General features: G+C 43.7%; 4 protein-coding genes and 1 long non-coding RNA gene across 5 annotated transcripts; all 5 read left to right on the forward strand.

Moving 5' to 3' along the window:
• The first annotated feature begins 12,192 nt into the window (after positions 1 to 12,192).
• On the forward strand, positions 12,193 to 16,619 carry LOC4329421 (uncharacterized). The gene is made up of 2 exons (XM_015771437.3): positions 12,193 to 12,489; positions 13,937 to 16,619. The coding sequence occupies exons 1-2, from the start codon at positions 12,474 to 12,476 to the stop codon at positions 16,042 to 16,044; spliced, it is 2,124 nt and encodes a 707-aa protein (XP_015626923.1). The 5' UTR covers positions 12,193 to 12,473; the 3' UTR covers positions 16,045 to 16,619.
• A 3,626-nt stretch (positions 16,620 to 20,245) lies between these two features.
• LOC136355031 (uncharacterized) lies at positions 20,246 to 21,174 on the forward strand. Its single transcript, XR_010739044.1, has 2 exons — positions 20,246 to 20,644; positions 20,736 to 21,174. It is a non-coding gene; the product is annotated as an uncharacterized lncRNA (long non-coding RNA).
• Positions 21,175 to 25,544: 4,370 nt separating this feature from the next.
• Positions 25,545 to 33,569, forward strand: LOC136355257 (uncharacterized). The gene is made up of 3 exons (XM_066307641.1): positions 25,545 to 25,562; positions 27,917 to 28,498; positions 33,240 to 33,569. Exons 1-3 carry the CDS (start codon positions 25,545 to 25,547, stop codon positions 33,300 to 33,302), a joined length of 663 nt encoding a protein of 220 aa, XP_066163738.1. The 3' UTR covers positions 33,303 to 33,569.
• Positions 33,570 to 36,573: 3,004 nt separating this feature from the next.
• On the forward strand, positions 36,574 to 40,129 carry LOC4329422 (trimethyltridecatetraene synthase). Its single transcript, XM_015767361.3, has 3 exons — positions 36,574 to 37,324; positions 37,536 to 37,821; positions 39,297 to 40,129. The coding sequence occupies exons 1-3, from the start codon at positions 36,663 to 36,665 to the stop codon at positions 39,960 to 39,962; spliced, it is 1,614 nt and encodes a 537-aa protein (XP_015622847.1). The 5' UTR covers positions 36,574 to 36,662; the 3' UTR covers positions 39,963 to 40,129.
• Positions 40,130 to 44,372: 4,243 nt separating this feature from the next.
• On the forward strand, positions 44,373 to 50,281 carry LOC9271966 (PLASMODESMATA CALLOSE-BINDING PROTEIN 3). The gene is made up of 3 exons (XM_015767362.3): positions 44,373 to 44,888; positions 46,598 to 46,631; positions 49,828 to 50,281. Exons 1-3 carry the CDS (start codon positions 44,552 to 44,554, stop codon positions 50,024 to 50,026), a joined length of 570 nt encoding a protein of 189 aa, XP_015622848.1. The 5' UTR covers positions 44,373 to 44,551; the 3' UTR covers positions 50,027 to 50,281.
• Positions 50,282 to 72,089: the final 21,808 nt, after the last annotated feature.

The following is a 72,089-nucleotide window of genomic DNA, read 5'->3' on the forward strand; positions in this document are numbered from 1 at the left end:
GAAAAAAAAATACAAAGGGTCCAACACCATATTCAAAAGTTAATAGCCATGTACTCTAGTTTATATTGGTTGAACTAAAGAGGCCCCACCGAAGTTATTTTCCAATACATGTAATACTAATGCAGAATTCATCACCATGGCACAACAGAATCTAAATGATCCGCGTGGTTAACTCATGACGATGCCATCGGTCTTATTTTTACGCTTATCTTATACTTATACTTATCAGCTAAAATTTAAGTTTTCAGCATTAAATTTGGAGTTGATTTTTGTTTTTTTTCATCGAAGTTTATTTATCAGCCTTTGTTTTTAGATCGCTAAGAACACATATATAAAAGTTTTATCACAAATTATTTTTCATTTGCAAATATGGGCCGCATTTTTACGAATTTTGGGTGTAAACCAAGGTTTGAAAGGCCTGTACTTATTTAGTTGACTGATTGACAAAACAACAAAAAAATATCTTAGGAAGAAGTCTATATTTGTTCTATCAACTCTGCAAGTTGTTTAATTTTTTGTCTCCAATTCCAGTAACGCACAGAATTCGTCCCTGAAGTATCAACACCATACAAAGGAAAAAGTACGAATTACCTCCGAACTATCCGCGGTCGTCTGAATTACCCCCCTAAACCACAAAACCGGATATTCTTCACCTCCAACTATGCAAACCGGACGAATTACCCCCCTCGACCTAATCCGCGGTGATTTTGGTCTACGTGGCGTACACGTTGCAGTCCAGTCAGCATTTTATTTTTTTAAATGGTGGGACCCACATATCATACCCCCTCTATCTCTCTTCCTCTATCTCTCTTCCTAATCTCTCTCAGTCTCTCTCGTGGCGGAGGATGCACGGCGGCGCGCGGCGTGAGACGAGGAGGGGGAATCGGACGGCGGCGTCCAGGACAGCCGGGGGAAGCGGCGGCGGCATCCAGGGCGGGCTGGGGCAGCGGCGGCGGCGGCGACGGTGGCGTCCAGGGCGGGCTGGGGAAGTGGCGGTGTCCAGGGCGGGCAGGGAAGCGGCAGCGATGACGGTGTCCTCCAGGTTGAACGGGGACAGCGGCACCCTCCAGGGCGGGTGGGGGAAGTGACGGCGGCGACGGCGCCCTCTAGGGCAGGCAGGGGAACCGACAGCGGCGGGAGCGGCGACGGGAGCGGCGGGCCTCGCCTTGCCTCGCCGCCCCCACCACTCGCCTCCTACGCCGCCTCGCCGCCGCCGCCTCGCCTCGCTCGAGCAGCGCGAGCCCTCGCCTCGCCTCTGTCGCCGCCGCCGCCTCATCCCCCGCTGCTCGCCTCCTCCGCCGCCACCGCCTCGCCTCGCCGCCGCTCGCCGCCCCCCCCGCTTGCCGTTGTGGGCGTGATTTGTGAGACAAAGTGAGAGAAGAGAGAGAGAGGAAGAGTGAGAGAAGAGAAGAGAGAGGAAAAGTGCAATAGGAGTACGACAGGTGGGGCCCACCTATTTTTTAATAAATAAATTGCTGACTGGACTGCCACGTGTACGCCACGTAGACCAAAACCACTATGGATTGGGTCGAGGGAGGTAATTCGTCCAGTTTGCATAGTTGGGGGTGAAGAATGTCCGGTTTTTTGGTTTAAGGGTATAATTCGGACGACCGCGATAGTTCGGGAGGGTAATTCGTACTTTTTCCCCATACAAATAATGTCCCTGGCTAAGTACGTACATCAAGGTTTTGTCCTGAATGGCATCCTATTGTGCTGAATACATAGGAAACAAGTTACAAAAATAAGAAAGTAATTGGACCTGTTAGATAACAGATTATCCATCTAGGTAAATTTATTATTTTTCATCCCCTTCCTCGCCATTCGTTTTGTATTAAAAAGAAAGAGGAAAAAAACTAATAGAAAATATTGCCATTTCTCTTAAGAAATGACTACGGAATGGGAATCCAAATATCCTTTGGTTTCTGTCCAAGCTTAGACAGAGGTCTATCAGACCACACACCATTGCTACTAGACACTGGATCAGCAGCTTTTTCGGGGAACCGTGCACAGTTCAAACTTGAACTTGGCTGGTTCCTTCGGGATGATTTTCGTGACCGTGTTGTGGAAATCTGAAATAAGCCAGTTAAGGGCCACAACCCTGTTCAAAGATGGAACAATAAGATGAGTGCTTTGAGAAGACATCTTCAAGGTTGGGCGGCTCACACCAGTGGTTCTTACAAACAAGAAAAAAATACCGTACAAAATATCATTGATGAGTTAGACATCACAGCCGAGGTACGGGAATTAACTGATAGTGAGAGAGAGCATCTTGCTTAATCTAGAGATCAGTTATCTAGACTTCTTCGAGAAAAAGAAATCAAATGGTACCAAAGGGCAAAAGTTACTGACCTCCTACGAGGGGACAACAACACCAAGTATTACCATATGGTTGCCAATGGTAAGAAAAGGAAAAAACGTATTTTTTGCCTCGATCAGGACGAAGGGAAATTAGAAGGTAATATAGCATTGAAGTCCTATATTACTAAATTCTATTAAAATCTTTTTGGGCCACCTGAGGATACTTCCATCACACTAGATGAATATAGAATTGAGGATATTCTGCAGGTAACGAATGAGGAAAATGAATTCCTAACGGCACCTTTCTCGGAGGATGAGATCCAGGGAGCTGTGTTTGAAATGGAACACAACAAAGCCCCTGGTCCAGATGGTTTCCCGGCGGAGTTCTACCAGAATTTTTGGGAGGCCATCAAAGATGATTTGATGAATCTATTTCGGGATTTCCATGTGGGTGATTTACCATTGTTTAGTCTCAATTTTGGGATAATTACACTTCTTCCAAAAGTTCATGAGGCAAACCGTATACAACAGTACAGGCCAATATGTCTTTTGAATGTCAGTTTCAAAATTTTCACCAAGGTCGCAACAAATAGAATTAATTCGTGGCAGACCATGTGGTGAGCTCTTCTCAAACAACCTTTACGAGAGGACGGAATATCCTAGAGGGAGTTGTCATCCTTCATGAAACTGTACACGAATTACATCGTAAAAAACTAAATGGGGAAATTTTTAAAGTAGATTTCGAAAAAGCCTATGATAAAGTCAAATGGCCTTTCCTCTTACAAACTCTACATATGAAAGGTTTCTCGCCTAAGTGGATCTCTTGGGTTGAGTCTTTCATTTCTGGATGAAGCATAGCGGTAAAGGTTAATGACGAAGTTGGATATTTTTTTCAGACAAAGAAGGGGGTACGTCAAGGTGATCCCTTATCACCTATATTATTTAATATTATAGCTGACATGTTGACTGTACGGATTAATAGAGCCAAAGAGGATGGTCAAATTGCAGGAGTAGTACCACATCTAATTAATGATGGTCTCTCTACCTTGCAATATGCCGATGATATGGTTCTCTTTATGGATCATGACCTAGAAAAAGCTCGTAACATGAAGTTGTTGCTTTTTGTCTTTGAGCAATTATCGGGTCTTAAGATAAATTTCCATAAAAGTGAATTATATTGCTTTGGTGAAGCGAAAGATTTTGAAAACGAATACATGGAACTCTTTGGTTGTTCCACTGGTCAATTTCCATTTCGGTATTTGGGTATCCCTATTCATTATAGGAGATTAAGAAATGCCGATTGGAAGGAGGTTGTAGAACGCTTTGAAAAGCATCTAAGCAGTTGGAAAGGAAAACTCCTATCTACTGGAGGACGGCTAACATTGATTAATTCGGTGCTAAGTAGCTTCCCGTTGTATATGATGTCCTTCTTTGCCATACCAAGAGGGATACTTACAAAGCTTGACTACTTTCGCTCCAGGTTTTACTGGCAAAGTGATGGTAAAAAAAAAAGTATTGTCTTGCTAAATGGAACATACTGTGCCGTCCCAAGGAACAAGGGGGATTAGGAATTCATGATTTGGAAATTAAGAATATGGCTCTACTTAGTAAGTGGTTATTCAAGTTGCTCTCCACGGAAGGGGTTTGGCAACAGTTGATGCGTAATAAGTATCTTGGTGATAAACCTCTTTCTCAAGCTCAATGGAAGGCAGGGGTCACACTTTTGGTCTAGCCTCATGAAGGTGAAACGGGACTTTCACCGTTTTGGATCCTTTATAATTAAAGATGGCTCCCAAATTAGGTTTTGGGAAGACAAATGGTTGGGCAATTCAACCTTGAAAGAACAGTATCCTTGCCTTTACAACATAGTTAGGCATAAGCACGCTACAGTTGCACAAGTCTTCGAAAACAATCCTCCATCTTTTTCATGGCGAAGAGACCTTATAGGATCAAAACTAGCGGCGTGGAATAATTTATTACCGTGCATCACTGGTTTTCATTTAACTCAGGAGCAAGATGAGTTTCATTGGAACTTAACCTCAAATGGGGAGTTCTCAGTGAAGTCTCATTATCTAGCTCTAATTCACAGCATTGTTCCCAACATTAATAACCATCTTTGGAAATTAAAGATACCCCTAAAAGTTAAGATTTTTCTTTGGTACTTGCACCGTGGAGTGGTGTTAACGAAGGACAATTTGATAAAAAGGAAATGGCAAGGCAATAAGAACTGTTGTTTTTGTTGCAATGACGAGAGAATTAGACATCTTTTCTTCGAATGCCGTTTTGCCCTTTCTGTTTGGTCCATCATCCAAGCAGCATCTGGACTTCCTCCACCACATTATGTAGCGCATATGTTTGGGAGCTGGCTTGATGGAATTCATAATAATTTGAAATCACATGTTCTGTTAGGAGCAACTGCTACTTGTTGGTCGCTTTGGCTATGCAGGAATAATGTGGTTTTTGATAAAAAAAAAGTCATATCTTCACCTTTGCAGGTTATATATTCTCTTATCCATTGGCTTCGTACATGGGCTATCCTACATAAGCCTGGTTCGCGGGATATGGTAGTTGCGGCATGTCAACATTTGGAGAAGATGGTTAAGGAGTTATTTACCCAGGGATATGGGTGGCGATCTAGTCTTAGAATTGGTGGTCCTTAAAACTCTGTGCTTTTGGAGGAGATGGCCAAGGAGTTGTTCATGAGTGGCAATTTAGTTGTTAGATTGATTGTACTTAATACTCCATGTCATTCTTTTTTCCTTTCGAGTGTGGTTTTGTTTGTTCAGCTGTGTGCATATTAGTTATGCAGAGGCCGAAAGTGTTCTCAGGATAATTGTATCACCTTGATGTAATTGACTGAGTTCAATAAAAGCTTCCATTATCTAAAAAGAAAATATTGCCATGTCTTTTACCACATCATGCATGCAAACCCACATATTAGTTTTTTTTAGACGTTTAGACGTTTTGATAGTTGACTAATGAGTTCTGGCAAATATTGGAGCTGAGGGACGAAAATTTAAACTATGAGGACTGGAGGGACCAAATATAGACATTTCAGATCTTACATGGTAGTCAGTCATTGAGATACTGTCATGACTTTGATCTAAATTTGCACTGATACTGGTGCAACGATAAGCAGCTACTTCTACAGAATACTTCCTCCATTCCTAATTGATCTTCCATTCCTAATTGATCTTCATATATGGTTTATGCATCAATACCAAGATAAACTTGCGGAGCACTTAATCAGCATCGGAAACATGCATTAGCGTTTCGTATCCATGAATGTAGCGCCATCAGTTTTGCATGCCGCATAACCTGACCAATCAGATGCATGCAGTGTTCAGTAGGAAGTATGATTAACGTCCTTCCCGGGATTTTCACCGCCTCCTCACCGTAATGCGACGATCAAAATGGAATTATCATTTTTTTTTTTTGCATACGACGATCAAAAGGTAACGGAGGTCTGCTTTAAGCGTTCACAAGTCTTCAGCAGTAAACTCTCGCATGCTGCACTTGAGAGATGAGAGCATATCATTGCCTTGCCCACTGCTTTTCACTGTCAACATAATAGACAGGGGTTAGCGACTGGATGACAAAAGAAATTAACTGAGAAACATAGTTAGCACTTAGCACATTCCAGTGCATATACCTGTGGTGGATGTTCTACTTGTGCAGTTGTTACTGCACCGGTCAAAGCAGCAGCCTGCTTTCTTCTTCATCATCCTGAAGCTCCTGCCCTATTCTTCATCATCCTGATCTGCGCCTCGATGTACCATTGTACCCTCTGCTCCTCCTACCCACACCACAAGTCACAGCTCCAACCAATTGGCAACAATAAAACATACTCGTAGAACACAACACTGAACGAAATCATGTCTTGCGGACACTCACAATCTGCTCATTTGCCCTTTTCCTCCTTCGTCTTGACACTGCGTAACTCGCCATTTTGCAGTAAGGGCACCTTACAAGTCAAGGAATAACCAAACAAGATCACACATAGTACATGGCACGCACGCAGGATTTCTAACATCAGCAATGAAGAATAGCTCTGAAGAAGAATATATAAGGTACACCCAAAAAAAAAATTATTCTATAAAAACTCGGCTAATGATACTGCGTCGGCCGGCACGAGCTCAGGCAACATTACCAACCCAATCCTCCGCAGCCGACGAAGAAGAAGCATGTGTAGTAAGTGATTAGTTATTTTTGTTTTTGACTTATCTAGAAGGCATTCTACTCCCGCCGTTTCTAAATATTTGATACCGTTAACTTTTTAGCACATGTTTGACTGTTCGTCTTATTCAAAAAAACTTCTGTGAAATATGTAAAACTAAGTATATTTAACAATGAATCAAATGATAGAAAAATAATTAATAATTATTTAAATTTTTTTGAATAAGATGAACGGTTAAACATATTTAAAAAAGTCAGCGTCAAATATTTAGAAACGGAGGGAGTACTATCTAAGAAGTATAACAGGCAAACATGTATAATCTGAAAGCTTATGGCCTCTGCAAAGTTCAGAACGTTAATTTGTTTGTAGGTGATTTTGATACTGAAATGAGTATTTGTTCTGAAAATTTCTTTTCCACAGTTTACATCTGTTCGATGATATTCTGCTATCCACTTCTTCTTCCTTAATTAATGTGTTCCTTTTCTTTCAAAAATCACATGCATGTAAATATTTTGTTTGTTGCTTTCTCCTTCTCTCTAATATAATGGCAGAAAAACCTACCTTTGGTTAAAAAAAGGAGTCCTCAATGAGGAAACAATTAATAGCCAGGGAATTGGATGAACTCAAAAGCAGACAAAACCTTTTTTTAATAAAGAAATTTATTTCGGCATTTTCTTTGAAGAAATTAACTATAGTCAACTATTACCATAACGAAGTTTGTAGTTCAAACTACTGCATATTAAAAAACGCAGTTTGATAGAAAACAAGACAACTATATAGAACACCTGCCTAAAAACAGATGTGTTAGTCTATTGTTAAAACTTCATTTGCAGTTAGCGAAAATCTACATAATCGACAAAGTCAAAACCAGTAGAGAGGATACATAGTCACCCATGTTCTGAATTCAAATTCAAAGTCACAAATAGACTCATCAAATTCCATGACCAATCATCCATCCGAATACATCTCGCTCACATCACAGCTGACGATTACAATCTAACCAAAGCGAAAGATAAGTTTAGAACCAAATGAACTACAATCAGAGCCTACGTTTTCATTAGGGATGGAGAACTGGACACTGTCGCCAACGGAGAAGAACAAAACCTTATAAGTAGAAGGAACAAATTCATTATCAACATTCTTTAGAAAACTTTTTAAATTATCTTTTCAACTTTCCAAATACTTAATTTATTTGTTCGTGCCTCCAAATAATTATCACAAACTTTAGTTTTATGAACCATCCATCATTCATTGATTGAACGCACCGGGACTTGAGATTAGGATTAAACTAGTCAAAAGCTCGCGCGTTGCAGTGAAAATTTATAAAAGTGAAGTTGTGATGAAATTTTAGGGGACGAAAAAATTGATAGAGTGGTATAACATATTTATAAGACATGTGTGTGAATTGAAGCAAAATTTGCAATAATGATGATCAACTATGAGAAAGTTGTTGAGGCATACTTAGTGAGATCAGCATTAGAAAGATAAAAATTGTCATCGATAGAGCTTACCTCAATCTCGAAAGTACTCTTAAATTATGCCTCAACAAATATCATTTTAAATATAAAAAACTTACCATGTGTCACTAATTATGTTTAAAGTACAGCCTGGTAGCAGGAGCCATGAAGGTAGATTTCGTGCTTAAATTGTTGAGATTATTGAAGAGAAAGAGCGAGTGATTACTTGACGGTTTATTTGAGCATTAAGATAAGTACCACTATTTAATCATGCAATGAGCAACAATCAACATCATGAATAGAGGAGGGATTCATTTGCAGTTAATGTGAGGAATGGAGCACATGTTATTAGCTTCTCTATTGTATCGGATGGTTAATATCTGAGATGCACAATATGATCTAACGGCTATAACATTCTTGATGATGTGGTTTTACGAATTCACAACTAATTGGAGTGGTTATATAGAAATAGTAGATAGTTGGGATGTACTCCCTTCGTCCCAAAAAAAAAAATCCACTCATAGCATGTCAAGGTGGAATTAGTGGAGATGAAGAGTGACTAAAATGCCCTTAATCATTTTAGGTAAAGAATAGTGAAGGGATAAAACTTCTCTTTTTACGTGCTGAGAGTAGATAGTATGGGATAAAACTTAAACTCTTAAAGTTGAATTTTTTTTTGATGGAGGCAGTACTGATTACGATGACTCCTTCCTAGTGAGTAGGGAACTATATTATATTTATATTTATAGGGTATACATAGTATGGGTTGCGCAAGCGTGTGCTCTAAGTTAAGTGAAGTGATCTTTATTAGGAGATCGAGGACCCATTCCCCTGCCACATTCTCCTCTTAATGACTTGCATACTCAATTAGTGGATTAGTCGTCGTACTACTACTAATTAATTTGGTTTGGCTGCTCACATGACCCAATATATATGCATATATATGCATCATGGTCCCATGTGGACAGAGAGTGCCATGCCACGCTACCTCACAACTACCCATCATCATCATCATCGATCATCGTCACCATCTCACCATTGCATCCATGCAAAGCATGGTCCCAAACCAACCAACGGTAGATAGATAGCGATGCTGCGCTGCTACTGTCCAATACTGTACAGCTACGCCTAGCTGTACTATATATGAATTTTCTCAGTGCTTTTTGCGAGTGAAAGAGAGAGAGAGAGAGATATGAGAAATTGAGAAGGAATTAGCATAAACTAGTACGTACTATAGGAGTATTATAGCATACATATACCAACTTCGGTACTTTTTGTACTTGATTTCTGATCAATGTAATTAGAAAGTCTTCGGTCATACTCTTTTGGGGGTTCGGCAATGGGCAAGCTCAATCCCTATGAAATGAAATGCAAATTCAATCTGCAGCTAATAGTGAATTATTTTTAGCCGTCATGCCCTTCCAGTGAGTATGCTTCGTTATTACATTTTTAACAATCAACTATGAAAACCATTTTTCGTGACGGCCATTATGGATTTTTGCTGGCGGAATTTACAGCCGCCACAAAGCAAAGGCCAGTGAAAATCAAGATCTTCGCTAGCGGTTATTGACCACCAGCAAAAATCCATTTTCGCTGGCGGTCGTCTTAAGCCAGCCGCCAGCAAAAATTCATTTTCGATGGCGGCTGTGTTATATCGGCCGCCAGCGAAAATCTATTTGGGGAACAAAAAAAACACGCATGCAACTGCCCAGCCGCCAGCGAAGATTTGGAGAAAAGACAATAGATTCATTTTCAAAATTCAAATCCAATTCATATACATATGGCTGCTCATTTCCAAATTCAAACACAATATAAAATCATCATTAGCACACATGTACACATATCAAACATCACAACATGCACAAAACATCTACATCATCAGGAAACATGCAAAAAAAAAAAAAAAAAATCGTGCCGCCGCCGGTCTCTTGTCGTCACCACCTCATCGCTGCCAGTGGGGAGGGAGGAGGCGCCGGATCTGCTCCCCGCCGCCCCCTCCCCCGCACTGCTGCCACCGCCACCCCCTCCCCCGCGCCGCTACCGCCGCCGGATCTAGCCTCCCCCGTCGTGGCAGCGGCGGATCCGGCCTCCCTCAGCTGCCGCTGCCGGGCCCCTTCGTCGTCGTCACCGGCCTCCCTCATCGTCGAGGAGGCGGATCCGGCCTCCCCCGTTGACACTGCAGCCGGATCCGGTCTCCCCCAGCCACCGCCGCCGGGCCCCTTCGTCGTCGTCGCCCGCCGGCCTTCCCTGTCGTCGAGGAGGCGGATCCGGCCTCCCCCGTCGTCGCGGTGGCCGGATCCGGCTTCCCCTAGCCGTTGCTGCGCCGCCCCTTCGTCGTTGTTGCCCGCCGGCCTCCCCCGTCATCGAGGAAGCAGATCCGGCCTCCCCCGTCGTCGCGACGGCCCGCGTCGGTGGATCAAGAGTTCGCGGATCGAGAGACGGAGAAGGGAGAGAGGCGGATCGAGAGCTCGCGGCGGCCTGCGGCGGAGAGGTAGAGGCTGCGCCTCGCCGCTGCTCCCGAGGCGGTGGAGCTGCGGCAACGGGAGCCGGCGGTGGTGGGGAGAGGGAGAAGGGGGAGGAGAAGGGAGAAGGGAGGGAGGAGAAGGTGGAGGAGAAGGATAAGGACGGAGAAGAATAAGGATAAGGGCGGGCGGTGGATTTATTGGCCTCAATTTTTTTCAGCGGTCTTCACTACCTGCCGCCAGCGAAAATCACGTTTTCACTGGCGGACAGCTAAGAGGCCCACCTCAAAAAATAGAGTTTTTTTTTATGGCGGATCTCTTAGCGTGGCCGCCAGCGAAAATCGGTTTTCGCTGGCGGTCCATGGCCCCCCACCCCTCGAAATATTTTTACTGGCGGTTTTCGCGTATGGCCAACGCCATGAAATATCGTTTTTCTAGTCGTGAATGTATTATAAAAATGATAAAAAAAAACTAACTATGGAGAAGTGTTTTTTAAAGATAAATTTACTTTAGTGATACTATTTGCACATATCAAATCTTGTTACTTTGATATTTATTGACGATTTAAGTTTTTAAGATTTGGCTACACTTATTGTACGACAATGTGATCTATTTGAAAACAGTTGGAGGGGATATCTTTGATTTGCCCTCTTCAGTTTCGTAGTTCTTGATATTTTGAACAACGACACAGTGTTCTAAACATATTTTGACTATATTTTTCTATTATAACATATAAAAATAAGTAAATATTTAATATTATCAAATTACTTTTAAGACTAGCGTTTTCAAACCAAATATTTTAAAATCTATATATAGTTAAAGTTCTAGTTATTTTATTTAATTTCAACCTTACCTAAAATATGAAGAATTATAGAACCAGATAAAGCAACAATATACATACTATATACATATAGTAATATGGTAAGGACACAAGAGCATATGCATATCAGCATATATACTTGTATACATGCACGCTTACTTTGAGATGATCACCACCTAGCCTAGCCCTTTTTTTTCCTTTTTTTTTTGTTGCAGTGAGCGAGCAAGCATGCAACAAAGTGTGCCTCTCTTTTGGCACATACCATTATTGTGTCTTGTTGGAACAGCTAGCAGCATGCCTGCCTGCCTGCCTTGACCACACACACACTGCCCGGCCAGCTCAAATGCTTCTGATGAACAGAGCGAGAGATCAGCTTTGCAATTCTTAATCGCCCATATGTAAGTACGAGCAAAAGCTCACCTGAAAGCACACCGGACACTAGCAAAAGGCTGGGATACGTTGCTTAGTTTTTGGTTTAAGATAATAATAATAACAACAACGTTAATAATACACAGTAGCCGATAGCGAAAGAGCGCAGCTTTCCGCTTGGCCATTTGTGACTACTCCCTCACTCCCAAAACAAGCGCAACCATGACTTTTCCTGTTCAACTTTAATCATTCATCTTATTTAATTTTTTATTACTATTAGATTATAAAATGTAATAATACTTTATACGTGACTTATTTTTTATTTTTTTAAAAAAAATTAAATAAAATAGACAATTAAAGTTGGATTAGTAAACTTATAGCTGCGCGTATTTTGGGACTGAGCTACTAAGTGATCGTGGTTTTTTTTTCACTCTAGCTCTTGTACTATGACAGTTTTACTGATGTACCCCGGGGGTATTTTACGCAGGAAACCCTAGAGGTTGGGGGGTCGCCGCCGCCGCTGGGCCCACGTGTCAGCCTCACTCCCCACTCCCCCCTACACGGTAGCCACACGGGCTATTTGCTCGCACGCCTCAGTCCACCTCCCCTGAGCTGTGCTGCTGCGCTGCGCTCTCGGACTCCTCCCAGATCCCCAATCCCCCCACGCTCTCCGGCCATCGCGGGTGGAGCAGGGCCGCCGCCGAGGGCTGGGGGGGAGCGCGAGTCCCGGGGATCCGAGCCATCTGCCGGTGGGCGGCGGCGGCGGCGGCGGAGTTGGGGTTCGTCGTCTTGGTCTTGGGTCTTCTTCGTCCCTCGCTGCGGGTGGGTAGCGCAGCGTCGGGGCAGATCCGGCTAGCCACTGCGACGCTGAATTCTGGAGATCCCCGCACATGGAGTCGCAGCGAGGTCCGCCGCCCTCCCTCCCTCTCTCTCTCTCTCTCTCCTTATTTAGTAGTAGTATGTATGCCTGTGCTGTGCTGCCTCGAGAACAAACGTTCACCGCGTCCCCGGCGGCGGCACTCAGCCGGAGCACGCGGCTGCGGTGTGGATCGCCCTGGCTTTCAGGGGTGAATAAGGGAACAATTTGTTGTGAAGACTAGTAGCTTATAGTCAATTTATTCAATTCCTTGGTCTATGTGTGTTGTTTATAATTCAACATAAGGAATGCTAGTTTTGTAAAGTAGGATTAATTCAGTGCTAGGGTTGCCACTCAATTGAACTTCAAGGCCAATAGGCACATTTTAGACGCTCAGAGCGCAAGAACTAAGATAATGATTTAGCTCAAGTTATTCTGTGGGAGACAAGGAAAACATCAGTTTGTACGATTAGTTTCAAAAATGGTGCCCCAGGAGACATCGTATAAGCTCTTTTGAGCCTAACAAGTGTTGTGCATTTCACATTACAAACAAGTTGGCCCCCTTTGATTTGTAGGAAAAACATAGGAAATTTGGAGGATTTCAATCCTATAGGAAAAATATCTATGAAGGTCTTTGAAACAAAGGATATCTTATCCTTCCCTTTGAAATTCCTATAGAGATTTTGAAGGAAAGTTAGCAAGAGCTCTAACCTCTTGGAAAATTTCCTTTGGAGTCTATCTCTCTCATCCGATTCCTGCGTTTTTCCTGCGCCCTAATAAATTGACCATTCTTGTATTTTTTTCCTGTGTTTTGCAATCATCTGTTCTGCACTTATATTCCTTTCAAAATCCTGTGTTTTTCCAAATCCTCCTTTTTTTCAATCCTGTGCTTCAAAGGAGCACTTTCTGTGTTACAATCACATAACAGCACAAACAAGACCTTGTTCTTTGTTATACTCAAGTGAAGATGCCATCTATAATTTCTATACACTACATCTTATTATCAGTATGCCAATTTTTGTGCACTTGTTGCCTCTGTTTGGTTAATAAATCATCTCAACAGTAGTTCTTGAATCTGTTGTTAATTTGATGAATATATATCAACTTGAGAAATCTATTTTGTAGATACGTTGAGCATGAGTGCTCTTACTTTGTCCATATACAAATTTCTATCTTCTCTATTATACATTTGCTTGTTGGTACTTTAAAGTAAAATACAAAAATTGATGTGCACAATGTGTTGTACATTTAACTTTCTGGCTCAACTGGGAAGCCGTGCCCTTTCTTTACCTGAAATTTATTTGTTTGATTGCTTCTCATTTGCATGATGTAGCACTAACCAATGGGACATCTAAACTTCAATGCTGAATTGCTGATCATATCATTTACTTTCTGTTACCTACTTACCTGTACTTAACTAAAAACCTAAAATTTCTTGAAGCCCTATTGTCCAACTGTAACATATTTTTTGACAATTTTTTTAATGACATTTGGCAGGGCAATCTCCTGATCGTGGATCAGACGCATCAGGACCAAAACAGTCTAGTGTTTCATCACATGGTAGACAAAGGAATTCATCATCTTCTATCTGTAAAGATTTTCTCCGGAAGTTTGTGGACAATGAACTATTGACATCAAGCCTAGAGGACTGGTTCTCTGGGCACAGTGAAGACTGTGGTTTCAAGAAGCCAGCATTTGATGTTCCTTTTGACCTAAGTGAACTACAAAATTTTGACTATGCTATAGAAGGTGTTACTTTCCAACAGCTAGTACGGATGCCAAATGCTCTTCATGCCTCAACATCAGATATTTTTGAAGCTACTGCACATCTTGCTTTGGAAGATTTTCTTCATGCAAGTATTAAGGGTTTGTGGGAAACTTTCTGGGGCCCTGATGAATCGATGCCTTTCTCTGTTGCCTGTATACACAGCACAAGCTCCAAATTTTATCCTGCTGAGAAGGCTATTAGCAGTGGGAGACTTGATGGCGTTTGTGCAACGGCTGTATTGCTGAAGAGTTTAAAGCATTCACAAGGAAGGTGGGATCATATTGTTGTACTGGCTTTGTTGAGACCTGATATTGGAATGTTTTCGGGGCAGAATGACCAACAGCCATCTCCGGCTGTTTTGGGGGAGGCACTATTCTTTGCCTTGCGTGTTCTACTTTCTCGAAGCCTTAGTAGGTCTTCCACAGTTCTTCAAAATTCAGATTGTGTTTACGTCCTTCTTGTTGATTCACAGTTTGGAGGAGTGGTAAATGTCCAAGGTGATCTGAACAAGCTTGATTTTGATTTGAACAATGTTTATGACTCTGCTGCAGAGTGGATAAAAAAGCATGCACAAATCACAGTTTCTTCCATAGACCGCGTATGGAACAAACTTGGCAATGCTAACTGGGGCGACATTGGGACTCTTCAAGTTCTCCTTGCAATTTTCCATTCAATGATCCAGTTCTGTGGTGCACCAAAGTATTCTCTTGATGAACTAGCTACAGAGCATAGTTCCCGATTACAGAGCCGAAGATCAGAAAGACATTTGGTTGGCAGGCAAGCTAATACAAATGGTTTGTTTCGATTCCAGCAGCAAAGTCATTCTCCTGAAATTGTTGAAGTACAAGAGGAGGGAGCTGTTAATGTAAAACCAAAGGAAATTTTGAAGCTTGAGGTAGGATCTGTTGTATTGATGGAGGATGCTGATTGGCAGAAGGGTTTTCAAATCAATGATATTCTTACAGACAGCGAACCTCCTATCTATAGTGCTACTCCTGTAGAAGAACCTACCAAAACCCATCTGTTGTATGTAGGCTCCAGCCCTTCTCATTTGGAGCCAGCATGGGAAGATATGAATTCTTGGTATCAAGTTCAAAGGCAGACCAAAGTACTTACTTTGATGAAGCAAAGAGGCATTTCAAGTAGATATGTCCCACAGATGGTTGCTTCTGGACGTGTCGTCCATCCAGGCCCTTGTAACAAGCCTAACTCTAGTGGGAGTTGTGGCCATCCATGGTGCAGTACTCCAATACTTGTCACCTCGCCAGTTGGTGAAACTATTTCAAATCTGATTCGTAATGGGCTGTTTGGTGTTGAGGACGCTCTGAGATGTTGTCATGACTGTTTGTCTGCGCTTGCTGCTGCATCATCTGCAGGAATCCGTCATGGTGATATCCGGCCAGAGAATGTGATCCGTGTGAGCAATGGTTCAAGGCATCCATATTTTGTACTTATTGGATGGGGCCATGCTATCTTAGAAGACAGGGATCGGCCTCTAATGAATTTATTCTTCTCATCTACATTTGCTCTACAGGAAGGCAAGTTATGTGCAGCATCTGATGCAGAAAGCTTAATTTATCTGTTATTCTTTTGTTGTGGTGGAGTTTGCCCAGAGCTTGACTCAGTTGAAGGTGCACTTCAATGGAGGGAGACATCCTGGTCAAGGAGAGTTATACAGCAGAAGTTGGGTGATGTCTCAGCAGTGCTGAAAGCTTTTGCAGACTATGTTGACAGCATTTGTGGAACCCCATATCCGATGGACTATGAGATATGGTTGAGAAGGTTACGAAGAACCATCAATGAAGATCATGGCAAGGAGATTGATACATCAAGTTAGTACTGCAGCTCATGTTAGTGCGGAAGTACGATATGGAAGATCAAGAATGGTCGTTCCATACCCTGTATTGTTGTTGTAGATAATTTATTCGCCTGTCTCGTAAAAGGTCCATAACTTAGTATCCCCCTCCATCTTGCTCCATTTCATCTAAAGGGTATTTCCATAGTCACAATCTGCTGCTGATATCCTCAACTTGGATTTCTGAAAATGGTGTCGCCTTTGCACAAGACTGCAGTAGAGATCTTCTGAGGATATCTGCAACATGATTTATTTTGGCGAGTGCTCCTCTTAAGTCTTTGCTTTTCTTCGGGTCTCGAGTGTGTGGTATAGTTGATCAATTTTTGGTCCTTTTGCTTTTTTGAAATTGTTCCAGAATGGATTTGTGATTAGAGGTGGTGTGGCAGAGTAGCATTTTGTTCTGACTAAATTATTTTGCGGGTGCTATGTTCCAAGTGCACCTAGTTCTTGTAAATGTTGTTCTTGTTCAGCTGTACAAACTTCAATCATGCTAGGCTGCAACTGCTGGGTGTTGATATGTTCGATGAAATGTCAAAAAAAAAAAGTTGTTCCCCTTATGTGCTATAAGGAGCAGGTTTTTTACCTGACGGGCATATATTGTTGTGAGAATTTCAGGCCATAGATAATCTGGATATGCAGACAAATTATTGTTTCTTTGGAGATTCAGTTAATGGCGTGACGAATAGAATTCAACTGTACGTGTATCCTACTCCCTTCATCTACTTTCGATAGTCATATTTCCAAATCTAAAAATTTTATTTTTTTCCAAATCTAAAAAATTTATTTTTGATAGGCATATTTCAATCCAACAACTTATCATCTCAATAACTTTCTCAAATTTAATGCATGATTCTTCATTGTTCCACACATGATTGGCTACATGAACATTGAGAAATGTAAATATTAATGAATCGCTTATTTACGAGGAATGACTAGTAGCATGTTTAAATGGATGATAAGTAGAATTACTTATCCTTGATCTATGTGTCAAGATGAAATATGACTATCAAAAGTAGATGGAGGGAGTATCTTATTTTTGGGGGCAATTTGGCTTGACTAGTTGGGTTTCATAATTATAGTTCTGGAAGTTTGCTAGCTCCCTCCACCTTTTCCAACAATGAGCAATAGAATCATTGTTGTTAATTACTCCCTCCATTCTATAATATAAGTCACAACTACCGTTCTATATATTATAAGGCATAACTACCTTTTTTTTTATTTTAGATGTTTTATAATATATGGCATACATGTATGCATACAATTAATTAGGACTTCTTCTCCATTAAATTATTATTTTTTTAAATCCTCCATCCTCAATATCTCTAATTCTATTGGATGCATACATTATATTTATTAGGGTGATCTAAACTAGAAGATGATAATAATTATTTTTTCATCTTTGGGTTAAGGGTGGTTGTGCTTTATACTATTATATACTATTATAGAACGGAGGGAGCAATGATATAATAGTAGCATAATTTTCCATGGTATTGAATTCCTTTTGATGTTCTCGAGTACTTGAAATACTTGTACGCAGCGCACATAGTTCATTTCAGTGACGTTCGCAGATTTTGCTGTAAAAAGGTACTTCACCCTGTGCGAGCATATGCATATTTCTGAAAATAAAAGGCATTTTCGGAGTGAATAGTCGGTAATACACTGGTGGACAAACCCTTTTTAATCCCGTTTCACAACCCTCCTATATTCCCGCTTATATAACTGGGACTACAAATCAAATCATTTTTAGTCACAGTTGAAATAACCGAGACTAAAAATGAATATTTAGTCCCGGTTGGAGTTACCAACATGGACTATAGTCCCTCTTGGAGTTACCAACCGGGAGTAATGTTCTTTTTTTCTTTTTTTTCCTGCTGCTTGCATGATTTCGAGCCCCACAAATCACTCATATTATCCACCAATCATTCGAACACCACGCATCATTCACAAAATCCCCAAATACATCAAGCTGCATTTTCTATCCCCAAATACATCACAAATCATTCACAAAATCACAAAATCATATCCACAAAATCATTCACACATCACACATCACACATATCAGAATAAGAAATCCACATCGCTCAGATCGGCCGCACATATCAGAAAAAGAAATCCACATCGCATAGATCGACCGCACACATCGCACAGATCAGAAAAAAACCACATCGCAGAGATCAGGTGCCGTTCATCCGCCGCCTTGCCGGCCTCCCGCCCGGCCGCCTCGAGCTCCGCCGCCGCCTGGGGAGCGTTGCCACCCGCCACCCGCCTCCTCGGCGGCCGGTGCCCGCCCGCTGCCGCCTCGGGCTCCGCTGCCCGCCCGGGAAGCGCCGTCGCCACGCCGGACCCGCCGGCCTCGTTGGCCGCCTGCTCGGCCGCCCGCCGCCGGCCTCGCAGGCTGCCTGCCCGGCCGCCCGCCTCGCTGGCCTCGCTGGCCGCCCGCCGCCGGCCTCGCAGGCCGCCTGCCCGGCCGCTCGCCACTTCGCGGCCCTCCCTGCCGCCGCGCGCCGCCCGGCCTCACGTGGTAGGAGGAGGAGGAGGAAGAGAAGAGAAGAGAAGGGAGAGGAATGGGAGAGGAGAAGGGATGGAGGATTGGGTGAGGCTGAGGATGGAGAAGGGATAAGGGAGGCTGTTTAATTAATGAGAGGGGAGGGGAGAGGAAGGGGGAGAGACCGAGGCGGCCGCGCGCGGGCGCGTGGCTTGGTTGATTTTTTGGTCTCGGTTGGTATTACCAACCAGAGCTAAAGATCAAAAAGTTTTTAACCGGGACTATTGTGGATTTTGGGCGACCGAGTAAAGATGGTTTCTTCACCAGTGTTAGCTCAGGGAAAGATCGTTTATGTGAGATTTTTTTTTGAAATAATACGATTTTAATGGAAAATCGCAAAAATATAAGTCGGTTAGGCGAAATTGCAAGTTTAGCACCCTATCGAACATCCGTGGTTCGACAGGGTACCTATTGAACAACCGCAGTTCAACAGGGTACCTATCGAGAGTTCGACAGGTGATAAAATAATTTTATAAAAGAGAAAAAAAACACTGTAGAGCACTGTAGCCGTGCTCCTATCGAACATTGCCTGTTCGATATGTCCTGCCGCACACCTATCAAAGTTTTCATGTTCGATATGTCCCTGCTGGGTACTGTAGCAAGTACTTTTTTTTTTTTACCAACTACCGGTCGAACTGCAGTTGTTCGATGGGTTCCCCTATCGAACCACGGTTGTTCGACAGGGTGCTAAACTTGTGATTTTGACTAACCGACATATATTTTTGTGAGTTTTCATTAAAATCATATTATTTTTTAAAAAAATTCGTTTATGTGACCCCGAAAGTCCGCAAGTTAATAGTTCGGTAGAGCCTTTTAGCTTAGCTTAGCTAATCAGCTGCACGGAAAACAAGATAGATATGCATGATTAATCAAGTATTACTATGAATATGAATAAAATATTTGTTTAATTTTGTGAAAAAAACTTTTATGTAGATACTCCCTCCTTCCAAAAAGAAGTGAATATAGGACTGGATGTGACATATACTAGTATAATGAATCTAGATAGATATATATCCAGATTTATTGTACTAGGATGTATCATATCTGTTATTATGTTAGTTTTTTATGAGACGGAGGGAGTAGTTTGTCACGAAACATAACGTTTAACCATTCCAAAAAGAATACATACTCACGTAAAACGAGTAGCCCAGCTTGTAAGCTTTCCCGAGCGCACCCTATACTAAGCGTGGGTGTTCGGTTTATTCGGTTTGTTTTTTTAAGCTATATGGAATTCAGTTTCTTAAAATGTCAACCGATCGATGCAAAGTTCTAGGAAAAAAAAAAGAACCGAGCAAAATAAAATGAAGAAGTTCGGTTCAGTTTTTCTGGGGCTTGGTTTTTACCGAGGAAGATGTTGATCGTACGCCGTGGTCGACTTCGAGCGATTACGCACGCTTAGCGCCCGCCCAGCTACACTCAAGGGGCCCGCTTGATCAAGGAATGGGGTTTGTGTACGTGTTAGCTCTCATATATTTTAAGGGCCTTAGTAAAAATTGGGTTACATGCATGTTAGTGGGTCTTGTGCCAGTTGGATTGGCTACAGAGTGCACACCCATTTAGACCATGTTCGGAAGATAGGTAAAGCTGTAAAAGACTAGGATCCTGGCTTTTTTCCCAGCCTAGAAGGGAAAGCCCACCACGAAGGGGAAAAATCCCCAGACTACCCAAAAGTTCATTTTGCAAGGTCCGGGAAGGTAAGTTTCCTGGCTGAATACCCCCAAATCCTAAGGAAATTCATCCATGATCCTACCTCGTAGAACGAATCCCACACGCCGCCATCTCCTCTATACGATGCGAACGCCGCCACCTCCTCTTGCAGCGAATGCTGCCTCCTCTCACCCCATCCACCGGAGCTGCCGCCTCTAGATGCATCAGCCGGCGGTGCTTCCCTTCCTCCCTGGTGCTGTCGCCGCCTCCCTTTTTTCCTTATTGCCGGTGCCCGGTGCTGCCCCTCTTCCTCCACCACTGCCAAGGATCTCGGGTACATGCTGCTGGGCATCAACGCGGCCTTCTCCAGGCCTAGAACCATGGCATCAAGTACGCCCCTTCACTCCTCTCGCCGCCGCTACTCATGTGGAGGAAGAAGTGGACAGGAAGCTTATGTTTTTCTGGCTTCTCTCCTTGCAAGATCTTTCGCCACTTCCTTCTCCGTCCGGCCACCGGATCTTCCCTAAATCCAATAAGGACCTTGAGAAACTCGGCATCTTCTACTATCTCATCCAGGTGTATACATTTCAATTAATTTTACGTGGATATATATTTTCCTACTGTTAGAACTTGTGTGGTTAAGTTTGCTGCATATTGATTATCTTGATTCTTTCATTATTCAGAGCGTATGTTAGTTGATATCTTGCTAAGTTAAAATCTTTAAAGTCTAGTTATAGAACTCCAAGTTGTTAGTTCATTGTTTTCACTTGCAATGAGATGCTATTATTCATACCTTTTGAATATGGTTTTCTGATGGCAAGCAGCGCATGTAATTCAAAATGTGAAATTTCATCCCCAGTATTGCTCTTTGGATTGTAGAATAATTCAGATTCAGAATTATCGTACTGTTCTTTACTCCATGTCCAAATACTCTGCTCAGACCATGTTTCAGGCTATGGCTGCACACGCAGATGAAGCATTTTGTACTAATCACTGACCAAAATTCCTCCTAAAATTTGCACATTGGATGAAGCTTAAGATTTTCGTGGCACGCTTTTCAAACTGCTAAACGGTGCGTTTCATGCGAAAACTTTCTATATGAAAGTTGCAGTAAAATATCATATTAATCTATTTTTCAAGTTTATAATAATTAAAACCCAATCAATCGTATGTAAATACCACATCATTTTACGTAAAAAACTTAATCTTCATCTTCTTCTTTTTCTTCTTCATCTTTAGAAGAAAAAAACACCAATGTAGTTTTGCAGCAAATCTGACGAGTTAAAGCTCTGAATCCTAAAAAAATCCCCAAAAAACACTCTCTGTATCTGAAGAGTGAAATATCTGAATATGTAGATGTAAAGTCATATATGCAGCAGTTAAGCACGTAGAATAGCAGTCTACCAGTTGCCAATAAACAATTTTTTTTTCATGTAATGATTGGTGAACTTATATCCTGATGATGATATTTTAAGTTTTACCTTTTTTGACATCTTTGCAAGGATCACTCTTTTCCTCACTACATTTTTTACTACTATCAATGGGAGGTATTGTCTAATGAGGAAATCAATTTTATCTTGTATACCTCTGAAATTTTAGCTAATCCCTTCTATACCTTTGAATTTTGCTTACTTTCTTATATACCTCTAAAATTTGGTTTTGATCCCTTCCATGCCCCTTTCGTCAGTTGACCATCTAATATCCATAAGAGTGAAATACATGGCCGGTCCTTAAACTTGTTGTGTGGTGTCACTTAGGTCCGTGAACTTAAAAATTGCACGATTAGGTCCGTAAACTTGGTTTAATGTACCACCCCAGTCCAATCGTCCTTTGACTATATTTGACCGCCAACGTGGCATACCACGTAGGCAACACTTTTATTCTCAGCCCCTCCACATATACCTTCGCACATAACTTACCCTGACCAGTGCATTTCAACCCAAATCCCCCCAAATATCCCTAAATCGGCTAGGGTTTTGATGGTGAGTTTAGCGGAAGGAGGCCGAGAGGTAGTGGTTGTGGCAGCCTCGGCGGTGAGATTAGCGGTAGGAGGCAGCGCAGTGAAACGGGGTTAGCGGTGGCATAGTGCGGCGGGAGGCAGCACAGTGCAGCGGGAGGTAGTGCAATGCGGCTTGCACGCTAGGCATCCCCATGGATTCTCCAAGCTCGTCCTCATCTTGAAGTCGCTGGAAGAAGGTGTTGTTGATCAAGTACCCGTTGCATAAGGATAAGATTATTTTGGAGTGCAGAGCAATGTCAATTGCTAATCGGGACCACATCTTCTATACATGCAAGGAGAAGAATGAGAGGGAAGAACAATTTGAGATTTTTTCTTGGGATTTTGGTGTCGCTATATAGCTACAAGGAGATATATGTGACATGTTGTGATGTGGAGGGGCCTAAGAGCAAAATTGTTGCCTACGTGGCATGCCACGTTGGCGGTCAAACGCAGTCAAATGACATTTGGACTAGGGTGGTACATTAAATCAAGTTCATGGATCTAAACCTGCAATTTTCAAGTTCACGGACCTAAGTGACACTACTACACAAGTTTAGGGACCGGCAATGTATTTTACTCTTTCGATAAAAATGACCATTTTAACTTTTGGATGAACACATAAATTTATGAATTACATAATTGAAAATGTAAAAGTTTGTCGCATGAGACTATTATAGTTATGAGTTTGTTGTGCGATACATTATTTATGACAAAATTTATTTTTATATAATAAAATAAAAATATATATTTATTTTTTTAAGAAAAAAATCATAAAAATGAGGAGCATTCATACAAAGATAGGACTACCAATGCTCACGATATTTTCTTTATGAATGCTCCCAATAAAGAAAATCTATTGCCCTATTAAAATTTCAAATAAAAATTTTAATTTATTACATTTTTATTTATGTCAAAAATTTCTGCACTAATTATTTAGTCTCATTAGTTTCATAAAATGCACGTACTATGCATTAAATTTCTGCACTAATTATTTAATCTTATTATTTTAATCATTTTTTAAGCTTATATTCAAACCTAAATAATCAAGGGCATAAAAGACATTTGCAACCAAACTTAACAGTGAAATGAAGGAATCAAGTTGAAATTTCAGAGATATAGAAGGGATCAAGAAAATTACAGGTATATGAAAGGAATTGAGTGAGTTTTAATGCTTAGGTCTTGTGAACTCTGTGAAGGATCTGTTGCATTGTCTAGTGACTAGTGGCATGTAGTTAGTAAATTTGATTAAGGTGCATAAGCTACTATGGCACTAATGAGAATTAATTATGATTCATTATTGGATAGTCACTAAGTTATTAAATAAAATTGTAGAAGAATTACCCACAATCAAAAGTTAGCACTATGCCAGAACCCTACATCTGTGACAGCATACCAGTGACGGGCCTATGAATTGGTCACAGATGACTGTCACCTTTGACGGGTTGCTAGGTTTGCTGTCATCGGTGGGGCATCCGGCCACGGCCCGTCACAGGTATCCCCTCACCTGTGATGGGCCAGAAGGAAAAGCCGTCACAGGTGAGGAAGTGACGGGTTTTCCTCCCAACCCGTCACTCGTATCCTCTCACCTGTGACGGGCCGTGGAATTATGAGCCGTCACAGGTGGTGGTCCGCCACCTGTGACGGATTTTTTTTATGGCTCGTCACAGGTAGGTCAATACCTTTGACGGGCAACTCAATTGAAGCCCATCAAAGGTATGACCAACACCTTTGATGGGCTTTTTTAATCTAACCCGTTTGAGGTGTGTTGGGTCTATAAATACCCCACAAACTGCCAACTGCTTTCCATCCCGACCAGTTCAATGTTCACAAATCGGTTGGGAGGGCAAGGGGGGGCGAATTTTTGCTAAAATTCAAGGTAAAAAACACATTATTCTCCATTCATTCTCAATATATCGATCATCATATATTTTTCTTTGTATGTTGTTGATTTTAGATGGATCGTAGATGGATGTACTATGCGCATCGTTCGTCTACCGAGTATAGAGAGGGGGTCACTGAATTTGTCACATTTGCGGATAATGACAGAAAATGTAGGATGCACATGTTGTGTCCATGTAGGGACTGTAAGAATGAACAGATGATCGTTGATAGCGATGAAGTGCATGCTCATTTGATAATGAATGGATTCATGAAGAAATATACCTGCTGAACCAAGCATGGAGAGCAAGAGGCGCCTGATGTCGCAGCTGAAGAAGTGTTGGATCAGGATGTAGAGAACACCGCCGCAGCTCGAGAAGGCATGTTCGTACCTTCTCCTTTAGGTGGAGAGACCATAGATTTGGACACTCAATGTCTATCTACAATGTTGCATGACAATGAAGACGCAGAGGACAACGACAGAGATTTTGAGAAGTTTAGTAAGTTAGTGGAAGATTGTCAGATGCCCTTGTATGATGGATGCAAGTCGAAGTACAGCAAGTTGTCATGCATGCTGGAACTCATGAAGCTTAAGGCTAGTAATGGCTAGTCGGACAAGAGTTTTACAGAACTTCTTGAGCTGTTTAAGGACCTGTTGCCAGAGGGGAACAATTTACCATAGACGACATATGAAGCGAAGTAAGTATTATGTCCGTTGGGCCTGGAGGTCAGAAGAATTCATGCATGTCCAAACGACTGCATTTTGTATTACAAGGAATACGCTGACTTGGATGTCTGCCCTGTCTGTGGGGCATCAAGATACAAACGAGCAAAGAGTGAAGGTGAAGGAAGTAAGTCAAAGAGGGGAGGCCCCGCAAAGGTGGTGTGGTATCTCCCAATTGCGGAGCGCATGAAGAGAATGTTTGCGAATAAGGAACAAGCTAAGCTAGTGCGCTGGCATGCCGAAGAACGGAAAGTCGATAGTATGCTGAGGCACCCAGCAGATTCAGTACAGTGGAGGACAATCGATAGGATTTACCAGGAATTCTCAAATGACCCAAGAAACATGCGTTTCGCAATGTGTACGGACGGCATTAATCCATTTGGTGATTTGAGTAGTCGTCACAGTACATGGCTAGTTCTGCTTGTTAACTATAACCTTTCTCCCTGGTTGTGCTTCAAAAGAAAGTATATTATGCTTGCCATGCTCATTCAAGGACCGAGACAACCTGGCAACGATATCGACGTGTTCCTTGAACTAATAATCGATGACTTCGAAAGGCTATGTAATGAGGGCACACGAACATAGGACGCATATGCACAAGAGTATTTCAACCTCTATGCGATGTTGTTTTGTACCATCAACGATTATCCGGCCCTTGGCAACCTTTCTAGCTAAACTGTGAAAGGGAAATGGACGTGTTCGTGAGTGTATGGAGGAAACAAGAAGCAAATGGTGTCTACATGGGTCACAGGAGATTTCTCCCAAGGTATCACCCGTATAGGAATATGAGAAAGAATTTCAATGGACACAAAGATACAGCCGGACCCCCAGCAGAGCTAACAGGGATAGAGGTGCACAACTTAGTGATGGGAATAACCAACGAGTTTGGAAAAAAAGAGAAAAGTTGGAAAGTCAAAAGAGAAGAGCATGTCAAAGGAAAAAACAGAGGAGCATGTGGAAAAACAAAAGACAAAAGAGATGAGCATGTGGAAAAAGAAGTCAATATTTTGGAGACTACCATAATGGAAGGATCTTGAAGTTCGCCACTGCATAGATTTGATGCATGTCGAGAAAAATGTATGCGAGAGTTTAATGGGATTACTGCTTAACCCAGCTACTACAAAGGATGGTCTCAACGCCTGACGAGATCTGGAAGAAATGGGTGTTCGCTCGGAACTACATCCCATAACCACGGAATCCGGCAGGGTTTACATTCCTCCAGCCTGCTACACTCTCTCGAAAGAAGAGAAGATTGATTTGCTAACATGTTTGAGTGGTATAAAGGTTCCATCTGGTTACTCATCAAGAATCAGTAGGCTCGTTTCACTGCAAGATCTTAAGTTGGTAGGAATGAAGTCGCATGATTGCCACGTTCTTATCACACAGCTGTTGCCCGTTGCAATAAGGAATACTTTTCCTCCTAAGGTGCGACACACGATCCAGCGGTTGTGTTCCTTCTTCCATGCAATCGGCCAGAAGATCATTGATCCCGAGGGACTAGATGAACTACAGGCTGAACTTGTGAGAACCCTATGTCATCTTGAGATGTACTTTCCTCCAACTTTCTTTGACATAATGGAACATATTCCCGTGCACCTTGTGAGGCAAACAAAGTGTTGTGGTCCAGCATTCATGACGCAGATGTATCCTTGCGAAAGGTACCTGGGGATCCTTAAGGGTTATGTACGTAACCGTTCACACCCCGAGGGGAGTATCATCGAGAGTTACACCACCGAAGAGGTCATCGATTTTTGTGTGGACTACATGTCAGAAACATCTTCAATTGGATTACCACGATCTCATCACGAAGGGAGGCTTGATGGTGTTGGTACTGTTGGAAGAAAGACTGTTAGGTTGGATCGGAAGGTGTACGATAAAGCTCATTTCACGGTACTGCAGCATATGACTGAGGTGGTGCCGTACGTTGACGAACACCTTGCAGTTCTCCGACAGGAGAACCCAGGCCGATCAGAGAGTTGGGTCAGAAATAAGCACATGTCTTCTTTCAACGAGTGGCTGAAGAACCGAATTGCCAGGTTGCAGAACCTTTCTAGTGAAACACTTCAGTGGTTATCACAGGGTCCTGAATGGAGTGCCACCACTTGGCAAGGATATGACATAAATGGATACACCTTTCACACGGTAAAGCAAAACAGCAAATGCACAGTGCAGAACAGTGGGTTACGCATCGAGGCTGCTAGTGACGGTGGTTGGCGTGATCAATACTATGGTAGAGTTGAGCAAATATTGGAGCTAGATTACTTGAAGTTCAAAGTCCCGTTGTTTCGTTGTCAATGGGTCGATCTTTGCAATGTAAAAGTTGACAATGAAGGTTTCACCACTGTCAACTTAGCTAACAACGCGTACAAGGATGAACCGTTCGTTCTCGCCCAACAAGTTGTTCAAGTGTTCTACATAGTTGACCCGTGTAACAAGAAACTACATGTTGTTCGTGAAGGGAAAAGGAGAATTGTTGGATTGGACAATATTGCAGACTAGGATGATTACAACCAGCACGTCCACAGCATAGGTCAAGAAATACCTCTAGAAGATGAGGAAGAAGAAGATGGCGTTCAATATGCACGCGTCAACCATGAGGAAGGATTATTTTTGTAATTTATGTACGTAGTTTATGTCTACATGTCTGTTATCTATATGACTCTAATATGTTCGCAATGATCAATAGTATATTGCTTATGAAATAGTCAAATAAAATAATTAAGTGAAGCACCCACTAGAAGTGAAATAAAATAATTAAGCAAGTATAACCATCGGAACAAAAATAAAATAAAAATGTAGTGTATGTGGAAATATGTTAAGGAAAATAAAAGAACTAAGTGAAATAGAATAAAATTAAATAAAATATTGTAGTCCATGTAGTCAAACTCACCTGTCACAGGCTCTAACTGTGAGGCCGTCACAGGTGCCCAGAACGCTGGGCCCGTCACAGGTGGCCTCAGCTGTGACGAACCCGCTCTTTGCGCCCGTCACAGGTGACCTCACTTGTGACGGCCCCACAGTTGGCGCCCATCACAGGTGAGTTTGACTAGGGTTAACCTAGGGTTGGACCTCTTCTAGATCCAGATCCGGCCACTCTCTCACTCTCACTCACTCTCTCGACCGCCACCTCGACCGCCGACGCTGCTCGCCCTCGCCGCCTCGCCCTCTCCGCCCTCCTCTCCACCGTCGCCGCCTCGCCCTCTCCGCCGCCATCTCTGCCGCCCTCTACGCCTTCCTCTCCACCGCCGCCCCTCGTCCTCTCCGCCGTCCATCCATCGACTTCCCCGACCTCCCCGACCCCGACCTCCCCGACACCGGGATCCACGATGCCGTCCACCTCCACCTCCACGACGCCGGGACCCCGACCACTGCCGCCCTCTCCGTCGCCATCTCCACCACCACTGCCGCCTCGACCTCTCCACCGCCGCCCACTCTGCCACCATCTCCACCACCGCCCTCGTGTGTTTGCCGCCGTCCGTCCATCACCGGCCCCGACCTCCCCGACCCCAACCTCCCCGACGCCTGGATTGACGACATCGGCCTGCACCGCCGACCGCCTCGACCTCTTCGCCGCTGCCTCTCCGCCCTCGTCTTCGCCGCCGCCGGGATCCAGGACGCCTACGGCCTGCGCCGCCTTCTCCAAGTACGCCACCACCCTCCCCCCTTCCTCCTTTTTTCGATGGATGAATTGCATTGTTTAGATGAATGAAATGTGATTTGTTGTTTCGATTGTTGGTGCTGCTGTGTAGATGAATTAAATGTGATTTGTTGTCTGTAGATGTTTTGGATGAATGTAGGGGCTAGATTTTGGATGAATGCAATATTAGAGGAATTATTCTATTGGTATTAGAGGATCTTAGCATGAATTTTGCTGCAGTGGATGTTCTTTTCTTTATGGATAAGAACAGATTATCTACACTTGTTGATTTATATACCCTTGTTATCTATGAATAGGTGAATTGCATGAATTATTGTTTATATACATGATTTATATACCCTTGCTGTCTATGAATAGGTGATTTGCATGAATTGTTGTTTATATACATGATTTATATACCCTTGCTGTCTATGAATAAGTGAATTGCATGAATTGTTGTTTATATACATGATTTATATACCCTTGCTGCTGCTGTTTTAGAAATTATTGTGGGCTGTTTTATTATCTACACTTGCCCCTGCTTGATAAATTAATTGTGGGCTGTTTAAGAAATTATTGCCATGGGTATGATAATTTTTTTTGATGCCTTGCTGTCTATGTTTGCCCATGCTGCTGCCTATGGTTGCCTTATATTAAATAGCCAGTGATGAATGCTCAAGAACAGAAATACCTCTAAACTTGTTCTTTTTTTAATGCATAAGAACAGATTATCTACACTTGTTCTTTTTTTTTATGTACACTTATTCTTTTTTGATGAATTGCTGTTGCTGCTGCTACCCCTGCTGCCCCTGTGCCCCTTATTCATTTTTTTATGCATAGATTATCTACACTTGTTCTTTTTTTAATGCATAAGAACAGATTATCTACACTTGTTCTTTTTTTATGCATAAGAATTGCCCCTGAATGCCTGATTTTGATGAATTTTGATGATTGTTATAAAATGAATTGATGCTGCTGCTGCTGCTGCTGCTCTTATAGAATGAGTGTTCTTTTTAATGCATAAGAACATATTATCTACACTTGTTCTTTTTTTTATGTACACTTGTTCTTTTTTCTGGATTGATAAGAGGAGACTATCTACACTTGGTTCTTTTTTACGCTTTACTTTGGGTTGCTTTTCCCTCCTATTAGCTGATTTCCTCTTCTTTTTCCCTTCATGCAAATGATGGTAATTGATGCATAATTTCTGAGCAAAACTGAGGCCATATGTTTCATAGTATACCCCGTATTACATTGGTTCTAATGTTATTTAGTATAATGGTAGGAAATTTATAAGCTTTTTGGGGAAAATTAGACCATGACAACGCCCGGCGCAAACCCGCCCTCCCCAACACCTGCAAGGATACAGGAAAAGCAAACCCAGCCACGGAGACAGTTGCCGAAAGTCATCCCTCGACAACGGCGGTCGAACAATCCAAAATTCATGATAATTTATAGGATAATTTTTCACCATATGACCACAAAATTTTAGCTAGCACCCCTTAGCATATGTTGCCTTCTGTCTGCGCTGCAGAATCGCCCCAGGAATAACATACGTCGATGTCGGACGGGACAAGTGCAAGTAGGTCGAGTAGAAATCCCCGGTCACAAAATATATGGCCGACCACATTGCAAGTTATAAGAGAGGTTGACGCTAGTGGTAGGCCCACGGCGCCGAGGACTGTCATTGGAAGATGGTCTAACTGCTGCGGGCTGGCGGCACGTGAGAATTTCGGGATCCTCCATAAAGATATCGACAAGGTCACAAAAGCCGAGAAAGAGCGAGCTTGGACGGCAATGGAGAAATGGTTCACATTTCCGGCTAAAGCAAAGGATAGGCTCAAGCGGAAGGCATTCCATAAGATGGGCAAAGCTTGGAAGAATTGGAAGTCGAAGCTTTTCACCGAGTTTGTCAACCTGCCCGGCAATCATACGCCGTTCGATGAATACCCTCAAATAACCGAAGCAGTGTGGGAGGAATTCTGCTCTCTCAAGAACACCCAAGAGTTTAGGGAATCAAGCGAGGCACATCGCCTACTGCAGCAGCGGAATGAGCACCCGCATCGGCTGGGCACCGCAGGGTACATCGGCAAGAAGGCAATATGGGCCCAAGAAGATGCAGCCGCTGCAGCAGCAAATGTCCCTACCCCGTTTTCAGACATCCCTGAACAAAGAGCTCGCAACTGTGCGCGGGAAGGGGTAAGGTCAACCCAGACGGCTCTGTCACATTTGAGAACAAAAGTGATGCCGTCGTCTATCAGGAACTGGTGAGTTCACTACTTAACCTAACTAATTTCCGTTCGTATAAAGTAGAAGTTCGTATAAACGACTCTTTTTTTTCTAGTTGGGCTTGGTTGCTGAACAAGCTTCACAAAGCGAGGTTGAGTCCGCGCCGAAGAGGCGCGAAGATGACATCCTCACAAAGGGGCTCGGAACCAAAGAACATCCTGGCCGGACTAGGGGAATTGGTAGCGATGTGCCCTGGAAGCATGGACTCCCGCAGTACAGCTCCCAATACAGGAAACGGAAAGTCTCCAAGGAAGAAAGGGACGCTCGTTTGAAGGCCGAACTTAAGGTTGAGGTCATTCAAGAACTAGAAGCTAGCATGAACGCTAGGGTGGAAGAAAGGTTTAACAAGGTCCTCGCCAACATGAATATACCCCGAGGCACAACACCTGCTGTGCATCCAACTCCTCGTGCACAACACGACGCGAGTCCGTCACAGCATAGGAGTAGTTGTGCATCCACAGAGGTGCCGGCCCCTGGTCTCCCGGTCGCACCACTAGCTGCAGTGGACCACATAGAGGTAATTGATGTTATCCGATCTATATCTAATAAAAAACCTTTACACGTTCCAATATTAAATTCAAACTTTCACATGTGCAGGGCGTAGCACAGTGTGTCCTACTGGCGAGGGTCCACCCAACTTTCGCTCCCGAAGTCGCTGAGGGCATGGCTTTCAAGCCCTCGGTTACAGACAAGGTCCACTGCGCATACCTGCTAGCTGGGTATGCCAAGGTGTCCAACGATACAGTAAAGGACACCTGGTCAGGCTATCCGCTGCCCGTGCCCCCCAATGATGAAATCATGACTTTGGGCGATGCGCGCAAGACGTTCATACAATGGCCCAAAGAAGACATAGTTGTGAAGATGACTCCTCGTCCAAGTCGACCGACGGAGCTTACACCTCCCAAGTCTAAGCTATCAATTGAGGCTCCCCGTGGACCGGCATTGTCAGTACCTCATTCTCCTGATGGAGCTAATATGGACTTGGCAGATATAGCTCAAAGCTTGGCTCTAATAAAGACCACAAGAAAGGCTGATAGCTCCCCGCCACTTATCAAGGGCCAGAAGCGTGAACGCGGCAAGGGGAAGGTCGGGAAGTTGGCACCGGAGCCAAAAAGGGGCAAGGCTGTGACGTCGATGCCGGTGAGCAAAGCGGGGAAGGTCGTGAGGGCGCCGGCCCAATTTGAGCTAGGCATGCTATTGGTGGAGGACAATGTGTTAGCCGTGATGGGTATTGCTTGCCGAGAGCTACATAAGCAATACATGAAGCTAAGCAATGCCAAGCAAAAAATGAGGGTCATCCATAGTTGGACATCACGACCACCAACCGTTCCTATCATCGCCTGCCTATATAACTATAGGCTTTGATGACCTCTTCGACCTTTTTAGGATCCGGAAGTTGGACACTGGTCTTCTAAAATGCTACTCCTTGTAAGTGCATACCTTCTATACTTGTGATATGATTGGACTATATCTCCTAATTAAATTAGTTCTAATATGTAAATGTTTTAAGGTTGTGTTGGATCGAGAGTCGTCGCCTTGGTAATCAGGTTGGGTTCCTTGATCCATCCATGGTGAACGAGGTTAATTTACGACAGAGCTTCACTGAGGTGGTTGACTATGTCAACCGGTGTTTATGGGCCCATCAAGACAAGGAGTACATCATGTGCGCACACAACCAAGAGTAAGAGGACAATACCCTTCGTGTATATTGTTTTTGAAGTTAAGGTTCTTAGTACTAACGCTACATAACCACTGCGCAGGCGACATTGGATTCTCCTAGTCATCGTACCTAAGTGGAGTAGGGTTACCTACCTTAACTCCAATAAGTCCAAAGATTATGATTTCACTGAAATCACCAAGGCCTTAAATATGGCTTGGGGCCCATATGTGGAAAAGGGTGGTAGGCACAAGGAGGGCAAGGACGAACTTTATCATGACACCAAGTTCGCATGCGCACAACAGATCGAAGACCAATGTGGTTTCCACGTGTGCCACAACATGTCAACACTTCTAAGAGAGGTGAAAGATTTCGACCCTGAGGTTGTTGCTAATGGCGAATAAGCTCATTTCAATACCAACATTGCTATTCAAAACGTGCTAACCTCTTATTTATTAAACAGAAAGGTAGAACTGGCTTCAAGATCTCCCCCATCAACCCCCCCCCCCCCGCTATCAGAGGCGAAGTGTGCGCCTTCATTCTTGCAGAAATAATGAACAAGAAAGGACGTTTTCACGTCAAATAGACTCATGAATTTGGCTAGATAATTTATTGTGACGTAAAAAAGATGTTTTTATAATTTCTTGTGATGTAAAAAAATATGTTTTTATCGAGTGCAATGTAATTTACTTTCATATGTGCAATATTTATGGTAGTTTACTAAATTGTCATCAAATTTAATCAACTACGATTTACGTTATACTATTCATTTATTTTCTCCTTTTTTTTTCTTATTGACAGGTCGTGGAGGTCGAGGACATTATGACTTTAATCCATTTGGTAAGTATATATGCGGTTCTATGAGCAATGACCGAAATTGTGGCTTTCAAGAGGTGTGAATTTGCTGTGCAAAATTGTGGCATTTGAACTGCATATGTGAATGATGTCAATTTTTGATATGGATCTGTGTTGTTGGGGATCTGTGATATTTGAGATGGATCTGTGATGTTATATTGGAGGGGTGACTCGAATATATCTGTGATGTATCTGTGTTTCAGAGGGCATGGCTAGCAAATCCTGAGGCTAGCCAATATTGAGCATTTATTTTTTTTCTGGAATTAACTCATCAGTGACGGGTTGGAACAAAAATCCGTCAAAGGTAAACTCACCTGTGACGGACTAGCAAATAAAGGCCTGTCAGAGGTGACCTACCTGTGATGGGCCTTTACTTTTGAGGCCGTCACAGGTAGATCACTTGTCACAGCTTCTATCTACGGAGACCATCACCTCTGACGGCCTTTATTTAAAGGGCCGTCAGAGATGAGTCACCTGTGACGGGTCCCAACTCGCCCTAGGCTAGCGGAGACCAACACCTCTGACAGCCTTCTAGTAACTTGCCCGTCAGAGGTGGGTGTCACCTGTGACGGCCGGCCACCCGTCAAAGGTGGGTGTCACCTGTGACGGTCGGCCACCCGTCAAAGGTGACTGGACTCATCAGTGACCACTGATCACTGACCATGCGCGAAGCCGCCAAAGATGAGGGTTTGGGCCCGTCACAGGTGACCTTGGCCAGTGTAGTGTAGATTAGATGGGGCTGGTCATGGGCTGAAGATTAGATGAAATATTCCTTTTTGTGACTATCAACATGCATGCAGTTAGCTGATTATTAATGAAGAGTTAACTGCCATGATGCCTGGAATTTTTAGAAGTGCATTTTCAGGTGCCTGTCATGCTTTTGACACAAATGAATACATTGACTTTGCCATATTCTTTTGGTGTGCAGTTTTCTGATATGTGATGTCTACGGGCCTTTTGTTTGCTGCACCAAGGATGCAAGGAAACGTCTTGTGTTATACCTGGGAAAGTGTTGTTACTATATACTCCCTCAATTCCAAATTGATCTCTATATATTTTATAGGTACACCAAAACCAAGAAAAGCTAATAACTCTCTCATACTATATTTACTCTAGCAACAAACTCTATGCATGCACCATCCCCACTATTTCCTAGCTAATAGCAAATCAAGATATTGCATGTGGGTTATAAATACTTGTGTGCATGGATGCATGCATCAATGTCCATTTACTCCAATGCACAAATAACGAATATACTTAATGAATGAACACAAATATATAGATCATTTAGCAATAACCTAAAAAAACTATATGTAGATCAATTTGGAATGGAGGAAGTAGAACTCTTAAGGAAACCAAGCTCAAATTAATATTAATGATTTAGCTTTAGTTAACATAGTTTTATCTTGTTCAATTTAATACTTGTTATTGTGAGAGACATGTGCGTGTTCTAAACTCAATGTGCATTGGCTTCTAATGTTGGTTGCCTGTTCTTTTTCCAATACTGTAACAATTATGACATGGATTTTGTAGCTGGTCTTCAGTATCATTTTTAATTTTCCAAAATTTTCATAGTTTTCTAGGCTTTTTTATGTATTTTTATGCATTTTCCTGAAAATTCAGATTTTTGTTGTGCAGTATTTCGAAATTTCTACGTGATATTTGAATTTTTTTTAATGAAATTATAAAACTGAAGTGATATCTCACGGCTCACTATTATTGAAACACACCAATACACAAAGATCCCATGGTGGAGGGGATTGACGAGGGGATTGAGTGTTGGGAGGGGATCCACCCAAGTGGTGTACGTTTTCCCTAGGAAAAAAATCCTCCCCACATACTTATCAAACAAGGTCTCCCTAGTAGTGTTTTCCCTGGAAAAATCCTCCCCATATACCGAACAAGGTCTCAATGAGTGTTTTTGACTAGGAAGGCTTTACCATCCCGGTCCTTGTAAATTTATGAGCTGAGATTACAACAGTTTGCGTATCTGTTCATCTAGAGCTATTCAATCTCGTGTTTCTGACTAGGAAGACTTTCCCATCCTGATCCTTGTAAATTTATGAGCTGAAATTACAATAGATTGAATATCTCATCATCTAGAACTATTCAGTCTCTAGACGAACTTTATTTAGCCTTATCGATCTGTTACTATTAAATGGTGACCTCTCTCTCTAGTGGAGTAAAGGATTGGGGGTCTTTGATATTGCTCCGTATGGCTACGCTGCAACCTGCAGTTGCGTTATAAATACGTTAATTAACTTGCAACCAGCAGTTTACCAAACAAATATAAACGTTTTCTTTTTTGACAAAATATATATAAACGTATTTGCGGCATCAACCGCAGCATCATTTTCTATGGCTGGCTACTGTGGCTACAGCGCTGCACTATTGCAGCACGGCCACAGCCAGTGCTCTAACGAGCAGGTCCATTCGTTACTTCGATAATTAAGCTAATAGATGGGGTAATCATTATCATAAAATCCAAAAATGTTGCTATCAAAACAATTTGGCTCATATATCTCGCTATTTGACCGCCTCTTTGTTACTTCATCCGTTTCACAATGTAAGTCATTCTAGCATTTTCCACATTTATATTGATGCTAACGAATTTGTCTAGATTCATTAAAGATTCATTAGCATTAATATGAATGTGGAAAATACTATAATGACTTACATTGTGAAACGGAGGGAGTAGAACCATAGCCACATTGCCCCCATCCTTCCCAAAATAGTTTGTGGCAGTGGATCGACACTTCCATTTTTTTCATCTTTCGTAGTGGATTGGACACCGGACCGACCGGTACTACGTACTCTCTGGTTTGTAATACTTTCTCCACTCCATTTCATATTATAAGATATCTTTATTTTTTTAAGTCTATTTTTTAAGTTTAATATATTTATATAGAAATATAGCAATATCTGTAACACCAAAATAGTATCACTAAATATAATTTTGAGAATATTTTATATTGTATTTGTTTTATATTAAAAATGTTGTTACGTTTTCATACAAACTTGATTAGAATTACATAAGTTTGATTTAGGAAATACTAATAACCCTTATAATATAAAACGGAGGAGCACTGGTCGGCTTAAATATACACCAATATCTTACATTTTAGATGGAGGTAATATAATTTATTTTGTTTGGACTTGGTAAAACATTAGAGTAACACTTTTTCATATTTAAATGAAATAAAACATTTAAATATATGTCCAAAGAACAACAGCGTAATCTATTAAAAAAATTAGGGGTGGGTAGATATGTTATACACACTCTTTTTGGCTTCACACACACACTCGGACACACATCTCCAATCTTGAGCACACAGCCACACACACACACACCATATCGCTCAAGTTCCAATGGAGGTACAGGAACTAGTACCGTCGCCATGGTCGTCGTCCTCGTCCTTCCTAGTGCTCGTGCTGGCCACCTTGCTCTTCGTCGCCGCCTTCCTCCGGCGGCGACAGGGAGCGCGGCGCAAGTACAACATCCCGCCGGGGCCTCGCCCATGGCCGGTGATCGGCAACCTGAACCTGATCGGCGCCCTCCCGTACCGCTCCATCCGCGACCTCTCCCGGCGGTACGGCCCGCTCATGTCCCTCCGGTTCGGCTCCTTCCCCGTCGTCGTGGGCTCGTCGGTGGACATGGCCAGGTACTTCCTGAGGGCCAACGACCTGGCGTTCCTGGACCGGCCGAGGACGGCCGCCGGCAGGTACACCGTGTACAACTACGCCGGCGTGCTGTGGTCGCACTACGGCGAGTACTGGCGCCAGGCGCGCCGGCTGTGGGTCACGGAGCTCCTCAGCGCGCGGAGGCTGGCGTCGACGGAGCACGTCCGTGCCGAGGAGGTGCGCGCCATGCTGCGCGGCCTGAGCCGCCGCGCGGGCGCCGGCACCGCCGTGGTGCTCAAGGAGCACATGCTCATGGTGACGCTCAACGTCATCTCGCGCATGGTGTTCGGGAAGAAGTACATCGTCGAGGAGGGGGAGGGTTCGTCGCCGACGACGGCGGAGGAGTTCAGGTTAGGGTTTTAAATCTCCAGCTATAGCTGCCGTTATCTTCGGCTATAATAAGTTTGAGAAGGGCTCTAGCTATTAATTTGCTCTCATTTATAACTTAGCCGCTATATATAGCTCCATTTAGCCTGGTCGGTATTGCTGCTGCTATAAACTATTTGAGAAGACTAACTGCTAAATATCTTAGCCCGTTATTCAAAACGTTGGTTGGTTCAGGTGGATGATCGAGGAGATCTTCTTCCTCAACGGCGTGTTCAACATCGGCGACATGGTCCCGTGGCTGGGGTGGCTGGACCCGCAGGGGTACATCGGGAGGATGAAGAGGCTGGGCGGCATGTTCGACCGGTTCCTGGAGCACATCCTGGACGAGCACGTCGAGCGGCGGCGGCGAGAGGGCGACGGGTTCGCCGCCAGGGACATGGTCGACCTGCTGCTGCAGTTCGCCGACGATCCCAGCCTCAAGGTTCCCATCCAGCGGGATGGCGTCAAAGCATTCATTCTGGTATAACTACTTGTTTCATTATTAAATATACTTGACGTTTTATATATACTTTTATATATCAAAAACAGAGGAAGTCTATGCTACAACATACTGTTTCAATTCATCCAAGAGAATAAAGCATATGCAGTTTTTTTTTAAAAAAAGATATTAAGATTGTGGTTAGAAATGGTTGCGTGGTTGGTTGAGATAGGAAGATGACGGAGAAATTAAATTAGGAGAGGTTATGGTTGATTAAGATGGGAGTATGTGCTAGTAAAAGCTTTGTAAGCATCTTGAAAAAAAAATAGGTGAAACCCCGCACATTGCTGCGAGAATTTACTATGATAACAATAAAAAAATAACTTGTAAGATAGCTAGATAACATCAGATTAAGTAAATTAATGTGGTTTATAATAATTTAAATTTAAATAGTATGTAGAATGGTGATTCAAACGTAAAAAGTAAGGTTGTATGACTTTATGGAAGAAGAAAAATAGAGAGATAGTTTGGACGTAGATTAATCATCTAAAGGTTAAAAATAATTGATGTGATTTGACTTAATTAGAAAAAAAAAGAGAAAGATAATTTGTACCATAGATTAATCATTTAAGCACTAACTAAGTGAGAATGAACTATATAAGTATATAGGATATCATTAAACATAATAAAGATATACATTGAAACATTATGTGAATTATGCTGGATGATAATTTAATATGTTTGTATTTGAAAAGCTCTTAAATTATAAAAACTATAAAGATATAGCAAGTTTACATGATGTTTAAATGTGATGATTGTTAGTGGATGATGATGTGGCATCTTGTTAATTAGTGGATGATGATGTGACATCTTGTTTAGTGAATGATGATGTAGCATCTTTGCATGTTAAGTTTAAGGAGTTAGTGGGGGATAACTTTATAGTAAGATAGGATTTAAAACTCCAAATGTTCTAATAAAAGCGCTAGTAAAAGCATTGTAAGCATCTGAACATACTTACATCGACCATTAACAAAACTATTGAATACTCCGCGTGTTTGTAGCAAGAAATTTACAAAAATGTTTTGGACAGCTCGTAGAAAAAAATTTTGAAAATCACAGTAAAAAACCAATTTATAACTCATATATTCTTTTTTTGACGGTCTAACCATCAAATGTAACTATAATATATTTATAGTGTAATTATATTATAACTAATATATAATCATAAATGTAATTTAGATGTAAATTATATGTAACTATAAAAAACAAGTTAGCTCGCTGATAGTGATGGGTGCCTACGACTAAAAGATCACGGATTCGAGTCTTGGCGCGTGTAAGTGGTTTTTGTTTCTCTTGTCACATGCAGGAATCTCAGCTACTCCGTTCTTTTTGAAGCAGAATAAAATCATGAATTTATATGTTAATTAATGTGGATTGCACGATAGTATTTGTCATCTTGTAAATAATAGTACATGGATTGTTGTGATATCCAAATTAATGATGCGTGGCGGCTGCAGGAGCTGATCACGGGCAGCACGGACACAACATCGGTGTCGGTGGAGTGGGCCATGTCGGAGGTCCTGAGGAATCCGTCCGTCCTCGCCAGGGCCACCGACGAGCTGGACCGCGTGGTCGGCCGCCGCCGCCTCGTCGCCGAGGGCGACATCCCCAACCTCCCCTACCTCGACGCCGTCGTCAAGGAGAGCATGCGGCTCCACCCCGTCGTGCCGCTCCTCGTCCCGCGCGTCTCCCGCGAGGACGCCTTCTCCGTCTCCGTCGCCGGCGCCGCCGCTAGCTACGACATCCCGGCGGGCACCCGCGTGCTCGTCAACGTGTGGGCCATCGGGCGCGACCCGGCGGTGTGGGGGGACGACGCGGAGGAGTTCCGGCCGGAGCGGTTCGCCGCCGGCGGGGAGCGCGGCGGCGTGGACGTGAAGGGGCAGGACTTCGAGCTGCTGCCGTTTGGGTCGGGGCGGCGGATGTGCCCGGGGTTCGGACTGGGGTTGAAGATGGTGCAGCTGACGCTGGCGAATCTGCTGCACGGCTTCGCGTGGAGGCTCCCCGGCGGCGCGGCGGCGGAGGAGCTGAGCATGGAGGAGAAGTTCGGGATATCCGTCTCCCGGTTGGTCCAGCTCAAGGCCATTCCCGAGCCCAAGCTCCCGGCACATCTCTATGATGAATAATTCATGCACTGACGGGCCGCATGCATGTATGCTCGTATGTGCGCTCTCTCTCTCTCTCTCTGAGTTCATAGTTATATTTTACTGCAGAGTACTTGTTTATTTATCGATCTACACGCAGATGATAAACGGAGTACAGTATAATGAAAAAAAGTTTTTCTTTTTTTTTACTGTACCTTTAGATGGTCCTGGGTCGTCTACTAGTTCAGATCCAAAGACCAGCGATATAATTTGTTTTTTTTAAACAGTAGACGGTAGGAGATCTACCGGATATATTAGAAGAAGAGAGTTGATCCTGTTTATTAGGAAAATCAGGTCAAAAACCATACAACTGTACAGCTTACTAAAAGGAAACCGGCAAAAAACCTTACACAAAAGACACGAAAAGCATGCGATAAAACTACAAACCACAGTAGTGACCGAGGGGAGAGCAATACCTTCAAGGCGAAGCCTCCAAGGAGGTGAACAACGACATAAGCCACTGTCGACTCCCGCCCAAAGAACTAGGCTGGGTTTTCACCCAAAGGGAGAGAGAGTCCACAAGGCAACACCTCCAAGAAGGAAACGGCGCCCGCAGGCATCGATGTCGCCGATCCTGGAAGACCAGACAAGGCTTTCGCTTAAGATTCCCTCAAAGGTGTAGAGCCTATAAGAAACCAGAGTCAAAGTGTTAAGTGTTATCGTTGCCCAGCTCATCGGCTAGACCCGATGCAGCAACTCCGACTCCGTCTTAACACAGAAACTCTAGCATTGTAGAGGGCAAGCACCCCACTCAAAACTCGGCACTACGACAGGTTCATACAGACACAGGACACTTAAAGCATCGGCGAGACCCAAAAGCCTTGACTACAGACACACTGGACCCCAAACACGGACAAACACTTCTCCTCAATAACCGAAAGGCTCCACGACCGGGTCTGGAGACGGCCAAAAGAAGAGAGGAGCACCAAGGAGTGAAGGAGTCGTGGCCGGCATGAAAAGGAACTGAGAGCTGAAGTCAGGGGCAACAAAGACCACTGTGTCTTCCATGATTCCGGCAAGGAACTCCGGCTATCGCGGGACAATCCTTACGACTGCAGCAACCACCACCAACTTCACCGCCAGCGCAGAGAAAGGTACACCAGGGCGAGCAGAAGAGCAACTAAGAAGAAGCGATGGTGAGAGGAAGGGAGGAAGGGATGTGGGGTGGGGGGAGGAAGGAAATGAGGGGCCTCAGCAGCTGCCGGCGATGGCCGGAGGAACAGAGAGGAAAAGAGAAAGGAGGAAGAAAGCAAGGAAGAAGAAACGGGTGGTTGCAGGGACGGCTTCCGCAGTTGCCAGCGACAGGGGGGGTGGCCGGACGCCAAACTCGCCAACCCGGAGCCGACTGATGCCGCGCTGCCACGCGGGCACTGGCAATCCGCCGCCCACGCTCCGGCGCCCGCACGGCCGAGCATGACCGCCACCTCGTGAGCAGACTTGCGCGACGATCCGGCCGCCTCGCAAGTCGCCAGACGCCGCAGCAGCCGCCGCCAGCCGGGCCACCTCCGCTTCACGCCGCCCCACGACACCGCCACCGACGCACCGTCTAGATCCGGCGACGGCGTCTAGCTGGGATCCCTCGCCGCCGCCACTCCCCACCGCCGGCGAAAACTCCACCTCCCCCATGCCTGAGAGGGGAAACCACCGCGGTGGAGAAGTAAATTAGGAAACAAATTGCATGTCATTTAATAGGTAAAATTTGTTGGACAAACGAGACTAAATCAGTCGATTAGGAGGCACTTGACGAGGCGGCGGTTAGAAGGGACGATGCATCGGCGGTTCTGCGTAATTCAGATGAAGGCGACGACCGTAGTAATAACATTAAAGGTTTGCAACCTCGCCAGCGCAGGGCAGGCTGGAACAAGGCCATTCTACTCGACTGCTCGTCCTTGCCACACTAGTACAGATCCTTCTATCTGTGACGGGCTCTAATATGCTTAGAAATAGCGGGCCGTCACAAGGAAGTCATCTCAATCGGGCCGAAAAGTGCCCGATTGAGATATGGTCGCACAGACATGTTAGATGGGTATAAAACTTAAGCCCGTCACGGATGATACCTATCAGTGACGGGCCACAACTTTAGGCCCGATTGAGATAACATTCCATATCTCAAACGGGCCTAAAGTTGTGGCCCGTCACAGATGACCATCATTTATGACGGGCCACAACTTTGGGCCCATTTGAGATAACATTCCATATCTCAAACGGGCCTCAAGTTGTGGCCCGTCACAAATGACCATCATCTGTGACGTGCACCAACTTGAGGCCCGTTTGAGATAACAACTAGGCCCGTCACAGATGACTCATCAGTGACGGGCTATATACTTAATCTCTATCGGGCATTAACTAAAGCCCGTCACCGATGACTATTTTTCCATTTTTCATATGAAATGTTTATATTTGTAAGTTGACTATAGCAAAATAATTTTACGGGTAGTAAATGATTTCAAATGGAAAAAATGTCAACAACAAAGTTGTATAACTTATCAATATTTACAACTTTTAGTTTGGTCATTTTTCAATATAACATTTTTTTGAACAGTTTGAATTTGAATTTAAAAATATGACAACTTCAAACAACATTTTCAAATACTAAATGATTTCAATGGAAAAAGTCATCAACAACAAAGTTGAATAACTCATCAAGATCTAAAACTTTTATTTTTGTTATTTCTTCATCTGACGAAATGTTATTAATATTATTCACAAATTTTACATATATGTGTTATAGTTTATAAAACCAGATAAGAGATATGTCAATTTTATAAACAATGTTACTATCACTTTGTCGTATGAAGAAATGACCAAAATAAAAGTTTTAGATCTTGATGAGTTATTCAACTTTGTTGTTGATAACTTTTTCAGTTGATATCATTTAGTATTTGAAAATATTGTTTGAAGTTGTTATATTTTCAAATTCAAATTCAAACGGTTCAAAAAATGTTATATAGAAAAATGACCAAAATAAAAGTTATAGATTTTGATGAGTTATACAACTTTGTTGTTGATGACTTTTTCAGTTGAAGTCGTTCACTGATCTAAAATTCTATTTGAACTTTTTAAACTTTGAATTTCAAATTTAAAATTGTTTAAATAGAGTCAGATGGAGAAATGACCAAAATAAAAATTTTGCACCTCGATGAGTTCTACAACTTTGGTTTTGGTGACTTTTCCATTTGAAATCATTTAGTAACCCCAATTTGACATCCTGGCCTAGGGCATAATAGGATTAATAGAATACTCATACCAACATGTTACAATTACTTTTCCAGAAGCCAATCTCTAAAGAATTTTGACGTTAAGTATGCTTGGTCTGGAGCAATTTTGGGATGGGTGACCGACCGGGAAATTTGAAAGCGTGGGTGCACACGAGTGAGGGCTAGCCAAAAAATGAAATTTATTTAATTTTGGAATATACTCATCTGTGATGGGCATTACTCAAATTTGAACTTCCTGCGTGGGTGCACACGAGTGAGGGCTAGCCAAAAAATGAAATTTATTTATTTTTGGAATATACTCATCTGTGATGGGCATTACTCTAGCATAAGTTAATGTAATGCCCGTCACAGATGATTAATGCCCGTCACAGATAAGGGTCATCTGTATAAGGGTCATCTGTGACGGGCGCTAGTTGTGGCCCGATTAAGATAGGTCATCTGTGACGGGCTATAGTTTGACTGGTCGTCTGGGTCAAAACTATCGGTGACGGGCTTTACTTATGGCCCGATTGAGATAGAATCATGCGTGACGGCCGTTTGCCCGATTGAGATAGCTCTTCACATCAGTGACTTCTAGCATGTGACGGACGCCATGCCCGATTGAGATGGGACTTACCGCCCGATTAAGATGAGGGTATCCGTTCTAGTGCCTGCTCCAAAAATCCCGCGTTAGCCGTTGCTTAGCACTAGGATGGGCGCCTGCGATTGGCGGCGCGGTAGGAGGGGTGGTGCCGCCATGCCCGTGCTCGCGCGAGGGGAAGGAGACCGATGGCAGATGATGGCCAAGAGCACGAGATTGTGGCGGTGGCCGGCCGTCCTCCTGCATCGTCAAATCATGATGGATTGTTATTGGACCTGCAAACTCAGCCCGTTTGGTCCATCATGAATAAGTTCACTTTGACTCCATTACTCTGAACCGCAAAACTAGATATCTTATCTCTAAACTGTTAAAACCGGTGCAATTTGATTCCCTCGACGATTTTAACGTGGCATGTTAAAAAAATCAAACTTATAATATGAAATAAATAGTCCCATGAAAAAAAATTAGCAGCCCACTCCCAATAACAACCAGCAACCCATAGTTCTAAGAAGAAAAGAAAAAAAATAAAAATAGCAGAAAAGCAAAATAAAAATAAAAAGGGGCAGGCGAAGAGAGGAAAGAGAAGACGAAGGAGAAGGGAGATCCTCTTCCCGCTCTATTCCCTTCCCTTCCCTTCCTTGCCGACCCCCGTAATATTCCCTTCTCCTCCTCCTCCCGCTTGCTTTCCTTTCCCCTCACTCTCTCTAGCTCGCTCGCTCCCACCACCTTTCTTTGCTTTCTTTGACCACCACCATTGTCCCCCTCCGCTCCACATGCTGTGGCGGGCGCTGTGGTGGTGGCGGCGGTGGGTCGCCGTCGCGGGCGCGGTGGCGTGGTTGTTGGCGGCGGCGGTGCGGCCGGCGGGCGCGGCGTGGTGCATCGCGAGGAGCGGGGCGGCGGAGAGGACGGTGCAGGCGGCGCTGGACTACGCGTGCGGCCCCGCGGGGGGAGCCGACTGCGCCCCGATCCAGGCCAGCGGCCTCTGCTACCTCCCCAACACCCTCGCCGCCCACGCCTCCTACGCCTTCAACTCCGTCTTCCAGCGCGCCCGCGCCGCCCCCGGCGCCTGCGACTTCGCCGGCACCGCCACCATCACCCTCACCGACCCCAGTCAGTAGTCCTCTCATCTCCTCTAATCATCCACCGCCATGAAATCCATCCATGATTACTGTAGTATCATCGGTTCATTGTCCTGCGTATCCATCCATCTCTGCTTCTCTTTTGCTTTTGCTTTTTTTGTTTTTTGCTTGGTCTCCGAGTATGTCTGTCTCTTTTGCTTTTTTCCTGCTTCGGTATTACCATTGCCACACTATACTAGTGCTGCTTTGGTAGTAGCTGCTTTTCTTTTCTGAAGCTTTGGTGTTGTTTCTTGCAACGTCTTTGCCGGGTTCGTACGATTCATATCCATCTTTCTTTCTCTAGTTTCCTGTTTGCTAACTTTTCTTTCTGTTTTCTAGTACGTAATCATGTGATAAACCGATAAAGACAAGCAATGTCAGTCAGCATCTTTTTTTGAAAAAACTTTTCGATTGTTTCTTGTGTGCTATCTTTGCCTTCCCGCTGGTGATAATCCTGTAGTATATCTTCCTTTAATCTTATTGTTGTAGTGATTAATCAGGATCTATCTAAGCTAATAATGCTCACTGCCAGTGCCACAAGAGCATGGATTTCCCTTTTCCTGTTTGTTAGTTGTTACATTCATTGCGCAATCTGCAAATTATTCTTTGAGAAAGGAGGAGGGAATGCTTTCAACTCCAGTTCAAATGAATTCAACTCAGGCCAATATTATTTTCACTATTATTTATGCTCCACAAAATCGATGACTAACTGTAGATGAGTCCATGTTATAAAACTGACATAATGAAGTGAAGTGGCAGAACATACTTAACATGGCTAATGTAAATCTAATGACACTACTGCAAACACCCGAACAGAACAAAACTGTATTAGGGCCATCCATGTCTATTCTAAGCTCTTTGTATTTATGTTAAAAATGATTTTTTTCCCTTGGGGTAAATTTGGTGAGACGTAAAGAAGTCAGTTCAAGATACCACTTAATACTTGATTTGGGGGAGAAAAAAGTATGCATGACTCTTGTGCTAGTTAGAACCATTGAGGTGGCAGCCTTTCTACTATTGGTGTTAACATGTTGATTGATTGGCTTAAATGATGTTTCCTGACGGAGAATTTCAGATAACGTATTTTCTACAAAACAAAATACCTTCATCATGCAAGTGCAACAGGTGAATTTATTTATAGCCATCCCAATTTATCTTCAATCCTCTTTCGAAGTGAAAAATTGAATAAAACACACCATAATTATACAGTCAGAAACGAGTGATCTACATGGACATTTTTGTGATTGTACATGCACTCAAGGTAAGTTTGTGGTATGTATGTCTTCAACAAAAACATTCTTAAGGTTCTAAGTTCTAGACGTTGATTGCTACCTAGCACCTTCTATATTTCTAGCCTACATGTTTACATGCAATTGGCAATGTAACAAATGAGTTGGATCTGTAATGGAAGTATTGGAATCGGAAATAGGTCTTGAAATTCTCATATCTAAGTTCCCTTTCTTCTGATATAGACATGTCCTTAGTTTTTCCTTTTTGTTTCTCTTTTAGTTTTCTTAGTGCATTGAGGTTGCTTTATATTACATCTACTGTGTGCATCCAATCATCCATGCTTTCTTGTTATCTTCTTGAGATCTCTCAAGGTGCATACTATTTTAACTCTGTGTGTACTTCTCTCTGTTTTTTTTTTTTTTTTTGCGAGGTGAACTGTGTGTACTTACTCTGCTTGTTCCTGTATTTCAGGCTATGGATCATGCACCTACCCAGCATCACCAAGGTACACGCATCACATATTATCAGTTTATTGATCTGCTCCATATGGAGTACATCTGCTGAACGTTCATCTAGAAATCACATCTCATATAACCAAGCAAAATAGTCTTTTAGAAGATAAAATTGAGTAAAAGCGCAGCAGCATACAGAGTGTCTGAGTTGTATAGATACTAGCTTTTAGAGCTCTCTGATATTCAGTTATTTCACTTCACAGCTATTCTTAACTCCCACCACAATGGACAGTGCTCACTTAATTGCATGAATTAGACCTGTACATCAAAATAATAATGCCAGTTGGTGTAACTAATGGGATTTGAAAGTAAACACCTTTTGTAAATGCATTAAGTCCTTAAAGTGAACCAAGTCAGATCCAAGAAAAAAGTTTCATTACAGTGCTCTCCTTACAGAAAATTTCTGGTTTTCCAAGGACACAGCCTAATACACATTGTCAGTGTTTGTACAGAAAAAATCGTAATGATGGTTTATTTTTTGGTTTAGTATATAACTAGTTGGGTGGCCCGCACAATTGCGCGGCTAGCACCCATATAAAATTATATATTTTTAATATAATTTTACTTCAAATTTATTAAATAGTTATCTCATTGTCTTAAAATTTTTAAAGACTAAACCTTATTATCCTCGTGTTTCTATTTTTTTTAGTTTTTAAAAGTCACAACGGTTGCTACCCCTTACTTCTGTCATATTATTCTTTATTTGCTTGCTTGATCTACCACTAGTTTCTATTTATTCTCCTTGGAACCTTTAAAAATTGGATCGAAAAACTTATAGGTTTAGAGTTTATTATCCTGTTCGGCATCTTTTTTATAATTTCTAGAAGTCCCGTCGAACACTGCCATTATACTCATCTACGACCGTCCACTGCATCTTCTATTTATTGTCATTGCTATTTTAAAAATTGAACATAATTATCGTTTAGGTTCATTTTTTTTACTTTCTAGAAGTTTCGGCAAAACGTCAGCAACTTTGTCACTGTACTCCTCTACGGCTCACCTGCTGCCGCCCTTCTTTATTGTCGTTGAGATTTTAAAATCAAACAGGATTATCATTGGGGTTTTTTTTTATTTTTTTAGAAGCCCTAACCTTTAAAAATTGGACCTTATAGTTTTTAAGTTTATTATCTTGTTGGGTTTTATCTTTTTATAATTTTTAGAAATCCCGTCAAACGCTGCCACCATACTCCTATATGACCCGTCCGCCACATACTCTTTATTGTTATTAGGATTCTAAAAGTCGAACATAACTATCATTGGAATTCTTTTTTTTTTACTTTCTAGAAGACCCACCAACCATTGGCGACTTTGCCATTGTACTCCTATACAACCCGCCGCTGCCTCTTATTTTTATTATTATTGAGATTTTAAAAATCAAATATGACTCTCATTGGTTTTTTTTTTACTTTCTAGAAGTCGCGCCACCCGCCTCGACCGATTGCTTCACGACCTGTCTGTTGTAATTCCTTTTAATCGTCATTACGATTGTATTTGGTGTTTTATTAATAGTTTTTAGATGTCCCATCAACCGCCACCACTCTGCTCCTCTATAGACCTGTTACTTAATTAATCTCGTCATTTGTTTCATATGGTTTTTTCTTTTAGTAATCTTTATTTTTTATCACCAAATTTAGTTATTTATAAATTGTATTCCTAGTTGATATCTTATTTTTCTTTTTCTCATTTCAGAATTTATATTATTTTTCGTATTGTGTTCTTTGATATTTTTATTTTTATTTTCAGTTTAGTTGTTTTAAAATTGTATTCCTACTTTAACTCTCTTTTTATTTGCCTAATTTCAGATTATATTTTATTTTTTATTCCGAATTTTAGTTAATCTACTATTGGGTTCTTATATGTACTCTTATTTCAATATTGTTTATATTTAATTCTAAATTTTAGTTAATTTTAAATTATATTCCTACTTGAACTCATCTTTTCGTCTCTTTTTTCTAATTTTGATTTTCTTTATTTTTATTCCGAATTTTAATTAATATGGACCCTTCTTCCAATATTCCTTATTTTTAATTCCGAATTTCAGTTATTTTTAAATTGTATTCCTACTTGGACTTTTCTTTTCTTTTTTTTTTGCTAATTTCAGATTTTATTTTATTTTTATTCCGAATTTTAATTAATCTCGTATTAGGTTCCTATATGGACTCTTCTTTCAATACTTATTATTTTTCCGAATTTCAGCTATTTTTAAATTGTATTCCTACTTAGACTCTTTCTTTTTGCTACGGATTTTATTTCATTTTTATTTCGAATTTTGATTAATGTTGTATTGGGTTCCTATATGAAAATTTCTTTCAATATTGCTTACTTTTAATTCTGAATTTTAGCTATTTTTAAATTATATTTCTACTTGGACTCTTCTTTTCTTTTTTTTTTCTTTTTCTCCGATTAATGTAGAAATTTCTAGCCCCCACAGCGAACGTGGTGCCTTCTTTCAAGGGTGTTTTAATAATATAATAGATAGATAGATGTTAGTGAGGTTAGCTTGTTAGGATACACACTACAGCCAGACAACATGGTTTAACCTGAGTTAGAATTCTTGTTTTGAGTAACTCGAGGAATATTGTCCAAGGGATTGACTATTGATCAATCCATGTATACTCAAAAGCGAAGGGGGGACACCACAAAATAGATTTCTGATTGAAACACCAAGTATTCACAATCAAATTTGATGTTTATTCGCAAACAGTTGTGTGAACTCTGCAAACTACTACAACATTACAAAGGAAGTTTAGTATGAAGCTGTAGTTCTTTTCTAGAAAAGAACCTCTGTTCATTTTTAAATGTATTTTTGCCTATCTTTTGTAAAATGGAAAAGTATTTTACGAAATTGTATTAGAAATGGATTCACTTTGTGTAGCCGTGCATTTTATTTATTAATCGATGTTTTGAGAAAAATAAACTGCATTTATTTTTCTGAAAAAAAAACATGTGCATTTTAGCCCTTAATCGACCGACACGACACACATATAAATAAGTTTTTATTATTCTACTGTGCTTTGGATTCACCAGAAATCGTAACATTCAAACCTGTAATGTTGCTCAATCGCATTACAAAGCAGATCAACAGAAATTACGTTACTGATGACTAAACCGTAAGACAGTTGAATATAACAAAAAGAAATAGTCAGTCTGCTGATCAAGGTGAGATCTCTGTTTTTTTTTTCTGTGCAGCACTGCAGGGCAGTCAGGATCAACCGGCGGCATACCATCACCGCCGGCCGCCGACGGCGGTGGCCTGAGCCCCCCGGACCTCGGCTCCAGCGACGACTCTGGCGCCGCCGCCCGATCCCGCCTCGCCGCCGCGCCATTCCTTCCCCGGCTTGCTCTGTCCTGTCTCCTCGTGTACTTGCTGCACACGCAGCGGTGGTGATGAAGGGTGAGAGATTTATATAGCATTGCATACATTGTTGCACAAAGCGGAATTTGTAAGAAAAAGAACACCACATTTTTGTTGATGGGAGACTTGGAGAGTAGTGGCTCGTGTCGTGGGCGTACGTAGCTAGCCGTTGGTGAGAACCTGCCCCCGTTCAAGCTGAAAGGGGGGCTAGAGTGAGTGGCAACTTGGATCATGTTGGATTCATATATTCTCTTTTGTTTGTCAATCTGTTTGTTGTTTGAGTTTTAAGATTTTTCGTTTAGTTTTCTAGTTTTGCTTTTGCTTCTAGTTGTCTAGTTACTCCAAAATATCAAATAATTCTATTTTTTAAGTGTATAATAATTAAAACTGAATTAATTTTGCGCTAATGGCTTATACTTATTTTGCATGCCCTTACTTAATCCTCATATTCATGGGTTGCAAACACCACCTAATGTGTGAAACCAGCCCACCACATTGGGCCAATTGGCAGGCAAATTCCTTATTTCTCATGACCCAAAAGGACAATAGATGTCAAATAAGATTGTGTATTTTGTTTTCTGTTAAAATGATAGTGTCAAGGGAGCAGCTTAGAATATGTTCGCCAAATAGGTTAGGAAATCATATCTGCATCCATTTCAATTTTTTAATCCCACTTCTCATAATTCATGTCGAAACAAGATTTCGGCAATACTAAAAGGGGTGGCTATCAAGCTGAAAAAGTGGATGGGTTAAGAGACAAGGAATTTTATACAAGTTCAGGCCTTCTTAATCAAGAAGTAATACCCTACTCCTGTCCGGAGATTGATCCGCCGAGTATATTATTGATCGTATGATCTGGGTAAAAAAACGTGCCCCTAGAGACACCCGGACCCTTCCTTATATAAAAGAAGAGGTCCGTATTACAAAATACAGTCCATATCCCTAACGGAATAGGTAGTTACAAATAAAATACAATCGTAACCGACTAGGATCTCAGGTATTACCTTGACATACAAGTTTAGAATTTAACCCGAGTCATTTTAAAGATATTCTATCTATACATGGCACCCCATACCCAGTCGGACTATACATGCCGTGTAGGTATGGGGTATCCATAATCTCCACAGTAGCCCCTAAGACCTTTACAGTCAACGAAATAGTCTTCTCTCATGATCCAAAACGATAATCCAAGTACTCCGACTTCTTCTCCCCTGATCTCCCGAGTACCAAAATCAAAGACTGTGAAGGTCTGAAAATAGAAAAAACCAGGTGCATCGACTAGATGCACCTAATTAGGTGTAGCCCCCGACTATGTGATTAGTTAAAAAACTAAACATATAGTCAAGATGCAAACAACATCCAACCGAGTGGTTTTATAACCGAATATCATACAGCAAAGAATATGCGGCGTTCAATAAAGCATCCAGCCGAATGCTTTAGCTTTAATATATCAAAAATGGAGATATGAAGAGGCCTGAGTGAGAAACACTCTAAAGATCTATAAATCCACACATATGATAAGAATCCGAGTAAAAACTCTTAAAAAGATCCATCAAACGTGGTATAAATGTGATAACATAACAGGTGATGAGTCTAAATAGCCTAGGCTATGACTCACGCCATAATCAAAATAAGCATATAACATGCCGAGTAAATGACTGTATTAAAACCAGTCATCTCAATAAAACCCAAACAGCCTTTGCAGCCTAAAAAGGTGTCACGCCCGGAAATTCACTAGTAATTTCCGAACTTATTTGTGCATAAAATCCTCGTCCAGGAATCAGCCGAGGTACACAAACTGACAATTTAATATACAGATTCATCAAATTAACTAAAACGATAAGTACTTACTTAAGAGGCACTTAGTCCTCACCATGAAGAAAACTGCAGCGGAAAATAAAATCTAGCGAAGCTCCGGCTCCACTCCCACAGGCAGCTCAACTGGAGTATAAGCCAAACGTCTTCTCCTTCTGGATCCTTATTCTTCAACTGAGGTTGATTGATTATTGCAAGGTGAGCATATGACATACTCAGCAAGCCACACAGCAAATATGCAAGTGCACAAAGATACCAAAGGATGGCATAATATAGGTTCATTTGCAAAAGCAGCATTTAGCAAAACTTTTAAGAGAAGTAAAAACAGTGGAGTGATTAATCAGAAATTTTAATCAACACTGAACAGCACACCCATGCTGCACAGGCCCAACCATCCTGAACAACCATACCCGGCTGTACAGATCTAACTCCAAACCAGGAGCTAAGCAAATTATTACCAGGTATAACATCCATAATTATTGTGAGAGGTGTGAGACTAATCACGAAAAACATTGCTCAACCCGCCCATAACCGCGGGCACGGCTATTCGAATAGTTTTACTCTGGCCAGAGGTGTACCACTGTACCCACAAGACACAGCCCCACATCATGTCACCATGTGCCTCAGTACCACCACGGTACCTCGGAAAGGAGCTGTGACATTACCCCTCGCACAACACAATCCACCACAGTGCACCATTCCTGGATCATAATCACCCCCCTCAAAAACCAGAGGCATGGACTCCCCAGCGACTCCCGTGGGCTTATCTCCGCCACTTCTCAGTCTGGTGCTCTGCAATGAACCATGCTATACGAAAGGTAAAGCCGTTGCCCACGCTGGCTTGTGGTTGGCACGGTTAATGTTTCACAATAGTAGCTCGCGAACCGGTCCTTAATTGTCATGAGCACGACTCTCAAAACCATGTGCTCACAACCCACCATTATCAAGTTTTAGTTGGCAAGTAATTAATTAACCAATCACGATTGACCATCGTGAACTATCATTAAGCCACCATTAAATAATAGTGAATAATAAGTTATCCCAATAGTGTGCTAATGTTTCTAAGCATGGCTAAGCAATTATATCTAATATCTAGTTGAACCAATATATATATAGCCCAACTAGTCAAGTTATAATCACCCAAGGTATCAAGGAATAAAGTAATCAAGTACAAAAGGGCCATAACAAAGAATAGGTTAATTCCACCCAATGACATTCGAAAATAGATGCAATAGTTGAATAGAAACAATAGCTTTAAATAGGATCAACATGCTCAAAGGGTTGTTTGGGATCTGTGTGACTTGCCTTGCAATAATCGGTCTTCAATTAATCTTCTTGAATACTTCCGACGCACTTGCGAACCTTCGCAACGACGGAAACGACAAGCTAACACGCAAAACGAGGAAAAAGACTAATAAAAACCAAATAAACAATACATAAAAAGTAAACAAACATGTAGATCATAATTTTAGATGAATTATGAGACTTGAACGGCCTCATTCTGACTTCAAATGAATTTATTATGAATTTTACAAGATTAAATCTAATTAAAGCCCATTTATAAAGAATTAAATAAATTAAATTCAATTTATGGATAATTTTAATATGTAGATCTTTATTTTATATAATTTTTGCAACTTGAACCACATTAAACTGAGTTCAAATGAATTAGTTATGAAATTTTAAAGATTAAATCGGATTAAAACACTTATATTGATTTTAATTGAATTATGACGCAATAATGAATTATTTTTGAAAAGGAAAAGGTTATTTATTGTGTCAGCGGCTAGGGTTTCGCAGTGAACCGGGTGCATAGCAACGGTTCACGGGAACGGACGGCCGAGATCGATCCATCCAAAACGGACGGCCGAGATCGATCGGTCCACGACCGGCTCACGGGAGAGGGCGACGATGACGTCGGCGATGACGTCACCACCGGCGGCGGCGGCTCGGCGGCTCGGACGGCGCACGCTCGCTGGCGAACGGCGGCGCTTCGGCACGAACGGAGAGCACCAACGGGTAGAGGGCGACGCGGCGAACTCACCGGTGACCAAAGGAGCGGCGGAGGAGCAACGGACGGCGACGGCGACGAGGTTGAAACGGCGGCGGAGATCGGGTCGACGGCGGCGATGGTGCTCCGGCGATCTTCGGCGATGGCGAAGCGGCGGACGAGGACGGCGACGACTTGGCGATCCCGACGGTGGCCTTCCCGAGCGACAACGACGACCGGAACGGCGGCGGCGCACGGCTGGAGCGACGGCGGCGACGGCGGCGCGAAGCTACATGGCGCTAGGGCACTACGGACGATGAGAGGCGAAGGCGAGGGTGGCGGCAGGTAGAGAAGAGCTTGGGGAACCTTTTAAAGGGGCTCGGAGGCGACGGCGAAGGCCCACGGCGGCCGGCGACGAGAAGGAAAGATCGGGGTTTGAAGGAAAGAGACCGATCCGATTCGAACTCGAATCAAACACATTCCAAACCGATTTAGCCGATGTTTCCAAAGGAGAAAAGGTAGAGGAGATCCCAAAGATTGTTTCCCCTCAATCAATTTCACCGGAAACGGAAAGGAACGCCGGATTTGGAAAGGAACGGCTGCGGCGCGAAACTAGGGTTTCGGGCGGCGGCGGCGGCGCGAGGAGAACGACGACCCTGACAGGTGGGGCCCGCCTGTCAGCGACTGAGAGAGAAAAGGAAGGAGCGCGGGTTGACTGGGCCGACTGGGCCGGGGAGGGAGAGAGGAAGAGAGAGGTTTTGGGCCGGCTTTCGGCCCAAAGCCAAAACAGACTTTTAAAAACCTTTTTCAATTTAAATTATTCATGAAATGCAATTCCATTTATTAAAAATACTTCCTTAGCTCAAATAAATCCTAGAAAAATCTAGGAATTATAGAATTAAGCAAAGTATTTAACAAAATTTTATCTAGCCCAATTTTATATTGAGATTTAACAAATTAAAATTAGATCTTCTCTTCTAGGCTTTTAAAATCATTTCTAATAATTCCTTTTAAACAACAATTTATAATTTAAGGATTTTAAACAAGAAAAACTCTTAACAAATATAATTAGATCATTAATGATCAAATAATTACTGAACTGTTGTTTGTATCATTTAGGAATTGAGCTCCGAAAAATCCGAGAAAATTTCAAAGAGTTGACTTAATCATGGAGAATTTAATAAAAATTAAATCCATCCATGCTTTATATTAAGGAAATTTTATTTCCCACATTTAACTTCACTTGTAAGTTAATGAACATTTAATATAACTTCTAATAATAATTTATTAAATAATTTATAAATCCTGAAACAAAAATCAGGATGTGATAAATCTACCCCCCTTACAAAGAATCTCGTCCCGAGATTCGGAACGGCTAGAAAGAAAAGGGCATAGGTAAACTGCAGTCTATCTTATTCCATAACTCCGATAATTATTCTAAGGCTTTAAAGAAAACTACTGCTGCTTTGAAACTGGTGGCTGAGCTGTAACACTTGAAAACGCAACTCTTGAAGACGCAACTGGCACTGTATTGGCTCCTGTGACGACAATGTTGTTGACCTGACCTTGCGGCTGCTGACGCTTCGGCTTCGGACACTCTCTTGCAAAGTGGCCTGGCTTGTAACAGTTGAAACATACCTGCTGCTCCCTTCCACTACTGTTATTCTCTTGAGACTGATCCTGCTGAACTGGCACTAATTGAGTAGCTTGCTCAACATTATCTTCATTGCTTTCATTAGTCTCTAATTTGATCTCACCAGCGATGTTCAATTGTTGCGACTGTCCTTGACCAGCGGAAGAAGATTCACCAATTTGGAGTGGCTTGATACGCTGCCTCTAGCTACTACCTTGTGCCTCCTGGAATACAGTCATTCTCCGTTTACGGTTATCCATCCTGTTCTTCTTGTCTTCAAGTCGAATTGCTTTGTCAACCAGCTGCTGAAAATCAACATAGTCATGGGAGATCAATGTAACTGACAGTTCATCCTTCAGGCCTTCTAGGAACTTCTCCTGCCTTTCCTCGTCAGTACGCACATCTTCTAGAGCATAACGTGCCAGACGATTGAACTCATGAAGATACTCTGCCACGGTATGATCCTTTTGCTTCAATGTCCTGAACTCACGCTTCTTCAAAGAAACAACTCCTACAGGTATGTGTGTCTTCTTGAATGCTTCCGTGAACTCCACCCAAGTGATTGGTTGTCCTTCTGCTCTGTTCATCCGAAAATGATCCCACCATTCTGATGCAGGTCCTTGCAACTGATGTGAAGCGAAAACAACTTTCTCCTGATCCGTGCACTGGAGCAATTCCAACTTCTTCTCAACAGCGTATAGCCAATCACCTGCTTCCACTGGGTTGGTAGTGCTAGAAAAGGTAGGTGGCCTCACACGAAGAAAATCAGCTAACTTGTTCTGCGGCGGTGGAGCATTGTTGTTCCCTTGGTTGAGCTGGTTCTGCATCTGCTGTATCATCATGTTCATTAACTGAGTCTGTTGAGCCAGAACTTGAGCAAGAGTTGGGTTCCCTTCATTGTTATTGTTTCCACTTCCATTGGCGCGAGTGTTCACCATCTGTTGCATATTAGAGAAGATAGAAGGAGAGGGGTTACACTAAAGACAAGACCTTAACCAGGTTAATACTGATCTGATGTGTGTAGACCATTATATTGTTCAAGTTGATTAAGCAAGCAACCTAGTATAGTTACACACTCATCAATGAACTACTCCAATGATGGGAATGCAACCATACCTACACACAAAGCAAACAACAAGCGTTCTACCCTACTAACTATTCCTCAAAGACACTTTGGCGGCATAGGTTCTAAGGTAGGATCCAAACTTCATTCCATCTTGACCACTTGGCACTTCGGTTCTTCCTCGATCCACTTGACTGGCCTCCATAAGTTTAAGTAGACCTCATTGGCGTCTTCAAGTTTCAATGTCTCAGAACTACTCAAGTTGAAAGAGAAAGGGGAGTAGACAATGAAACAATTTGCAAAGAATTCTAGATAAGGAAGAAAGGAGAAATTTTCACAAATCATGTTTTCGGAAAATTAGTCCTTAAGGTTTGACCATTTGGCTTATCCTACAGTCGAGATGGCTCTGATACCAACTTGTCACGCCCGGAAATTCACTAGTAATTTCCGAACTTATTTGTGCATAAAATCCTCGTCCAGGAATCAGCCGAGGTACACAAACTGACAATTTAATATACAGATTCATCAAATTAACTAAAACGATAAGTACTTACTTAAGAGGCACTTAGTCCTCACCATGAAGAAAACTGCAGCGGAAAATAAAATCTAGCGAAGCTCCGGCTCCACTCCCACAGGCAGCTCAACTGGGGTATAAGCCAAACGTCTTCTCCTTCTGGATCCTTATTCTTCAACTGAGGTTGATTGATTATTGCAAGGTGAGCATATGACATACTCAGCAAGCCACACAGCAAATATGCAAGTGCACAAAGATACCAAAGGATGGCATAATATAGGTTCATTTGCAAAAACAACATTTAGCAAAACTTTTAAGAGAAGTAAAAACAGTGGAGTGATTAATCAGAAATTTTAATCAACACTGAATAGCACACCCATGCTGCACAGGCTCAACCATCCTGAACAACCATACCCGGCTGTACAGATCTAACTCCAAACCAGGAGCTAAGCAAATTATTACCAGGTATAACATCCATAATTATTGTGAGAGGTGTGAGACTAATCACGAAAAACATTGCTCAACCCACCCATAACCGCGGGCACGGCTATTCGAATAGTTTTACTCTGGCCAGAGGTGTACCACTGTACCCACAAGACACAGCCCCACATCATGTCACCATGTGCCTCAGTACCACCACGGTACCTCGGAAAGGAGCTGTGACATTACCCCTCGCACAACACAATCAACCACAGTGCACCATTCCTGGATCATAATCACCCCCTCAAAAACCAGAGGCATGGACTCCCCAGCGACCCCCGTGGGCTTATCTCCGCCACTTCTCAGTCCGGTGCTCTGCAATGAACCATGCTATACTGTCGCGTCCCAAAACGACCCTAAAATACATCCTCTAAATTATGCCTAGAATAATTTAAAATCCGTGTGAAAGCCTCCAACAATTAAAATGTGCAAAGTTAAAAGTCAAATAAGGCTTGGAGGATTTTTGTATATTTCCTAAAAGCCTAAAATGCGTAAATAAATTTTAGTGGAATTTTCAGAGCACAAATAATAATTAAGAAGAAATAAACAAAGTTAAAAAGGTTTTATAAAAAGAAAAACCCAAAAAAGTCTTTTTCCCCCCTCCCCCTCTTGGGCCGGCTCGGCCCACCTCCCTCCCTCTCTCTCCTCTCCCCCGCGGCCCATCCGGCCTCCTCCCCGCGCGCGTGCCGCTGACGGGCGGGCCCGCTCGCCACCCTCGCTGACAGGTGGGGCCCACCCGTCATCCCCTACCTCCCGCCGCTCCCGCCGCCTCGCCCGTGCCCTAGCGCCGCCGCCGCCGCAAATCCCGCCGCTCCCGTCCGCCCCGCGTGCAATCAAGAGGGGGGAAATATTCCCCATGATTCCCTCCCTCTTTCCCCCCACTTTTCCCTCTCTCTCTCCATCGGATTCGTTCGGGATCTTTTCCCCTAAACCTCGCCGGCGCATCAATGGCGGCCGGATCTTCCGCGGCCGTTTCCCCCTCATCCGACCGCCCTCTCTCACTCCCAACCATATATAAACACTCCCCGTGCCTCCCTCCACCGTTTCCGCCACTCGTCGCTCTCTCTCCCCGTCGGAATCGAGCTCGCGCCGTCGCTCTCTCTCTCCGCCGTCGCCGCCGAGCTCCGGTCCGCCGCCGTCGTCGCCCCGGACCCTCTCCCGCCTCGGCGCCGCCTCCTTCGGGTTCGCCGCAACCTCGCCGACCTCGTCCACCTCTCCGTTTCGGTCGCCGATCGCCGGAACGCCGCCGTCCCCGTCTACCCGAGCCGCGCCGTCGCCTTCCTCCGCTCCGGTCACCGTTCCCGTCGTCGCCGTCGACCCGGGGTGAGCCGTGGACCGCCGATTCGCTTCCCCCTTCCCTCCCCTCTTTCGGGCGCCGCTCCGCCGCGCCGGTGGTCGCCGGCGGCGACCATCGGGGCGCGAGTGCGCCGCCTCCCGTCGGCTGTGCCGGCGTGGCCGCCTTCGGGCGCGTCCCGCGGCTGCCATGTGGGGCCCGGCCGTCAGCCGCCCGCGCCCTCGGGTGCGGCTGACGCATGGGACCCACGGCGCCGGCCGGTGTGAGCCGGGTGCACCCGGTCCACCGTGGGCCGTGAGGCTGCCGCGTGGGCCCCACTCCCGTGGACCCGGTCCGCGCGCCCTCTCCCCTCGGCTGACGCAATAAATCCATTTTTAAATTAAAATTTAAATGAAGAAATTCGCAAATATTCATTTAAAGAGCATATAACCTTCAAATGGCCATAACTTGGCCATTTGAACTCGGAATTGGACCGTTCAAGTCTCTAATTTTTCCTTAACAAGTCAAGAACCCATTTTTGTGCTTTGTTTCTGCTTGTTATATGGAGTTTATTAGAGTAAAAGCCTTTTCTTTTCCGTTGGTCGTGTAGACGCTGCAGCTTCGGAAGATCCGCTCTTCGTGGAAGTTGAAGCCGACGTTTGGGAAAGCGAGCAAGGCAAGTCACATCATCTTTGAACATATTGAATCCCAGTTTATAAAATTATGTTGATTTAAATTATTGCATTATCGCTTTATTTAAATTCCCGCGTTATCACTGTTTTATTTAGCCATGCCTATTTACCTTTGTTATGACCTTAATATTGTTATTGTTATTATTTCCTTGTTCACCCTAGAATAAACAAAACCCCAACTAGTGGACACTCTACTCATGGTACCACTAGTATGATTTTAGGTAGATGCTTCGCTGTTTAATTACGTAACATTAGGTGATTTTACAACTCTAGACTTTGGGATATTCATATCACCTGGACACTATGGAATGGTTTGGTTATTGTGGAATTGGCTTCACACCGCTCCTTCTATTCAAAATCCCCAAAATGGTTTTAGGCTGGGCTCGGGGTGCATGGTTTTGATAGTAGCACCTCGGCCATATAAGGACCGGTCTTCGGGCCTCTGTTGCAAAGCACTACCGTACTTCCACATGTCTAGTGGGTAAGGCTTAGTTTGTGGCTCAGTCTGGTTATAAACAAAAGTACACGGATGGAGATGGAAGAAGTCGGGGGTCGATGGACATCTCTAGGACAAATGAAGGCTACACGAGCTGCGGCCCGGTAATCGAGATGTCATGGCACAGGGCCGGTGTCCTGCTGCTAGGGGCTCAGTCCTGCCTGCTTGTCCCGGGAGTTCCGGCCGTAGGTGGGATTGGGTCGGTACTCTTGTCTATGGCTAGGATGGGTTGGAAACTATGTCACGTCTTCCGTCTGTATACCGTGGTGGTATGTGGCACGTGGTTACACGTGAGGAAGATGTGTCTTGTGGGTAAAGATGTACACCTCTGATCAGAGTATAATCTATTCGAATAGCCGCGCCCTCGGTTATGGGCAAGCCGAGCAATGTACCCAAGTTAGTGTTTTAGTTCTTAAAACCTGCTTAACAACTAAAAGGTGGAATGGTTGGCCTGGGTTGGCTTGGGACGAGCTGGGACCCAGGGTCGGGTTGCCAGTTCGGTCTGAATCATCGTAGGCTTTGGGTTAAGGCAGGTTCGTGTGGGTTCACGGCCTTGATTAATAATTGTATAGTTCTAGAATCGTGTTTACAAAATAGCTTTGAGCAACTAAATATCTTTAAATGCTGTTTACTGCAACCCTAACCCTTTATAGTATAACTCCTTTGTACTCCCTTGCATTTATTCTGCACTTGTGGGTGTGTCTTGTTGAGTACGGTGGTTGTACTCAGTCTTGCTCAATTTTTCCCAAACCCAGAAGAGGAGTTCCTGGAGCATGAAGGCTGCACAGGCCCAACCATCCTGAACAACCATACCCGGCTGTACAGATCTAACTCCAAACCAGGAGCTAAGCAAATTATTACCAGGTATAACATCCATAATTATTGTGAGAGGTGTGAGACTAATCACGAAAAACATTGCTCAACCCGCCCATAACCGCGGGCACGGCTATTCGAATAGTTTTACTCTGGCCAGAGGTGTACCACTGTACCCACAAGACACAGCCCCACATCATGTCACCATGTGCCTCAGTACCACCACGGTACCTCGGAAAGGAGCTGTGACATTACCCCTCGCACAACACAATCCACCACAGTGCACCATTCCTGGATCATAATCACCCCCCTCAAAAACCAGAGGCATGGACTCCCTAGCGACCCCCGTGGGCTTATCTCCGCCACTTCTCAGTCTGGTGCTCTGCAATGAACCATGCTATACGAAAGTTAAAGCCGTTGCCCACGCTGGCTTGTGGTTGGCACGGTTAATGTTTCACAATAGTAGCTCGCGAACCGGTCCTTAATTGTCATGAGCACGACTCTCAAAACCATGTGCTCACAACCCACCATTATCAAGTTTTAGTTGGCAAGTAATTAATTAACCAATCACGATTGACCATCGTGAACTATCATTAAGCCACCATTAAATAATAGTGAATAATAAGTTATCCCAATAGTGTGCTAATGTTTCTAAGCATGGCTAAGCAATTATATCTAATATCTAGTTGAACCAATATATATATAGCCCAACTAGTCAAGTTATAATCACCCAAGGTATCAAGGAATAAAGTAATCAAGTACAAAAGGGCCATAACAAAGAATAGGTTAATTCCACCCAATGACATTCGAAAATAGATGCAATAGTTGAATAGAAACAATAGCTTTAAATAGGATCAACATGCTCAAAGGGTTGTTTGGGATCTGTGTGACTTGCCTTGCAATAATCGGTCTTCAATTAATCTTCTTGAATACTTCCGACGCACTTGCGAACCTTCGCAACGACGGAAACGACAAGCTAATACGCAAAACGAGAAAAAAGACTAATAAAAACCAAATAAACAATACATAAAAAGTAAACAAACATGTAGATCATAATTTTAGATGAATTATGAGACTTGAACGGCCTCATTCTGACTTCAAATGAATTTATTATGAATTTTACAAGATTAAATCTAATTAAAGCCCATTTATAAAGAATTAAATAAATTTAATTCAATTTATGGATAATTTTAATATGTAGATCTTTATTTTATATAATTTTTGCAACTTGAACCACATTAAACTGAGTTCAAATGAATTAGTTATGAATTTTTAAAGATAAATCGGATTAAAACACTTATATTGATTTTAATTGAATTATGACGCAATAATGAATTATTTTTGAAAAGGAAAAGGGAATTTATTGCGTCAGCGGCTAGGGTTTCGCTGTGAACCGGGTGCATGGCAACGGTTCACGGGAACGGACGGCCGAGATCGATCCATCCAAAACGGACGGCCGAGATCGATCGGTCCACGACCGGCTCACGGGAGAGGGCGACGATGACGTCGGCGATGACGTCACCACCGGCGGCGGCGGCTCGGCGGCTCGGACGGCACACGCTCGCTGGCGAACGGCGGCGCTTCGGCACAAACGGAGAGCACCAACGGGTAGAGGGCGACGCGGCGAACTCACCGGTGACCAAAGGAGCGGCGGAGGAGCAACGGACGGCGACGGCGACGAGGTTGAAACGGCGGCGGAGATCGGGTCGACGGCGGCGACGGTGCTCCGGCGATCTTCGGCGATGGTGAAGCGGCGGACGAGGACAGCGACGACTTGGCGATCCCGACGGTGGCCTTCCCGAGCGACGACGACGACCGGAACGGCGGCGTGTCACGACCGGAATTAACCCAACGGGCGTTCCTTACGTGCGTGTATTATTCCTTGTCCCAGGAGGCAAGGTACACCAAGAGTTGATACAATTCAGAGTTTAACAAGCGGAAGCGTAAATAGTTCATTTATTACATGGGCAGCGAAGGCCCAGCACACACAAAGACAAACGAGAAACAGCGGAAAACTAGGGCGACGACTACAGGCACTTGACGGCAGGCACGAGCTAGACACCAAAGCCTTCATGCTCCAGGAACTCCTCTTCTGGGTTTGGGAAAAATTGAGCAAGACTGAGTACAACCACCGTACTCAACAAGACACACCCACAAGTGCAGAATAAATGCAAGGGAGTACAAAGGAGTTATACTATAAAGGGTTAGGGTTGCAGTAAACAGCATTTAAAGATATTTAGTTGCTCAAAGCTATTTTGTAAACACGATTCTAGAACTATATAATTATTAATCAAGGCCGTGAACCCACACGAACCTGCCTTAACCCAAAGCCTACGATGATTCAGACCGAACTGGCAACCCGACCCTGGGTCCCAGCTCGTCCCAAGCCAACCCAGGCCAACCATTCCACCTTTTAGTTGTTAAGCAGGTTTTAAGAACTAAAACACTAACTTGGGTACATTGCTCGGCTTGCCCATAACCGAGGGCGCGGCTATTCGAATAGATTATACTCTGATCAGAGGTGTACATCTTTACCCACAAGACACATCTTCCTCACGTGTAACCACGTGCCACATACCACCACGGTATACAGACGGAAGACGTGACATAGTTTCCAACCCATCCTAGCCATAGACAAGAGTACCGACCCAATCCCACCTACGGCCGGAACTCCCGGGACAGGCAGGCAGGACTGAGCCCCTAGCAGCAGGACACCGGCCCTGTGCCATGACATCTCGACTACCGGGCCGCAGCTCGTGTAGCCTTCATTTGTCCTAGAGATGTCCATCGACCCCCGACTTCTTCCATCTCCATCCGTGTACTTCTTCCATCTCCATCCGTGTACTTTTGTTTATAACCAGACTGAGCCACAAACTAAGCCTTACCCACTAGACATGTGGAAGTACGGTAGTGCTTTGCAACAGAGGCCCGAAGACCGGTCCTTATATGGCCGAGGTGCTACTATCAAAACCATGCACCCCGAGCCCAGCCTAAAACCATTTTGGGGATTTTGAATAGAGGGGACGGTGTGAATCCAATTCCACAATACTCCAACAATTCCAAAGTGTCCAGGTTATATGAATATCCTAAAGTCTAGAGTTGTAAAACCGCCTAATGTTACCTAATTAAACAGCGAAGCATCTACCTAAAATCATACTAGTGGTACCATGAGTAGAGTGTCCACTAGTTGGGGTTTTGTTTATTCTAGGGTGAACAAGGAAATAATAACAATAACAATATTAAGGTCATAACAAAGGTAAATAGGCATGGCTAAATAAAACAGTGATAACGCGGGAATTTAAATAAAGCGATAATGCAATAATTTAAATCAACATAATTTTATAAACTGGGATTCAATATGTTCAAAGATGATGTGACTTGCCTTGCTCGCTTTCCCAAACGTCGGCTTCAACTTCCACGAAGAGCGGATCTTCCGAAGCTGCAGCGTCTACACGACCAACGGAAAAGAAAAGGCTTTTACTCTAATAAACTCTATATAACAAGCAGAAACAAAGCACAAAAATGGGTTCTTGACTTCTTAAGGAAAAATTAGAGACTTGAACGGTCCAATTCCGAGTTCAAATGGCCAAGTTATGGCCATTTGAAGTTTATATGCTCTTTAAATGAATATTTGCGAATTTCTTCATTTAAATTTTAATTTAAAATAGATTTATTGCGTCAGCCGAGGGGAGGGGCGCGCGGACCGGGTCCACGGGAGTGGGGCCCACGCGGCAGCCTCACGGTCCACGGTGGACCGGGTGCACCCGGCTCACACCGGCCGGCGCCGTGGGTCCCATGCGTCAGCCGCACCCGAGGGCGCGGGCGGCTGACGGCCGGGCCCCACATGGCAGCCGCGGGACGCGCCCGAAGGCGGCCACGCCGGCACAGCCGACGGGAGGTGGCGCACTCGCGCCCCGATGGTCGCCGCCGGCGACCACCGGCGCGGCGGAGCGGCGCCCGAAAGAGGGGAGGGAAGGGGGAAGCGAATCGGCGGTCCACGGCTCACCCCGGGTCGACGGCGACGACGGGAAGGCGGCGGCGCGGCTCGGGTAGACGGGGACGGCGGCGTTCCGGCGATCGGCGACCGAAACGGAGAGGTGGACGAGGTCGGCGAGGTTGCGGCGAACCCGAAGGAGGCGGCGCCGAGGCGGGAGAGGGTTCGGGGCGACGACGGCGGCGGACCGGAGCTCGGCGGCGACGGCGGAGAGAGAGAGCGACGGCGCGAGCTCGATTCCGACGGGGAGAGAGAGCGACGAGTGGCGGAAACGGTGGAGGGAGGCACGGGGAGCGTTTATATAGGGTTGGGAGTGAGAGAGGGCAGTCGGATGAGGGGGAAACGGCCGCGGAAGATCCGGCCGCCATTGATGCGCCGGCGAGGTTGAGGGGAAAAGATCCCGAACGAATCCGATGGAGAGAGAGAGGGAAAAGTGGGGGGAAAGAGGGAGGGAATCACGGGGAATATTTCCCCCCTCTTGATTGCACGCGGGGCGGACGGGAGCGGCGGGATTTGCGGCGGCGGCGGCGCTAGGGCACGGGCGAGGCGGCGGGAGCGGCGGGAGGAAGGGGATGACGGGTGGGCCCCACCCGTCAGCGAGGGTGGCGGGCGGGCCCGCCCGTCAGCGGGGAGAGGAGAGGGAGGGGGAGGGAGCTGGGCCGAGCCGGCCCAAGAGGGGGTGGGGGGAAAAAAGGACTTTTTAGGATTTTTCTTTTTATAAAACCTTTTTAACTTTGTTTATTTCTTCTTAATTATTATTTGTGCTCTGAAAATTCCACTAAAATTTATTTACGCATTTTAGGCTTTTAGGAAATATACAAAAATCCTCCAAGCCTTATTTGACTTTTAACTTTGCACATTTTAATTGTTGGAGGCTTTCACATGGATTTTAATTATTCTAGGCATAATTTCGAGGATGTATTTTAGAGTCGTTTTGGGACGCGACACGGCGGCGCACGGCTGGAGCGACGGCGGCGACGGCGGCGCGAAGCTACACGGCGCTAGGGCACTACGGACGATGAGAGGCGAAGGCGAGGGTGGCGGCGGGTAGAGAAGAGCTTGGGGAACCTTTTAAAGGGGCTCGGAGGCGACGGCGAAGGCCCACGGCGGCCGGCGACGAGAAGGAAAGATCGGGGTTTGAAGGAAAGAGACCGATCCGATTCGAACTCGAATCAAACACATTCCAAACCGATTTAGCCGATGTTTCCAAAGGAGAAAAGGTAGAGGAGATCCCAAAGATTGTTTCCCCTCAATCAATTTCACCGGAAACGGCTGCGGCGCGAAACTAGGGTTTCGGGCGGCGGCGGCGGCGCGAGGAGAACGACGACCCTGACAGGTGGGGCCCGCCTGTCAGCGACTGAGAGAGAAAAGGAAGGAGCGCGGGCTGACTGGGCCGACTAGGCCGGGGAGGGAGAGAGAGGAAGAGAGAGGTTTTGGGCCGGCTTTCGGCCCAAAGCCAAAACAGACTTTTAAAAACCTTTTTCAATTTAAATTATTCATGAAATGCAATTCCATTTATTAAAAATACTTCCTTAGCTCAAATAAATCCCAGAAAAATCTAGGAATTATAGAATTAAGCAAAGTATTTAACAAAATTTTATCTAGCCCAATTTTATATTGAGATTTAACAAATTAAAATTAGATCTTCTCTTCTAGGCTTTTAAAATCATTTCTAATAATTCCTTTTAAACAACAATTTATAATTTAAGGATTTTAAACAAGAAAAACTCTTAACAAATATAATTAGATCATTAATGATCAAATAATTACTGAACTGTTCTTTGTATCATTTAGGAATTGAGCTCCGAAAAATCCGAGAAAATTTCAGAGAGTTGACTTAATCATGGAGAATTTAATAAAAATTAAATCCATCCATGCTTTATATTAAGGAAATTTTATTTCCCACATTTAACTTTACTTGTAAGTTAATGAACATTTAATATAACTTCTAATAATAATTTATTAAATAATTTATAAATCCTGAAACAAAAATCAGGATGTGATAAAAGGCCTACAAAATTAGTATAACACTTTTCTGCGTCAAAAAGGATTTTAACAACATTGGGCTATATTGTCGTGAGCAAGTGTTGCCGAAGCAAAAACAAATGCTTAAGTCCCTAAGGATCACAACTTAACCACGCTGATAGCAAAACTGGCTGAAGTACTGTTTAGGCCCAGGCCCATTAGTACTCCCGATACCCTAAGGAAATAACACCGGAAGCAAAGCGTCGGTTCGTCTTCCCCGCCAAAACTCTCGCCACTTTCCTCATTCTCTGCTACAGTGCAAAACCACACCGGCGGAGCTAGGGTTCACAGATTCGCTCCAATCCAGCCTTCAAAGCTCCACGAAAATCTCCCACGCAACCACCGCATCAATCTCCCATCCATTCCCAGCCACATTTCGAACCAAATCACATCATCCAATTCGCATCCATGACGGAAGAGAGAGAAAGCTTTGAGAGCCAGTGGGCGCCATCCGACGTAACGGAGGAAAACCTGAAGGAGATGGTGGCGCACGGTGTTCTTCCGGCCAAGGAGATCATCGGGTGGCGTCCAGCATACGGCAAAATGTTTCCAACCCCCGACATACACGAGGTGGTTGTATTCTCCCATTTCTTTTACGGCGGGTTTTCTCTTCCAACCTCAAACTTCTTCTGAGGAATTCTGGATTTCTATGGTATTAACCTGCATCACCTAAATCCCAATTCCATAGTCCACATTGCCAACTTCATCCACGCTTGCGAAGCTTTTCTAGGGATTAGGCCGCATTTCGCTCTATTCCGCCGCATCTTCTTTCTCAAGCCCCAGCCAAACAAGAGCAAACCATGTGTTGTTGGGGGAGCCGGTTTTCAACTGAGGGGGACCTTGAGCCAAAAATACTTCTCCATGCCATTCAAGACCTCGAACAAAGGTTGGCATGCGAACTGGTTCTATGTACAAAACCCCGAGCCAGTGCTTCCCGGGTACTCTTGTCTGCCTCCGGTATATCAAGATACCTGGAATTCGCTTCCCATTGGAGATGAGGCAGCCCAAGCACTTGCATTGATGGATCGCATGCTGAGGCTCAAAGAGCAAGGTCTGCAAGGAGAACAGATCACCCAGCATTTTATAAAAAGCCGACTAGCGCCAATTAAAGAGAGATCCTGCACAGCCTTTGAATTTGACGGCAAGCATGACCCCAACCGTGAAGATCCAGATTCTCTTGAGTTTAAAGTCATGAAGGAGAGAATGTACAAAATCTTCTCGAATGCTATCGTGGTCAGTTATTCGCACTTGCTGCTAGTGGTGCCATACAACGCCTTCAACCCTCCTCCACCGGTATGTCTTATACAACTCAGCTATTCTCAAAGCATACTTTTATCTTCTGTAAGGTCAACTGAAAACTTGGAATATCATGCACAGGAATTCGCTTTGATGAAATCTGACCCTCCAATTGCTCAACGCCGCTCACCCCGTTGGAAGACAAGCCAGGCCAGTGGAGGGCCAAAAATCAAGCCTGCTGATCAATCTGACACTTCGAAGTTGACTAATCAGTCTGACTCTCGGAAGAGGAAATTGATTTCAAGCGACGATGAAGGTGATGATGCGGAAAAGATGGGTAACAAAGGGGTGACTGGAAAATAGTCAAAGCAAACCAATCCGAAGAAGAAAACGTCCAGTCGTCCCATGCAAAAAATAAGGAAGTCATCCAGGTATGTGTCATCTAGCAATTTCTTCTGTTTCGCTAGTCACTCACTATTGAAGCAAAGCTGATAGCATGTCTCAAATCTGTAGAAAACCATCTGACATAGATCCCTCTGGAAAAGACCCCACGTCAACTGACACAGAGACTGGTCCTTCAGCAGAAACTGGACTGACTGCCGAAGACCGCCCGGGTAATAATCAACCGGCAACCGACAATGTAGATACCAACAACGAGCCCCCGACTGGAAACCAGTCAGCCGAGACTGAAGTCAGTGCTGATCAGGAGCCCCCGACTGGAAACCAGTCGGGTTCAGAACCAAATAGAGATATCCCAGAAGTAGAAGCTCAAGCTAACAACCCTCCCAAGACGGACACTGGTGCTAGCCCTGGAACTAGTTCTCCTGTTAGGGTGCAAGAACCTGCTCGTCCTCGACTGGAAATTATCACAGGTAAACACGTCCTCCAAACCTGCTTTGATCCGACAAACTTTCTTCAATTACTTCACTATTATTCATGACTATCTAAGGGCCAATGATTGGCAATGAAGAAGAGGTCCTCCGGATACAATCGGCTGAAGATTCTCGTCCACCAATATTAGTCAAGTGATGGGATGATGAAATGCATCCACAGGGAATTGTAATAAATAAGCAAAAGGAAGACGAGGAAGTATGCCTGCTGAAAAAGACACTCGGCCAAGCCACTCGTCTTGTAAATGTAGGTCTCCCTATATATAGCCTCAACCATCCTGTCGGTCACTTTAGATGAACAAAGATAAATTTGTGGTGCAGAGAATCCATCTTAGGAATGAGGCGAAGACCGCAACCCTCGAAAAATTAGTTCCCCACCTTGGAACCCTTGAATCCACCAGAGACCAGCTACGCGAAGCTAAGGAGCTTGCCAAGAAAACTGAGCATGATCTGAGAGACCGGATCGCCGAGCTCCAAGACTCCAACTTTGAGCTGAGCGGTTCGTCAAAAGGTAAATATCGTCTCTGTCTGACTTGTTCCGTGTTGCTGTCTATGTGCAACAGACCAATGAAAAGCAATACAGTGCAAGCTTCCAAGATATCCGAGCTGGAGAAGCGAATCCAAGCTCCGGAGAAAGACAAGGCCGAATTGGCAAAACAGAGGGACTCAGCTCTGAAAGATGTCGAAGGTACTGGTAGTCGAAACCTCAAAAACCACTCTCATCTTCATGCCCAGTCCTTAATGTGAATTTATTTGCGCAGATCGCAAAATCAAATCCCAGGCTCAGTTCAACGTCTTGGTTAACAAAATTAAGAAGCTTGAAGGAGCCAGAGATGAAGTCGCCAATGCCGCTACGCCACTCGTCCAGGCGATGTTTTTCAATAACAACGGTCTGAGTTCACTTGATGCTGTCGAAATCTTCGACAAGCTGAGAGCTACTCCGGATACATATTTTAAGAACATCAAAGAAGCTGGGAGTATGGGAGGAGGCCTAGCGCTGGCGATGACCAAGTCCTTATACCCGAAAATTGATATTGATGCTGTTGACGGCTTTGCAGACGGGACAAGTGAAGAGGCCGCCCTTGACCTCATCAGTGATGCGCAAAAGGCTGCTGACAAGATAGCCGCTGATGTAGTTGAGAGATTCCAGGACAACAATCTTAAGCCGACTGAGTCTGATAATTCTGATGATGAAAGAACTGAGTCTAATTGATTGTGTATTCTGATGATAATGATGATGATGATGGAGGCACAATTTGTGCAATACTGATAAATTTATGCTGTGCTTGATGATTTAAACTTAGCTCCAGATTTCTTAAAAGTTTTTGTCAAACCTTATTGAGCCTAGAACCCGCAAAAGTTTTTTTAAAAACTTCCAGTCCTCATTGGCTAAGCCAAAAAATCAAACAAGGCAATGATAAATCAAGTAAGCAAATTGAATTGATAAAAATCACACTCCATTATTATTATAGTAGCCCCCGACTGATAAATCAAGGGACAACTTGATGTTAACAGTCAAAGAGGAAGATACAAAAGTAATGCCTAAGCATAAAAACGACGAAGATGTTCAATATTCCAAGAGTTGTCGATATGAGTACCGTCTTCACGCTTGAGTCGGTAAGAACTTGGCCGAGTGACTTCAAAAATTATGAACGGTCCTTCCCACAAGGGAGATAACTTGTGCCGATCCTGTGTAGTTTGAATTTTTCTCAGAACCAGGTCGCCGACTAAAAAAGCTCGAGATCGAACATTGCGATTGTAATAACGGCGCATCCCTTGTAAGTACCGAGCCGACTGAATTAAGGCTGCTTCATGGGCTTCTTCTAGTCGGTTGAGATCATCTACTCGGTATTCTCCGTAGCGCTCCTCGCTGAAGTTACGAAATCGTAGAGATTCAAATTCCACCTCACTTGGCAACATCGCTTCTGCTCCATAGACTAGGAATAACGGCGACTGGCCCGTAGCCCGACTCAGAGTGGTGCGCAGGGACCAAAGTACGAATGACAGCTGTTCTACCCACTTGCCAGCATACGGATGCAGTCGGTCGAAAACTCGTGCTTTTATTCCTTGAAGTACCATACCATTAGCGCGTTCGACTTGTCCATTGCTCATGGGGTGCGCTACAGAGGCATATCAAATTTTGATGCCGAAGTCCTCACAGAAATCTTTAAATACTCCGCCCGTGAATTGAGTGTCGTTATCAGTAATGATCCGATTGGGTACCCCAAACTGGTGCACAATGTTGATGAAGAAATCTCTAGCCTTGTCTGTCGTGATTGTGATAACCGGTTTGGCTTCAATCCACTTGGAAAACTTGTCAACAGCTACAAAGAGATGAGTATAACCACCGACTACCTTTTTAAACGGGCCGACCATGTCGAGCCCCCAAACCGCGAACGGCCAAGACAACGGGATGGTTTGCAACTCCTGAGCCGGTAGATGAGTTTGTCAGGCGAAAAATTGACAACCCTCACATGTTCGCACAATTTTGTCAGCGTCGGACACGGCTGTGGGCCAGAAAAAACCTTGCCGGTAAGCCTTGCCAACGATGGTTCGTGCGGTAGCGTGATTGCCACAGATGCCTGAATGTATATCCTTTATCAATTGTCTTCCCTCCTCTAAAGACACACAGCGTTGCAGGATTCCTGATGGACTTTTCTTGTACAGCTCGGTCTCATGTATGACATAAAGTCTGCTGCACCTGGAGATCCTCTCGGCTTCATCTTTATCTTGAGGGAGTTCTTGTTTTGTCAAAAATCTTATGAGGGGCTCTCTCCAGTCGACTTCAATCATGCTTATGTCTTGAGTGTCCGTGGCCTCGATTGTTTCTTTCCTTGGTACGGATGGCTCGTAGAGATGTTCAACAAACACGTCGGAAGGAGCTGCTTCTCGTTTTGAACCAAAATTAGCCAGTCTATCGGTTGCCTCATTATTGTGTCGAAGAACATGGGTGAGCTCAAGTCCATCGAATTTGTCTTCCAACTTGCGTACCTCCTGCCGGTAAGCAGTCATGTTATCATCAAGGCAGGACCACTCTTTCATGACTTGATTAATAACCGACTGAGAATCTCCACAAACTATCAGACGCCGAATTCCCAAGGAGATTGCAATCCTTAGTCCGTGAAGAAGCGCCTCATATTCCGCCACGTTGTGAAACGCAGAAAAATGTATCCACAATACGT

This window comes from Oryza sativa, chromosome 2 (assembly GCF_034140825.1).
Source record: "Oryza sativa Japonica Group chromosome 2, ASM3414082v1".
Lineage (NCBI taxonomy): Eukaryota > Viridiplantae > Streptophyta > Magnoliopsida > Poales > Poaceae > Oryza > Oryza sativa.

Bases quoted from the DNA above. Each gene is read 5' to 3' on its own strand.
- LOC136355257 (XM_066307641.1), top strand. The intron at 28,499-33,239 runs GTACGCCACCAC...TCTTATTGACAG, and splicing joins GCCTGCGCCGCCTTCTCCAA to GTCGTGGAGGTCGAGGACAT.
- LOC4329422 (XM_015767361.3), top strand. From the start codon at position 36,663: ATGGAGGTACAGGAACTAGTACCGTCGCCATGGTCGTCGTCCTCGTCC. The intron at 37,325-37,535 runs GTTAGGGTTTTA...TGGTTGGTTCAG, and splicing joins ACGACGGCGGAGGAGTTCAG to GTGGATGATCGAGGAGATCT. The intron at 37,822-39,296 runs GTATAACTACTT...TGGCGGCTGCAG, and splicing joins GCGTCAAAGCATTCATTCTG to GAGCTGATCACGGGCAGCAC.
- LOC9271966 (XM_015767362.3), top strand. From the start codon at position 44,552: ATGCTGTGGCGGGCGCTGTGGTGGTGGCGGCGGTGGGTCGCCGTCGCG. The intron at 44,889-46,597 runs GTCAGTAGTCCT...CCTGTATTTCAG, and splicing joins CATCACCCTCACCGACCCCA to GCTATGGATCATGCACCTAC. The intron at 46,632-49,827 runs GTACACGCATCA...TTTTCTGTGCAG, and splicing joins ACCTACCCAGCATCACCAAG to CACTGCAGGGCAGTCAGGAT.